The following is a 72,089-nucleotide window of genomic DNA, read 5'->3' on the forward strand; positions in this document are numbered from 1 at the left end:
ATTAGAATAAAATTATAAACAAAAATTGAAAAACTAAAGTGAAGGTGTGGTAGTCAGGAAAAGACATTTTCTGGGTGGAGAATGCTGTGGTAAGAGTAGTTTTATATTTGGGGATCAAGGGATGAGTTGTTGATAGTTGGAGACCCTAGTAGATATTCAAATAGAGATATTTGGGTAAGTCATTAGATGTAGGACTCTGGAATGCAGGGAGACATTGGGCTGTAGATATAAGTGGGAAATCATTACCATATAATGATATTTAAAACAATTAATAAACAAACATGATGCTAAATGAGACTTCCTGGAGAATGATGTACACAGAGAAGATATATCCAAGAATAAAACCCTAACGTTTAGATGGAATCAATGAGGAAGAACCAACCAAGTACACTGCAAAGGAGTTTCAAGTCAGGTAGGAAGTGGGACAACAGAGAACGGCGCCTCAAAGCCAAGTGAAGAAATAATCTAAAGAAGAAGGATTGGTTAATTATATGAAACCCTGAAAAAAGCAAAGTAAGAAGAAGACCAAACATTGTCCATTGCATTGAGCATCAAAGAGCTCATTGATGATGATGATAAAAGTGTTTCAGTAGAGTCATGTGTGGAAGCCTCATTGAAATGCGCTCAGAAGAAACTGGGCAGAGAAGATAGGATATAAGGGGAGTCAGCTCTGTGAGGAGTTTGGTTGTAAAGTGGAGCAGGGAAGTGACGTCATAGCAGAGGAAACGTGGATTTGAGTTTTGTTTTTGGGTTTTTTTTGATGAGAAACAAAAAAGCCCATTTGTATGTAATAGAAATGATCAAATAAAGACAGGAATATTAATGACACAGAAGAGAAAGGGAACACTTGCTGAATTGAAGTCTGAGAATAGGTGAGAGGAGGTCAGATTCAGTACACAGATCAAGGAGTTGGCCTGAGGGAGAAGCAAGGTCTGTTGGCCAAATAAAGACTTTCCAGCCTGACTCAGTGATAATAATTATTCTTGTCAGATTTACTAGGACCTCATATGATCTTACAAAATGAAATATTAATCTCTAATATCATGGTGACCTTTGCTATGTGTTGAGTAGACCTAACATGCCATCACTTTAAAGAGTGAGCCCAGTGAAAACAAATGCAATATTAAGTAGCAGGAACTTGTCCTCCTAATAAAATATTAAACCCTAGCTTTCATTCACAGATTATTTTGAGAACATTTTTGAGCTGAACTGAATATATGATGGAAATGTTCCTTTCTTAATTTATTCAACAAACTTCTATTGAAAGTTTACAAAGAAAGATAAAATAGAGTCCTTGCTTTCAAGGTGGCAGTAAAGAGAGAACAGCAAAGAATTAGCAATTATAGTACAGTGTGGTTAGTGTAATGATAAAAAAATAAATGCACATGGAACTTGGGACAGAGAACAGAACTAAATCATTAGCGAGATAGAGCGGGATGAAGGAAGATGTCCTCTATACAGATGCTTAACTGAAGTTCTGAAGGATGGTTTGATACCAAGATGAAGTATGAAGAGTAGCAGGAGAAAGTCCAGAAAGTGGAAGCAACACAAAGATGAGAAATAGCTCAGGGTATCAGGCCAAGGGATCCAAATGCTGATGCATGCCACCACCCCTGGCATGTGAGTTAGTACAATTATAATTACCATTGCACAGCACTACCAAATCTCCCATATAAAGGCTTAATGCCAGCTGTGACTTTATTGTAAATATATGTGGGAATTGTGAATTAACATTCATATTCCATTAACTTATCACTGTATTACAATCCGGAACATATGCTATGAACCAGAAAACCTGTTTGAAAAAAATCCCCTTCATTTCAAAATAATTCTTAGGTATTAGTAGGAATACTTCAATGTCTGTTGCTGGTTTTCTTTCATAAAATAATTTCTTATTTTAGTGGCTCCAGATAGGATCTATTCAGTTTGACACGTATTTTAACTGCTAAATGTTATTTTTCTATTAAAATTCATAAAGTCAAGGAAAACTTCAATTCAAGTTAAATGTCTTACCTCCCACCTGTCATCTGCACAAAGCATATAATTTCCCTAAAATTATGCAAAAATTAGCTAATTAAGATTTAATTTGCTAATCCTTGCTCAGTTAAACTGGTGACATATGCAAATTGCCTGCTGAGCCCTTTAAAATTTTTGAAGCAAATGATAAACACGATTTCTTTTGAGTTTAAAAAAAAGGTAAAGAATCTGGTGATTGACACAACATAGCAGTAGATAGTTGGATAAATACTTACTACAGTTTTATTAGAAGCACAAATTGGCACATTCATAAAAAGCTGATGAAATGCACATATAGGCATATTAATCACAATGTCTCAAGGACCATAAAGACGTTAGAACAAGAGGAAATAAACAATGCGAAGCTCTAACGAGAGAATATATTCCATCTCCTATTTATAAAATTATGGTAATTTCTACAGGTTTTCTAAAATTTTGATTCATTGCTTTTTACCTTTGAAAAAATTCCTGTTCAGTGTGAAACAGAATAATATCTACTGTATTTTCGGGGGGGGGGGAATACTTGGAACTATTTAGCATTGAATTTCACTAAGAAAGGGTCAGGAAATATCAACACACTTTTTTAGGTCAATATGGTTTGTGAGTATTTTTCAGATCCAAAAACTCTAGGTGTTTTATTGAATTATTCAGTGTTAAGGAAGCTGTGTTGTTGTTGTGTAGAAATGGATTGACCAAGAGGAAAGATACATTGTGTGTTTGTGTGTGTCTGTGTGCATGTGCACCTGTGTGTGTGTGTACAGATATCCCATATAGAAGTCAATATGAATGTAATGATAGCTGACTTTTCAAATAGTTAAAATACTCAGGAGAACTAAAGAGATCCATGTTAAGTACATCCTAAAATATTTTTTAAAAGGCATTTATTTGTTGATAAATGTTTTTTCTACTTCTTACTGTTTTAAACAGGTGAATATTATATTTGATGATCACAAAAATGATATGGAAAACTCTCATTTGTTTAGTGTGTAATATAGAACAAACACTCTGCTAGGTCTTTTACATGCATTGTTTAGGAACCAGTTTGTATTTCTGATGTCTGAAACTATAAGGTAATACATTGGTTCTATTTTAATCAGCTTTGTGACAGTTAGTTACAGCAGCAATAAGGAATTAATATAGCTACTTCTTATTATCATTACTCATATTATTTATAGAGAACAGAGTTATTTTATAGCCGGACTGGGGCTTATCTCTGAGGATGTCTGCATACCTGGTTTTGACTATTGGCTAAATAAAGGGCACTAAGATTAAATCAAGTGCTTGTTAAAGTTTGAAACTTCCTTGGGGACCAGCAGGGTCAGTCTGTCTACTGATGGCTTCACTTGGCACGAATGGTTAGAAATCCTGACTTGGTTATGTGACCTGAAGGGAAAAAAAGACACTGCTGGAAATTCTACCTTGAAGTCAAGATTCATGGCACAGTTCTTGGTGGTTCAGTCTAGAGACAAAGTGTTTCCATTAGGGACTAAGAATCCTGGGAAACAAGTCTGGCTGTCTCTTCCTCCACTATCTTCTCTTACTATACATAGTCTTTGCCTTTAAATGAAAGCCTTATGTGTGTATGCTTGATAATGTCTTGTAATTTCTTTAAAATACTCAAAGTTGATAAATTTTAACACTGCTATGATAAAATACTTTGAATGTTTCTGGTTTCTAAATTACATTCTAGAAATTGCACAAGCTCCCTAAGATATCCAAGAATCCCTATAGCCTCTTGTTATAGGGATTCTTGGATATTTAAAAGAAATTTATTGTATGATGTCTTACTACTTACACCAGGCTATCACTCTGCAATTTTCTTTCCTAAATGTGTATATTCCTCAAAAGATTAGTGTGAATGCACCATACACTAAACATTGTTTTAGCAACCTGCAAGGGAATTGATTAAATTCATCTTGTAAACATGCACGCACGTGCACACACACATACACACACACACACAACTACATACAATCTCATGAGATAGGGCTTTTAGGATCATTTGCATCATTGGCTTACATTTCATAAGTAAGACGATACTTCTCATAACTGTTCATTAGAATGCTTCAGAGTACACACGAAACAATTGCCAATGTGGCAGATAAGCAAACATACAAAAAGTCCACTTGCTATGAAGTGCATTTCATATTATAGCAGCAGAGAGTAATCAACATGAAATTAATCCTTTTCATGTTATGACCCATATAACTGTGAAGTGAAATGTGATCTTGACATTGGGAATTAGAGTTGCTTGCAATCAGGCAGGAGTAAAGCTATACAAATGACACCATTTAGTGAGGTCTCAATTAGTTCACACAATAGGGGGCTTTATGATGACAGGAACATGAGCCAAAGCAATATTAAGGGGTTATCAAAATGAACTTGCTTCAACAAATCCATCAACTATTCTCTCTTTTGGTAGGAATGTAAACTGATGCAGCCACCTAGGGAAAATAGTATGGAGATTCCTCAAAAAATTGAAAATAGAACTACCATATAATCCAGCAATTCCACTTCTGGGTATTTATTCAAAAAAAATAAAAATACTAATTCAAAACAATATAAGCACCCCTATGTTCACTGCAGCATTATTTACAATAGCCAAGACATGGAAACAACCTAAGTGTCCATCAGTGGATGAATAAAGATGTAAGATATGTGTGTGTGTGTGTGTGTATACATACACACACACACACACACATATACATATGATGGAACACTACTCAGCCATAAAAAAAGCATGAAATCTTGCCATTTGTGACACCATGGATGGATCTTGTAGATATTATGCTAAATGAAATGAGTCAGAGAAAGACAAACACCTTATGATTTCACTTACATGTTGAATCTAAAAACAAAACAAAAAAATGAACCAATAAAACACAACACAACCAAACTTATAGTTACAGAGAACGGATCTGTGTTTGCCAGAGGGGAGGGGAGTTGTGGAGGTAGGCCAAATGGATGAAAGGGATCAAGAGGTATAAGCTTTCAGATAAAACATGAACAAGTCATGGGACTATAGTCAATAATATTGTATTACAAATTTCAAAGTTACTCTCATCACAAGAAAAAAACTCTGAAACTTTGTATGGTGACAGATGGTAACTAGACTTATTGTAGTGATCATTTCACAATGTATGCAAATATCAAATCATTACATTGTATACTGGAAACTAATGGAGCGTTAGATGTCAATTATACTTCAGTTAAAACAAAACAAAACTAAAAGTACCTGTGTAGATTAGGGTCTTGAACTACATAAATTCTGAGGACTGTAATGCTAATCCCTCTTTATCATGAAGTCCTTGACACATACTATACATTGGGCTAAGTGTAACTCAGTCAAGGCTCCAGCATGAATTCAGTCAGAGTTTCAGCCTAGTTCTTTGATCCTCATGCAACCTCTACCTGCTGAGAAGTTTGTCCATCAACTAGGATAATATAATTTCTTTATAAGTGAATAAAAATTACTTTTTAAATAAGAAAATTAAACCTTTACATTAAATATTTGGAGTTTAAGAAAGAATAGATGGCTATTTTTCATTTTAAAGGTTTGTAATGTTTAAGAGAATTTGGCCTATTAGAGATGTTCAGTTTTTAGAAGCCAAATTAGCATATATAATTAAATAATTAACTTAGCTGTGATTTTTAGCGGAAATCTTTCTAAGTTTGTATAAAACCTTGGAACATGAGATTTCTCATAGTTGTGAATTTAACTTAGTACATATAAGTACTTTGGAAGTTTTCTTTATTAATGTAGAAAATGGTAGCATTTCAAAATGGAAATCAAATGCATGATTTGTAATTGCAGTACAGAATAATTGAAGGAACTTGAGAATCTCTGTAACTGGTTCAAATATTACCAAAGACACTTTATAAATAATTTTTTTAAATATGCCAGATTATAAATTTCTTAAATGTTGGAAAAATAAATTTAAAACAAGGGACAGCTAGGTTTCTAATCATAACTTAGTAGCAATTAGTAATTTTAAAAAATGTACCTCTGAATGATCATCTTTCCTAGGCCCCTATATCTGCTATAGAGGATGTTAAACAGCTTACATTAACAAAATGACATGCATACAAATAACAATTCTGAAAGAAAATATACCAAAACATTTACAGTATTAATCTCCATCCCATGAAATGGAGATTAATACTGTAAATGTTTTGGTATATTTTCTTTCAGAATTTTTATTATAGTTTCTCAATTTTCTACAGTCAACACATATCATGTTATATCTGAAAAATATCAGAGATTAATCTTTTTATGATATTACATTGTGATTCACCACTTTCTCCTAAAAACAAGCATAGCTCTAAAAATATATTTTTTAATTAAAATGTAATCTCTTTGGAATTTTGAAATTAAATTGTATCAAGTATTTCACTGGTTCAAAAAATATATTGCAATTAAGCATCTGCCTAAAAATAACAACAAAATATGCTGTGATTGAAATAAATTTACACAAAGATGTAAAGCCATTTGGTTATTCACTTTCTGGCATTTTCAATAAGTATCTTATTGAACAAATAATTATTTGTTCACAAGAGGTAGGCCCTTACCTGGTTTCAGGAAACCTAATCTCAAGTTACCAATACTGTGACCACTTTATAATTTGACCGCAGTACAACTCTGGATAAATAACCAAGCTCTCTTTGCTTCCTCCCAAGCAAACTGGAGATATCACCACCATTTCACTGGATTATTATAAACATTTAAGAGAAAATAAAAATGAATATACTACTTAAACTATTAAATGCTATACCAATGGAAGGTTATTTTTTCTCAAAGAGTCCTTGTAGAGCTATCATAGTGATAGAAAACACATTTCTAGTTTTCACGAAACTTAAAATTTATCCAGAGAAGCAAAGTATAAATAAAAAATATAAAAGTGTGAATGAATACATAGTACAGATAGAATATAAAAATATTGAATTCATTTTGAGGAAATAAAAGATAATTCTTTTGTTTAAAATACAGTAGGCTAAATACTGTGATAAACACATGAAATACGACATTAACCTTAGCACGTAATATAGTGTGAAAAGTGCCACCACAGAGATGAGTCTATACTGACTGCCAGTGTGTTTTGTAGTGCTTCAGAGGGGTTACAGAGAACTTCACAGTGCTGTTTGTTGAAGGTTTTGAAGAATGAACAGAAGTTTCATCCGGCAGTAAAGAGAAGAAATGTTATTTTAGGTAAAGGAAACAACACTTTTAAAGGCAGTGCAGTAAGACAGTATGTGGCATATTTGAAGATGGTTGTAATATACTTCCCCAGTACTGGATGTTGGGCAAAGTTCAAACTGTACCTGCCACATTGGAGGAGATACATTTCAAAGAACATAGAGAAGTTTTGGATTGGTGCTGTACACCTCAATATTTCCACTTTATGGTTATGCTTGTTTTTTTTTGTTTTCTTTTGAATAGCAACGTGTTTCTCTATATATCGAAATGTTAATTATCATCAGTACACATAAGCAGGGAGGCTATAAAGGTTTGTTCGTTTTTAGGCAAATATTTTTCACCTTAAGTATATGCTACTTGAAGGGAAGATAACGCTTTTAATAAAATAACTACTTTAAGTTAAGGCCTCCATGGTGAAGTATCTCAAAGTGACAGCAAAATTTTCCATATCAAAAAGGAAAAGTCCTCCCCCAACACCATCCATTGCCCTTCCCAACCACTAGTCAAATCTGGGTTCAATAGCAAGAAAATCTGATGTTTGTTCAACAGCAACTATGAAGACCAGCCAGCAGAAGCTCCTCCATAGCAGCTGCCATTTTGAAACTGGAGGCAAATCATGGTCCCAGATAACAAATTCCCAGGTTACACTGCTTCATTTGTCTTTTGTAGTAGTTCTCTTTGGTGTTTTCCTTAACATCTTATAGTACAGGCTGACTAGTGCTTAGAATTCACTGTAAATCAAGTAGAATAAATAGAATCCTAGTTCCTGACAGGTGTATAATTGTACTGACACTTAAAATCACTAACTCATCTAAAAAATATCTCCAAAACTAACCTTTGGGAAGAAGTCAACCAAGATTTGTTGTTTTAATTCTGTGGCCAACAGCAGCAATTTCATTTCTTTTTGCATAACGAAATAATTATTTTTTCACATACAGATTCTTACATTTCCCTGGGGAATATCAACAGAAAGAAAAGAAGTGCAAATTATGTGACTAAGATTTTAAAATATAAATGTTTCAGAAGGATCAAGTAATGCCAAATAATTTCACCTCAAAGAAAAAAGACAGTTTTGGAAAGGGGCAGAGAGAGAATATTCAGACAATTAAGAGTATCAATGTTCAGTCTGCACAGGAGTTCTCAGGTGATATTTTATGTGTGTGTGCTTGGTTTTTGTGCCCACGTTTACTGAGATATAATGTGATACCATAAAATTGACCTATTTAAAATGTACAATTCAATGTTTTTTAAAACATAGTCAAGTGTTGTTGTAATCATCACTAATATCTAATTCTAGAACGTTTTTATTCCCCCTAAAATAAACCCATGCCCATTAGCAGTCACTCCCCATTTCCTCCTTCCCTCTACAACCCTAAACAACTAACCTACTTCCTATAGACTATTAGAAATTATTTTAATTATATTATTAATTGTTTTGACTATACAGATTACTCTGTAGATTTTTTGGAAGTGTGAAAAAATGTTTGAAAAAATGTTAATTTTTGTAAAGACTTTGCAGTATAAGCCTAACTTCACGCTTTTGCATATGATAATCCAGGTGTTTCTGTACCATTTATTGTAAAGATAATTCTTTCTCTACTGAATAATCTTGTCCCTCTTGTTGCAAAACAATAAAGGTATATGGATTTATTACAGACTCTCAATTTCATTCTATTCGTCTATCTATCTACCTTTATACCAGTATCACACTATCATTATTCCTGTAGCTTTGTAATAAGTGTTGAAATCAGAAAGTGTGAGCCCAGCAGCTCTGTTTTCCTTTGCCAAAATTGTTTGTACTATTTGGACTCCTTTGCATTTCCAAATAAATTTGGGGATTAACTTGTCACTTTCTGTAAAAAAAAAAAAAAAAAAAAAAAAAAGCCAGCTGGGATTCAAATAGGGATTACATTAACCTGTAACTCAATTTGGGAAGTATTTTCCCCTTAACAATATTAAATCTCCTGATCCATGAACATGGGGTATTTTCCCATTTATTCCAATCTCCTTTACTTTCTTTCAAAAATGTTTTATAGTTTTCAGTATATAAGTCTTTGTGCTTATTTTGTTAAATTTATACATAAATATTTTTATTATTTTTGATATAATTATAAGTGAAATTTTTTCTTAATTTCATTTCCAAAATATTCATTGCTAATGTATAGAAATACAATTTATTTCTGTATGTTGATCTTGTATCACCTAACTTTGCTAAGATTGTTTTATAGCTCTTATCATTTTGTAGTCAATTACTTAGGATTTTCTCTGTTTATAATCATGTCACCTTTAAACAGAGATAATTTTACTTCTTTCTTTGAAATCTGGATTTATTTCTTTCTTTCGTTTTCTTTCTTTCTTTCTTTTCTTTTCTTTCTCTCTCTCTTTCTTTTTTTTTCCTCTCTTTCTTCCTTTCTCTCCCTTCCTCCCTCCTTCTTCTCTTTCCTTTTCTTCTCTTTTCTTCTTCTCTTTTCTTTTCTTTTCCCCTGGCTAGAATCTCCATTAAAATGGTCAATACAAATACTCAGAATGGACATTGTAATTTTATTCCTAATGTCAGAGAGGAAAGTATGTAGTCTTTTAACACTAAATCAGATGTTAACTGTGTGTTTGTTGTAGATGCCTTTTATCAAGTTAAGGAAATTCTCTTCTACTCCTACTGAATTATGTTAAATGATTTTACTTTGTTTATGGAGATAATTATGATTTTTGTCCTTTACTGTATTGATATGATGTATTACATTAATTGATTTTCGTTGTTAAAACAACTTTGTAGACTGGAATAAATTTTACTTGGTCATGGTATACAATTCTTAGATATTGCTAGATTCTCTTTGCTAGTACTTTATTGACTTTTTTGCATCTGTATTTATAGGGAATATTAGTCTGCATTTTTCTTTTCTTGTGATGTCTTTGTCTGGTGCCAAGGTAACACCAGATTCACAGCCACCCATTTAGGAGGTGTTCCCTCCTCTTCTACTCTATGGAAGAATTTGAAAAATTGGTGTAGAAGAATTGATATTTATATTGAAGTTTTTTTGAAGATTGGTTATTAACTCTTCTTTAAATGTTCTGTAAATTTTACCAGTGAAGCTATCTGGGCCTGGGATTTTCTTTTGGGGATTTTTAATTTTTTTTTTTTTTTTTTGCCTGAGAATTCAATAACTTTACTTGTTATAAGTCTGTTTGGATTTTCTATTTTCTGCTAATATTTTTTCAGTAGTTTGTGCCTTTCTAGGATTTTTTTTCCATTTTTATCTAAGTTGTCTAATTTGTTGACCTGTTGTGAATAGTATTCCTTATAACTTAAATAGAGAAATATTTATTTTTTCTATGGTATGTAGTAATGTATCCTATTTCATTCCCAATTTTAGTAATTTGAGGCTTCTCTCTTTTCTTCTTGGGCAGTCTAGCTAAAGGTTTGTCAATTTTGTTGATCTCAAAGAACCAAATTTTTGTTTTATTTATTTGTTGTTACCATTTTCCTTTCACTGTTGCATTTATTTGCACCCAAATCCTCCCTTCTGCTTGATTTTAGTTTAGTTTGTTGTTCAGTTTAGTTTAGTTTCTAGTGTTTTAAGGGGAAAATCAGGTTATTGATTTGAAATCTTTCTTTTTAGGCATTTGCCCCTATAAATTTTCCCCTAACCATTGCATTTAGCTGCATGTCATAGGTTGTGTTATTATGTGTCTTCATTTTCATTCAATATATATATGTATAAACTTATATATGTAAATAAAAGTTTCACCAGTTAAATTTGTTATTTTCCTGGAAAGAGGATTTGCTGAGCTCATTATCCACTTCTCATAGATGATTTCTTTTTAAAAGAATCAGCTTATATGTACCTCCTGGTACATTAGTAATGGAATTTATTTGACCTCTAGAAATACTTAATTTTCAATGTTAGGAGACAGGGATGATATTTATTTATTATACTGTAGCAGATATTGAGTTAAATAACTTACTGCAAGTGATCATATTTAATCTCTGGAACAATGTTTACTTTACTACACCCTCACCCCTTTAGCAGTTACTGAGCTCTAAATGGGGGCTTCACCAACTCAGATAGTTAACACTGTCATTGTCTAAATTCTGTGCTAGGCACTGCGGTCATAAAGGTCTCTTGAAGCATTAGAAAGGATTTCATTTATCACTTTAGCAGACATACCAGACATTGATAGATGAGTATTACAAGCTATCTCGTTGAGAGTGAACAGAGTCTCAGAATTCTCAACATAATTATACAGACATTCTCTTCTCATAAATACTATTCCTCTGTGTAGAGAGCTTATCGGATCTAATCCACGACAGAGATGGCCAGAAGGAATGCTGCTTATGCATGACCGTTGACTTGAATTTCAAAATTATATGTACATTTTGAAAATTTTATTAGGATATTGTACCATTTTTATAATTATATCATAGAGTAAAGTCATATGGTTTAAATGCCAGCTTTAGAATCAAATTAATCTGTATTTAAATTTTGTTTTCTTTCCTTTCTAGCTGTAGAATCTGGGAGACTTCCTGGCTTTCTGAACTCCTTTCCTTATAATTTTTCACTGTCACCTACTTACCTTTCTATTCTCAAGTAACATCACTCTTCCCCTGGCACCTAAGTTTCTCTTGCAGTCCTTTTAATGAATACATTGTTTCACATATTTATTTATTTAAACATCTCCCTGTTCTTATTTCATAGGCTGTCTTTCCTTTTTGCTAGAACTTGGATAATATCCTTCTACATTTATCTCAAGCATCAACTTCTCTGCAACTGAGAAAAGATAATAACTCCTTTCATTATCTCACCATGACACCTAATATAAAATTATTGTTACATATACTCATTTACGAATCCATTTACTTGCAATATAAGGATTTTGTTGAAAAAGGAACTTGCCTCTTTGCCTAACTCCATGTTTGCTGCACTGGAAAGAAATGCATCAAGAGTTACAGAAACACATTTTAGAGCAAAGGTCAAACAAAGCTGTTCTCCTTCATAATCAGTATATAATAATGCTCATATTAGAAAATATGGACATAGTTTGGCAAGCCAGAATGATTGTGTTTTTCACAGGTCATTGGATCAGGATGGAAAAGAACATAGGTTTTGCACTGGGAGGGCATTTGCAATCTTTAGCAAGTGTTTTTATTGTTTCTAAATCAAATACACTGCCTCTGAGCCTCAGTTTATGCTGATCTTCTACCTTAAAAAACTGTCATGATCTGTTTCACCTGCCCAGTCTCATCCTTCACTCCTCTTTCATTTCATGTTGTAGCAACACCAAATTCTCTCTCATAAATTCTCACACTTCCTTGAATGTTGTACATACTGTTACCTCTGCCTAGGACATCCTCAACCTCCATTCTCAGCTTATTCATCTGGCAAACCTGCAATTTATTCTTTGAAGCTCAGCTGAAGCTACATAAACTGTGAAATAGTTCCTGACTTCCACAATCAGGTTTGGGAATTTCTTTCCCTGTGTTTTCACTGGAATGTGTAGAAATAATGTGATGAGGCTGCAATTAGCTGTGCATTTATGTAAGTTTTTTGAGAGTATATAATGGTTATTTCATTTTTGAATTCTCATAACATAACATAGTTTCTAGCATACATTGGAGGTTCAATAAATATTTGTTAAATTAATGAATTGTAAATTCATTAACAGTAAGATTTTCTTATCCATGCTTTCCCTACAAAATAAATATTAACCTAAACATAAAAAATTACCTCATTTTTCTGGCAAAAGTTAAATGTTTGGCAGTATAAAAAATGCAAAATGTGCCTGAATACATTTATTTGAAAGTTAAGTTATAGCATTAGGAAAGCCCTTCTAATTTGACTGAGGAATGTCATTGAAAAACTCAAATTGTAGAATGTCTATAACAAATGGCTTGGGAAGTGTTTTTAATTACTTAGTGGTTCCTTCATTGGTATATAGAAAAGGGAAATGCTGTAGTGTTAAGGAGAGCTTTATAAGTCCATGTTAATAACCATTCCACAAACATACACTGAATGCGAAGTACTCGTATTAGATTATCAGTAAGTCATGTTGGACACTTAACTGGGTGTGACTGGGGTGAGGCTGAGTAATGAGGAGGGTGGCTTATTGACTAAAAAATGTGGAACATTAATTTTTCATCTGTTTTTATAACATTTTTAAAAATCCTATTTTTTAAATGTATTTTTAAATTAATTTTTTTTTTTTAATTTTTAAATCCTATTTTAAAATTCCAGGCTGATATTACTTAACATAGTAATTTATCTTGGCAGCCTAATGGGGTGGCAGACCACTATTTCATACTGAATATGGATTCACTATATTTAATTAAACATCTCTTTATGGTTGGGTACTTAGGTATTTCATCTTTGTGTATAATGTTTTTTTATACTTATTATTTTGAATGTTATGAATACATTAAAAATTTAAAAGTCTTATTTGAGATATATAAATAAATATTTTACAATAATGAAACATTATCAAGAAAGTGAAAAGACAACCTATAGAACGGAAGAAAATATTTGAAAATATTACCTATGATAAGAATATAGTAACACAAACATATAAATTAGTCTTACAATTCAACAACAAAAAGACAAAAACTCAAAAATGGACAAAGGTCTTGAGTAGATATTTCTCCAAATAAGATATACAAATGGCCAATATAAGAAGCTGAACATCATCAGTTGTTAGAGAAATAGAAATCAAAACCATGAGACACCATTTCACATTTACCAGGACAGCTATAATGAAGAAAAGATGAAAATAGCAAGTATTGGTGAGGAGGTGGAGAAATTGGAACCCTCATGCAGTCCTTGTGGAAATGTAAAATGATTCAGCCACTGTAGAAAATAGTTTGGCTGCTCCTTAAAAAGCTAAACATAGGATTACCATACCAATTCCAGTTTTAGCTATATATCCAAAATAATTGAAAACAAGTACTCAAACAAATACATACATACATGTTTATAACAGCTCCATTAACAATAGCCAAAGTGTGAAAAGCACCAAATGTCCATAAAGAGATGAATGGATAAACAAATTGTAGTATTTACATACAATGTAATATTATCTAGCTGAAAAAGGATACATGCTGCGATCTGGATGAACCCTAAAAACATTATGTTAAGTGAAAGAAGTCAGACATGAAAAGTCACATATCATGTGATTCCATTTAAATGAAATATCCGGAATAGGTAAATCCACAGAGACAGAAAGCAGATTGGTGTTTCGTTGAAACAGGCTGGGGAGGGATAAAAGGGAGATAATTGCATAATGGGTAGAAGGTTTCCTTTTGGGACAAGACAAATGTTTTGGTGGTGGCTGCATTGAGAAAATACTTAATGCTATTGAGATGTTCACTTTAAAATGGTTAATTTTATGTTATGTGAATTTCACCTCAATAAAAAAATAATGAAAATGATTATTGTGTCATTATAATTCAAAATCAGGATAAAAATAAAATTTGCATTTCTATACAAAATTTCAAATCTTTGCTCTAGTTCTGTGAAACATGCCATTGGTATTTTGATAGTGATTGCATTGAATATGTAGATTGCCTTGGGTATTATGGTAATTTTAATAATATTAATTTTTCCAATCTAAGAATATGGTATATCTTTCCATCTGTTTGTGTTGTCTTCAACTTCTTTCATCAGGGTCTTATAGTTTTCCTAGGATAGGTCTTTTACAGAGGACAGATTTACTCCTAGGTATTTTATTCTTTCTGATGTGAAGGTAAATGGGATTGTTTCCTTCATTTCTCTTTCTGATAGTTTGTTGTTAGTGTGTAGAATCAAAAAAGACCCTGACTAGCCAAAACAATCCTGAGAAGAACAGAGCTGAAGAAATCACACTCCCTGACTTCAGACTATACTACAAAGCTATAGTAGTCAAAATAGTATAGTACTGGCATGAAAACAGACACATAGATTAGTGGAACACAACGGAGAGCCCAGAAATAAACCCATGCACTTGTGGTCAATTAATCAATAACAAAGGAGGAAAGAATATACAATGGAGAAAAGACAGTCTCTACAATAATTGGTGCTGGGAAAACTGAAGAGCTACATGTAAAAGAATGAAATTAGAACACTCTCTAACACCATACACAAAAATAAACTCAGAATGGATTAAAGACCTAAATGTAAGACTAGATATTATAAAATGCCTAGAGAAAAACATAGACGGACACTCTTTGACATAAATTGTATCAACATTTTTTTTTTTGATCCATCTCCTAAAACAAAGTAAATGAAAGCAAAAATAAACAAATGGGACCTAATTAAACTTAAAAGCTTTTGTACAATAAAGGAAACCATTGACAAAATGAAAAGACAACCTACTGAATGGGTGAATACATTTGCAAATGATATGACCAATAAGGGGTTAATATTCAACATATATAAACAGCTCATACAACTCAACATAAAGAAAAAGAAAAAACTTGATTAAACATGGGCAGGAGAACCTAATAGACATTTTTCCAGAGAGGAAATGCAGATGGCTAACAGGAACATGAAACGATGCTCAACACTGCTAATCATCAGGGAAATTCAAATCAAAATCACAATGAGATATTAACCTCACACCTGTCAGAATGGCTATCATCAAAAAGAACACAAATAACAAATGTTGGCAAGGATGAGGAGAAAAGGGGACCTTCTTACACTGTTAGTGGCATGTAAATTAGTGAAACCAGTATAAAAAACAATATGGAGACTTCTCAAAAAACTAAAAGTAAAACTACCATATGACCCAGCATTCAACTCCAGGGTATATATCCGAAAAAAACAAAAATACTAATTTGAGAAGATACATGCATCCCAATGCTCACAGCAGCATTATTTATAATTGCCAAGACATGGAAACAACCTAAGTGTCCATCAACAGATAAATGGAGAAGGAATAGGATATACATACAGTGGAATACTATTTAGCCATAAGAAAGAATGAAATTTTTGCCATTTGCAGCAACAGGGATGGACTTGGAGGACATTATGCTAAGTGAAATAAGTCAGACAGAGAAAGACAAATACTGTATTATATCATGTATATGCGGAATCTAAAAACTACAACAAATAAGTGAATAGAACAAAAAAGCAGCAGACTCACAGGTATAAAGAACAAACTAGTAGTTACCAGTGGGGGAGGGAGGGGCAATATAGGGGTAGGGGATTCAGAGGTACAAACTATTAGGTATAAAATAAGCTACATGGACATATTGTACAACATGCAGAATACAACCAATATTTTATAATAACTATAAGTGGAGCATAACCTTTAAAAATTGTGAATCACTATATCATACACCTGTAACATAATATTGTACAGCAACTATACTTTAATAGAAAATAAAATAAAACACAGAATTATTTAAGTAATGTAAAATATAAGCATATGAGAATAAAAGACATTCAGAAGAAGATATGTTAATATGTTAAGAGTGGTAGGCTGTGGATTAGATAATGGATATATTTTTCTTCATATTTATTTAGAGTAGCCAATTCTATTATTGATGACCTATTATTTCCTTAGCACCATGCTGGGTATTTTTCTTACATTATCTAATTTAATACTTGTAATGTCTCAGTGAGATAGCTATCATTATATTCACTTTATAGGTAGAAAACTGAAGCTTAGAGAGGTGTGTAAATAAACCAACAAAGCAAAAAGTCAAAATGCCCATATTTTAACCTAGGTTAGATCTGAAACCAAAGATTTGCTATTTAATTTACAGTTACTTTCAGCTATTTTCACCTACTTTAATTCTGCTCAACAGAATTGCTTTTTTGTCATCATAGGTTTAAAAATACGTCTTATTTATTCAGATCTTCCTAATGTTAAGCAAAATTCAAGTTTTGCTATCAATGGGTATGTTTGCTTTAAGTGATGCTTTGTCTTTGAACATATAGACCATTTTTAATATCTATTTGTTTCAAGAGTGGAAGAAGCTGATTTTCAAAGTCATGCCCCTTTTCTCGATCACATTAGTTGGGATTGTTAACAATTAACCTCATAACACAGTACTTTTTCAATTGGCCCATAAGCTCCTGTCAATGTGACAGCCAACCAACAAAACAAAGCTGGTTCCATTCACACAGTGATAATGTTCCTCACCTCTTTTAATTTATACCATCTTTTCAACTTTTGGTTTCATAACCAGTGCCAATGTCGTAAAACAAGCTTCCCCGCATTTCTAATAGGTAGCTTGCTACTGAACAGCCATATATGGATTTTCAAAGAGATTGGATGATAAGTAGGGCTTGTAGTGGTAAATTTGGGCACAAAATAAGTTCACATGGAATAAGTACGCAGATAATTTTGATCAGAAATCCATGAATTATCGACTGAACCAAGGGTCGCCATTATCAATAAAAAAAATCTGCAAGCATGTGTCTTTTTATTTTATTCTTGTCTTACAAGTAGAAAGAGCATGGGCTTCAGAGTTAGACAGGCTTGAGAGCAACTGCTGGCTCCACTATTTATAAAATGTATTATTTGGGACAAATTAGTTAATCTCACTAACCTCTGTTTCCTCGTCTAATATGAAGATAATAACACTGACATGGTAGGGCTGCCACCAGGGTTGCCACCAGTACTCTGTGTAAAGTGTCTAGAAAGGTGCCTGACATCATCATTGCTAAATAATGTTACTTCTTATTACATTTTCATTTAATTATTATGGCCTATTCACAAGGCCTTTGAGGCTTGAGACTTGTAGTCTGGGTACCAGAGCTGAGTCTCAGCTAAGACACAAGTGAGATCCAACACAGACAGCAGTGGGACTCAAGGACTGAGCCTGCTGTCAGCTCCACCTGCAAATCGACTCTCAGAGAACTGGCAACCAGGGTTCAATCATTTCAGGAAGGAGACTGCAGGATTTCCTTTTGGGTAAATAGACCATATAACTAACACACACACACACACACACACACACACACGCTGATGTTTAGAGATGGCTCAAACACATTGTTGAGACCACCAGCCCAGACATAGGGAATTTTAATAAGCTTTTTAAAATGTGAAAATATATTAGATTTATTATGAACAAGTTTAAAATACCTTGTAAAGAAAATAAAATTATGTGTAGTCAATATTAATAATTATTTGTCTAATTTAACTATAACCCCCTTTACAGGTCTCTTGTGGAAACCTCTATTATTACGAAAGCAAAAACCTCCTTTTTCTCTACTTAAGAGGTGACTATGTTTTCCACTAAGATCTTTCTTATATTGGTGTGAGATTTTCTGATAGATTTTTTTCAAATGATTTACACATTTTAGTAAATCTGATTATGTGCCCTGAGACTTTTAAGAGTTTATTACACTGCACATAACACACTTGTACAATTTAAACAATCACTTGTGTCCTCTACTAGCATTTAGTGAGACTACTTTGAAGTTTGTTTCAAATGTTTTTAGGCATTAACTTCTTAACTACTTCTATTAATGCCAATTATTTTTCATGAAAATATCAAGATAATACACTTGAGTTTGTAGTTCAAATATCACTGTGCTCTAATACAAAAGAGACAATAATAAAACGCTTCAGATTCAATATACATTAGTATTAACTTTGGCAAGGTGCTTCCACAATCAGCACGTAACAGTACTGGACAACAGACAGGGACATGTGATGTATAAAATAATCTTACTGAGAGGATGGATGGATGGTTTAACGCCATGGTGAGGTGTTAGTAGTATTATTCTCATTTTATAGTAATGAAAAGACACTTAACCAATTTATGGATATGTAAAGACTGTTCTTCCATGTTTAAATTTAAGATTGTCTTTCATTAAAGAAGAGCTTTTGTTATGTGCGTCACAGTATTTAAGATAAGCTACATTTTAATGTCCATAAGAGGAACATGGTACAAAGGAACACTGACTTCACTTGCCGAGAACATATGAAATTAATCTTGTCTCAGGAACTGAGTCACTACATTGCCTTTCTGAGCCCTATGAGAATAAGGTGAGTAGGGAAAAATGGTAACATTATGCAAGCACTTTGACTCTGGAAAATGGTTGTGCAAAGATATCTCTGATTGTATGGTTATCAAGTGGAGACCAGTCATGGTCCACTTGGGTCCACCTTGTGGTCACTCTTAACTTTTCATCATGGTAAGGAATAGGCCTACAAGAATGGGAGCAGGGAAAAGGGCTTACGCTTGTAAACCAAAAATATCTGCTCCTGAATCCCAGTTTTATCACTTAGAAATTATGCAAGTTTAGTACTTTTAATGACAACACTCTGAACTTTAGCTTTCTTAGCTTTAAAGTGGGGATAATGTTACCTCTTTATGTAATAACTATAAAGACTGAATAGGATTAGATTTTAAATCTAACAAATCTAATACAGTTGTCCACAGCACATATATACTCATAATACTATAAACATTAGTCCCCTTTCCATGGAGGAAAATACATAAGAAAGGGTTTGAACCCTGGAGTAACGTTTAAAGTACAACCTTCATCTCAAATGGGTTGGATTGGTGATGATAAACTTATTTCTATATAAGAAAAGTATTAAGATCCTGAAGGGGAAGCTTTTGTAAGGAAATCTATTAAGAGTTAAATTATTATTGATACAGGTACTGAAGAGGAAAGCACGGGATTAAAGGTGAAACAGGGTGTGGTGAAGGCATCTTGAGGCAGACTGGTTCCCTAATACCGTTATCTCACAAATTAGAAAACTGAGGTTCAGAGTTACTAAGTAGCATTTCCAAGGTCATAAGGAGTAAGTATTAGAATCAGGACTGGAGACCAAGATGACTGAGAGCATACTCAGTGCTCTCTCTCACCAGGCCGCTTACTATTTCTGGGCTTTTCTTTCCTTATCCATGAAGTGAATGGGTTGGTCTTTACAGACACATCACTCTGTGAATGTGTCATGTGACAGTCAATATCTGGGCCAAGGCAGACATATTGGATAGTGTAATAGGTTTGAGTTAGAAAGACAAGTTCAGGACTTCCCTGGAGGCACAGTGGTTAGGAATCTGCCTGCCAACGCAGGGGACCCAGGTTTGATCCCTGGTCTGGGAAGATCCCACATACCACGGATCAACTAAACCCATGTGCCACAACTACTGAGCCTGCACTCTAGAGCTCGCGAGCCACAGCTACTGAGCCCACATACCACAACTACTGAAGTCCGTGTGCCACAACTACTGAAGCCCACACGCCTAGAGCCCGTGCTCCACAAGAGAAGCCACCGCAATGAGAAGCCCGTGCACTGCAACGGAGGGCAGCCCCAGCTTGCCGCAACTAGAGAAAGCCCACGCGCAGCAATGAAGACCCAACACAGCCAAAAATAAATAAATAATTTAAAAAAATTAAATCAGAAAGCCAAGTTCAAACCCTGGCTATTTCTCTGTGACCCTGGGAAAGTTAGTTAACTTTAAAAAAAAAAAAAAGGTTCAGTTATATAAAAAACAGAAACAAATGTGGTAGATATACCAGCCAACTCTCAGGGTTTTGTGGTAACTATATCTGTAAAGTGTATAATACTGTGCCAGGTTATATATAGTAAGCACTGAAAAATAGTAGATGCGATTTTTTACAACTATATTTTACAATATTCTTATCGATCCTGTATATCTTTTAATTTAGAAGCAAAAATATGGAGTTAGTTGCTTAGAAAAGCGCTAAGTGAAGCTTTTGCTTCCAGTCAATAAAAGCAGCTCTGGGCCATTTTATAAGCACTTCATACTTAACTTTGAATCTCCTGTGTTCCAGAGAGCCTTTAAGTGTGATGCTGGGGGCTGGCATAGTGGGAGGAGGGCCTTTCACACTCCACTCTTCCTATTTATATACATGGGGGAGGCAAGAATCTGGTGGCTTGAGAAAATTACAGTGAAATTCCTCACCTCAACATCATCAAAAGTCCTTGACACAGACACCCAGGAGCATCAAAAAAGAAATGAAAAAGGTTGCCCATGTCTGTCTGAAATAATTCAGTACAGGGACCTTGGAGGATTTCTGTGAGCTGCTGAAATAGATTTTAGAGAGTTAAATTTGTATTTGTCTTTACATTTTATTGCATTTCCATCTGACCACAGTCCCTACAGATGCTGCTTCATGCTCCAAGTAGTTCAGCTAGTGAATCTGAAGAACGCTCCTAGGATAGACCTCTTTTAACACTCAACTGCTTTTTTTCACACTCTTTTTCTCTGGCTTCTCAAGGAATCATTTTCCTTTGCACTTGAAGGGGCTTTTGTGAAGTGGCCTGGAAGTGAGATTGTGCATCCATCTTGGCAAAATTAATCCAGGAGTGAAAACGCCCAAAGGGAACCGCTTGTTTCTATTTTGAACACTTCCTTCAGTGGTCTGAACACAAAAGCAAAGTGCTTCCTGCCAGCCTCTCTGTAACTCCACAGAGGGTTATCAACCCCTCCTTCTTCCAATCAAGGTCTTCATCAAAGCTGATGGAGTCAAGTTCTTAACAAGCAGGGGACTTGATCTTACAATTTAAAAGAAAACCCAGAAAACAAAACAAGACAAAAAGACTGGTAGCCGAACTCATCAGTCAGTGGCGAAACTGCAATTGAAGTCTTTAGAAATCATGCAAGGGAATCCACGATGCAGAAGAAAACAAATTCATAAGGTGCTCAAAATGCATACACTCACAAAGCTTGCATGGGAGATAAAAGCATTGGCTTTGGGGTCAGACTATGGGGTCTCACAGGCCACTTTCCTAATTTACTTTCATGAGGCATTGGGTAACTCAGTCTATGAGCTTCAGTTTCCTCACAGGTAAATAGAAATAACAGCAAGGTGACATATGTACAAAGCATGCAGGAAGAGTGAAGAATAGTGGGGAAGGTTTAGCTTTCATGGGAACAGGTTAAAGACAAGGATGGTGCATGGATGAGAACTTTTTTCCAGAAGGCCTTGTGCTATAACAAATTTTGACGTGGATACAAGGCCCCCTGTGTGTCCCTCTGTGTCCTCTCCTTTGTGCTCCAGCATCACACTTGTACTGCGCTGAGAGCTTACTTTCCTTGCCTGCCTCCCTGCCATGTCTGTGAGGTCACAGAGGGCAAGGACTATGGCTGATCATGCCTTCTCCAGCTTTCAATTCTTGGCATCTGCACAGGGCCTGGAACTGAGTAGCCACTTATCCAAAACTAATTTGGTAGATACACTAAGCATTATATGAATGAATGGATTCTGTTTTGTTAAGTAACAGACTATTAGAACTGTAAGAGAGGTCTGTCATCATCCACCTGACCCTTCTTTTTTTACATAGGGTTCCTTGAAGCCCAGGGGGTCTGACTGGCCCACATTCACACAGTAATTTAGAGGTAGATCCAGAATTAGAACGCTCATCTCTAGCCTTCTGAACACTGGGTCTTCTCTGCTGCATTACACTGCCTCCCTTCATTATGCTTCTCTTGTATTCAGATGTCAGAAAATGAGGAATCAGGGTCTGCATGGTCTTTTATAAAGAGCTGCTATGACTGATTTTCTCCTTTTACTTTTTTTGAAGGAATCTTTATAAAGAAACCGCAACCTTTGCAGATAACTTTTATTAGGTGAAGTGGGTTCTGGGAATGTTTAAATTCGTTTTGACAGCATATTTTCTGACAAAGCACATGGACCAAGTACCTGACAAAACGCTGATTCCAGACAAAGAAAAGCTAGCGTTCTCTAATAAAACCTATAAGAGCATAAAGAAAAGCACAGTGTTATATTTAGGAATTGGCTGAATTAGCTTCTGATGAATGCATGTTAGAAATCTTCACTGGTTGGTAAAAAATAATTTCATAGCTGATCTTAAAATATGTATGCAGTTGAAATAGTATGAGCTCCCATTTTCATACTACGGCATATAAATCAATAACTTAGACCTCACTGATTCAGGATCTGTGATAAGTATGACTGAGAAAAGTTGATGTTTACTCTTAAATTATCCTAGAAAAAAAAGGCTATTAAGCAAGTTTTCATATAGATTATACTGTCAGAGCAGTGATTAAATTCCTTAGGTGAAAGTTTGTTTTGTCCAGTTAGATATAATATTAGTTTTGAGGGCAGAGCTCCTCCTGTTTGAGTTCGGGTCTGTCATTTAGTCATTGTAACTTGGGATGACTTAGTGGGTTTAATTTAGCATTAACTTACTTCTCTGTAAAATGGGGATAATGTTAATGATTTTGCATGCTTCATGGGATGGCTGTGAAAAATGAATGGGAAAATGTACCTGCATTGTAAAATGAAAATATGCTCAGCCTCAGCTATGATTATCAGCAGTAGTAATATGATAATAATCACAAATTATTATCTCTCATCAAACAAATCTAGCTGTGACATATGTTTTTTGCTTATTTTATGCTTCTGGATTTACTTGAGAATATCAAAACTGTAATTTACAGCATATTGCTAATTCAAAGCTGTCTCTAATTTATTCTAGCCTATCTCCTAATTATTTATTAGTGAGATTTCCTCACATCTAAAATGCTCAGATGTCATCTTCCGCAGTGGACTGAATCACTGCTCAAAATATTTGCTGTCCTCCCCTCCCCCACTCCACTGGCCAGGGTTATTTTCCCTGAGGAAGGATTATGTGTGTGTTCTCATATACCTAAGAGTGGCCATGTGATTTACTTTGCCAATGAAATATGGATAACTGTTATAAATGCTATTGGTAGGAGAAGTTTTATGTACAAGCTCATGGTTTTGATGTCTCTTTTCCCCTCTCTGCCACCAAACTGCCCAAGATAGAGGCAGTTATGTGAGTTTGGGATTCAGAGAAAGAATGGAATAGAACAGGGCTGCATGTGACCCATAATGAACATATGACATATACTAGAAATATATTTTGAAATATTAAGTCATTTAGATTTTTCATGCTGTGTGCACCTTAACTTCCTCTGATCCTAGAAGATTCACATTTTCCTGAAATATCCAGCTCAAATCATTCTTTCTCCATATAGTTGGACCTTGTACTCCTTGATCCTGAAAGACATAAATAATCCATCCCCAAAGCCCTTTCTGCCTCTGTGTTTTCTTCTATAAATACACTTAGCACAAGATATCAAGTGTAATGCTTTCACTTCAGGAGAGCAGGTCCAGCATCATATTTACTTCTATCTTCCTGAGGATGCCTAGTACAATGCAGTAAATGTTGATTTACATTTCCTTCATTTATTTTAAAATGAGAGGAATGAAGACACAAACAATATGTTGGAAATGGAGGGATCACGTTTTGTGGCCTGAGGAGATTCACACTTCTTAAGTGTCAGTTTCTCTCTCAGGAATGGCAGGTTTTTTTAGTATCAGAAAGTGCTCTGAAATTATCATGTGAAGCATTAAAAGTAGAAATTGTTAATCTTATTTAATGTGATTTACAAACATATTTCATTAGCTCTCCCTAAGTCCCAATTGGGCAAGTATGAATAGGGATTTTTATTGACAGAAATCTTTTAAAAAGGGAGTTGTCTCATCAATGTGTCAGAATGTAGTTGAAATGTTCTAACCTTTTCTATTTTCGTTCAGTGACATACTCCTACCCTTATAATACTCTCCTGAACCCTGTACATTCACAAGCAACTCTCTAGAGTTAAATTAGTCATATCCTGGGGGCTGGGAGAGGCAACAGTTGTCCAAGTCACAGGCTTGTTGGAAACTTGCAGACAAGGATCACTTTTCAAACTCCACTGAGAGGCCCCACCTAAAATAAAACTGCTACTGCTACATATTCTTAAAACATTTCTATGAAAGACTGGCATTGTACTGCTCACTTTAGAGATGAGGAAATTGAGGCCCAGCTTTCTGATCAGGTACTCAATACAGTGAGATGGGCAACATCACAAGGTAGGTGCCCGACACGTGAGATTAAAAGAATGACACTGGGCTCGGAGCTCTGCCTTCAGAAGCTTCCAGTCCAGTGGGGAGAGTACCTCATAGACTAAGAAAAGAAATGTTTTGCTCAGATTTATAACAGAGGTAAGAATCAAGTGGTAGAGGGACACAGCAGAGAGCAAGTTATTCTGCCTGCAGCTGGGGTAGGAAAAGGTAGAGGAGTGGATGGGGTAAAGCTAAAGGAAGGTGATATTGGACTGGACTTTGAAGGATGACTAGTACCATATGGAAATGGCAGAAGACACAGCATGTGCAATGGCATGGGGATATAAAAACACACAGTGCTTTTGGGAACAATGAATGCCTTATTTCTGAATCATACAGAAAGAAGGTAGAATATATATTGATGAGTGATCGAAAATATGGTCCCTGGTCCCACATTGTTATCTTTTTTTCACCAGTCTTTTTTGTGCATGAATGGTGAGAATGTTTAAGATCTATTTTCTCAGCAACTTTCAAGTATACAATACACTATTGTTAACTATAGCCACCACGCTATAACATTATATCTCCAGAAGTTTTATTCATCTCATAACTGATCTTTTGTACTCTTTGACCGATCTCCCCATTTCCCCCACACCCCAGCCCCTGCTAACCACCATTCTACCCTCTGTTTCTATGAATCCAGGTTTTTAGATTCCACATATAAGTGAGATAATATAGTATTTGTCCTTCTCTGTCTGACTTACTTCACTTTTAGCATGATGCCCTCAAAGTTCTCCATGTTGTTGCAAATGGCAGGATTCCCTTCTGTTTTATGATCAAATGATACTATATTTGACATCATATATATATATGTCACATTTTCGTTATCCATTCATCTGTTGACTGCATGCCATGGCTATGGTGAATAATGCTACAGTGAACATGGAGGTGAAAATAGTGATTTCGCATTGCTAATATTTGAATCCTGTCAGTGTGACCCCTCTAAACGATAGCTCCATCATGATGGATGGCTTTCAGACTTGGCCAGGAGGTACAGACTTGAGAAAAGGACATTCTCAACCTTGGAAGGATAAGGGCAGTCAAGTGCAAAGCACTCTAAAATTCTGTGGAACCAGGCCTCTTTGTCCATACCAGCCAGTTACCACGGTAACCAAAAAATTGCCTCACCCTCCAGGCATCTTAGTCATACAAACATCCAGACACCACAGACCACAGTGTTTCCAAGTAAAGACTGGCTAATTCAGTGACCATAGCCCAAGGATGAGCTATCATGTGACCTGCTAAATTTCATTTACAAAAAGTTTTAATGACATGGAAAATATTTACAATATAATCTTTTTAAAATATGGAAATAAAGTTATAAATAGTGTGATTCCAGCCTACGAAAACCAGGCATAAACATAAATGGTTTTAAAAATTAAAAGGAAATATATTAACATTGCAGCAGTGGATTTCTCTGTGTAGTAGTTCTCTGAGTCATGATTTTTTTATTTCCTCATAAGCTTCTGTGCTCAATAATTTTTTCTAGAATGGGTATGTATGTTTAGAATCACACACATAGGAAATACACATTGCTAAAAATAAACCTATAAAATACAAGGATGAGTATCACAGTTTGTCCTTGGTAAGATTAGTTTGGTTTATAATAGGCAAGGCAGTCCACTCACCAGATTTAAACATACTCATTGGAAATAATTGAATCTTATTATCAAGAGTGCTTCATGAAACTCATGATTTACCTTGATCAACCGTTCAAATGTGTTTCTACTTCAAGAATTGTCCTAATGCCTTACATAATGTAGGACTTGGTTGACCTTTTACATAGGATTAAAGCACCGTATAATTAACCTTTTTATATACAGAGTTAAAACTTAATGAAAACGTGAGATGAAATGCCAAGAGTCAATCTGCAGACTCCTTTCTTATTTCACATCATGAGCTGCTAAGGCGTAGTTTACTGCTCTCTTTCTCTCAGGTACTTTGCTTCTGACCAGGACAAGATTTGCTAATTGCATCCAGGTAGCCCACTCAGAAAGAGAACACAGAAAAAGAACTCAGAGGTGTGGAGCCACAAAAGAAAGGGGGAAGGTCAAGCTCCTGGGCCCCGCAGGCTCCTTGGTATTCTGCCTCAGGAGTCACGCCAATCTAAACTGTAATCTCAGCTCTTCACTTACTAGCAGTGTAATTGTAGGCACGCTACTTAATCTTTAAACCCCAGTTTTATTATCTTAAAATGAGAATAATAATAATTGCACCTTATAGAATTATCTGGAAGATTGAATAAGAGTACACATAAATTGTAACTGGCACATTTTTAAAGGCACAGTAAAGATTTATTGCTGTTCACTGAAGACTCTTCATGTGTGGCCCATGACTATGCCTCTAACTTTAGGTCACACCATTTTCAGTATCATCTCTCTCCTCTCCCACTTCTAGTACCTTCAGTCTAAGTCACCAAGAAATACTTGCTATTCCTTGAACATCTTACTGTTTTCCACCTACAGCCAAAGCTATTGTTTTCCTCAAAATCCAATCTCCTCTTCTTCCACAATAGTGTAATTTTCACCTGACACATGGCCTTGAGGAACATACACTACAAAGCACAGCCTCCTTTGCAGCTAGATGCCACTAGGTTTTGGGAAATTAGATATGGAGTGATCCCCCAGAATCTTCTTTAAGAGAGAGTTCAGACACATCCTTTGCCCCATATTTTTCTTCTTTCCTTTATCCTGCTATCAAAATAAAGATGTGAACTTGGACCAAGAGATGAGGGTCACACCCACAGAGAGTAGAGAAGTGAGTTAGAAAAAGCCTGGATCCTCAAGGACTGTGCCAGTCCTGGAACTATATTTGAGACAGAAATAAACATCTCTCTTGCTTAAACCAGTACTATTTGATACATACATACAGGCAATGTATGTATGCCTGATAAATACAGGCAAACTTTTTCAGTTTGCCTGATACATACAGGCAAACTTAATCCTACCTGAGAATGCCAAGCTTGTCACATATGAAAATGCTACATAAACACTATTTCCTGGACCTATTTCTCTCAGACGTTTTCAACTACTTTCCATAAAAATGCAGCCCGAGCAGTGCCTCCTCCAGGATTCCTTCCCAGATTCCATAGGCCTGTCAAGTCTTGGCATGTACAGCATCCCTACCATGGCAATTCTCACTGTGTATTTTAATGATTACTTTCTTTGTCTGTTTCCCCCTCTATACTGTGAGATCCTTGGGGGCTAGTCATCGTATCTTATCTATTTCTTGATTACACATGCCCTGTAGAACGCTCGATCCACACAGGCACTTGAAACTTGTTGAATGAATGAATAAGTAGGTGAATGAATGAATGGAATGATTGATTGGAAAAAAAATCATCCATGAGAATTTCTCCATTACCAGTCAGCCAACGTCCTCACATCACTCAATTTGCTTCTCATCTACTCACCCCTTCCCCCAGCAAGAGAAAGGAGCTGCTTCAACATTGAGTAACAATTGTCTTCAGAGTTCCTTAGTCACATCAGAATGCCCTCTTTCAAGGTTCACTGTAAATTCCTATTGATTCTTCTACCCAGAAATCTCAGATTCACTGATGTGACTGCAAAGGAAAGTAGGAGGAACAGTGTGAAATCCATTCCCTACCTAAATCTTCATTACCTTCCGCTGTTCTTGTTCCAAGATGATTCAATTACATATTGTGCTCTCAAGTTCTTTTTTTTTTTAACCTTAGGGCTGTTTATGAAAAATTAAGCTGGTTACATAAAAGAGATTATATTGCCGTTCTTCCACATCTCAGGGAAAAAAAAAAAAAAGAATCATCAGAAACTAAAATAGACCTATACAAGTTATTTTGATTTAAAGCTCAGATTAGTTCACTGGTGGGGTTTATGTGCTAGCATATTGCTACTACAAATTTTCCTAAAATATCAATACAAAAATGTGCTTAGATCTTCTTTCAAGGTTTTATTTCCTCCAATCTACAGAATATAAATTGCTTTCTAAAGATGCTCTTTACCTTAGCAAATAATCCATATTGCTTAAAATTTTATATGTGGTAAACACAGCCCTGACTATATTATCACAACTCAGACACATTTAAATTCAGATTCATTTGGATCCAATTATGGTGGCTTCAGCCAATTGAAAAGGGATTTTAATCTGAAATATATGCTTTCAGTGGTTCAGAGGATTTTAGAATTTGAACTCCCCTTTCTCAGTTAGCTTCTTTAAGTGATATGGGAATGGATAAGAGAACAGAGGCTCCCCTTGATGACAGCATAATTCAAACTGAACTATTGGTAACAATGATTCAGAAAGCCTTTAAGCAATTTGAACTGGTTAGTGTTAACTCTTTATAGACCAGGGCCCAATCTATTTATACAGTTTTATATTTGGGGGAGCATCCTAGAGTCATTCAGTTCAATTTAACAACTTTTTGAGCACCTACTAGGTGCCAGTCACGGCCAGGTAGTGGGCAGAATTCCCTCAGATAAACACACTGCAGCTCAGTAGATACTTACAGTACAGTCTGACAACTTATAAAAGGAAAAGCACGGAATTTAATGAGCAACATGAAAGAGGCAACTGGCTCAGTCGTGGCTGAATAGATGCATCCTTTCCAGAAGACCTGATATCTACGTTGAAATTGTAAAGACATACTGTGATTATTCAAGTAAAATGGTGAAGGGAGAAAGTCCTTCACACAGAGGAGGAGTTGAGCGGAAAGAGATAAGGCAGGAGAGATAAGGACAGGCTATGTTACCCACCGTCTCTTCCATTTCATAATTTTGGATCTGGTTTAACTTAGTATAACTCAGTACTCCTGCTGACTGGGGAGCAGGACTCTTTCTCCATCCCACCCTGAGAGGGAACGTGCTATAGTATAGTGAGTACGTATATAGATGCTAGAGTCAGGCCACCAGGGTTTGAAAGCCAGCTCAACTACTCCAGTCATCTATCCATGTGTTTATTATTTAATCAAGAATCATCTATTGAATGTTCATTGTGTGCCAGGAATTGTTCAAGTACTTGGAATACCGCCCTGAACAACAGTGACAAAATCCCTGCTCTCATGAAGTTTATATTCTACTAGGGTTAGATAAACAACATAAACAAGCAGATTATTTGGTACCTGAGGGAAGCATATAACTGGGAATGCTATGGGGTATCTAGTGCTGTAATTTTAATTAGAGTGGTTAGAGTGGGCTTCAAAGGGAAGGTGACATATGAGCAAAGACCTAGAAGGAGGTGAAGGAATTAGTTATATAAAGGTCTTAAGATGAAACTGTGTCCTGTTGTATAACCTTTGGCAAGTTCACATCTCTCTCCCTCAGTTTCTCTATCTGCAAAATGGGAAGGATAGTAAAAATGAAGTCATAGGGTTATCATAATAATTAAATGAGTTAATATACATAACTTTGCTTAGAGTAGTGTTTGGCACAGATAAGCATTTATCTAAGGACTCGCTACTATAATTGTTGTTATTGTTTAAATTGGGTCCCTATGTCCACCCACTCCCTTTCAGAAAGTCTGCAAGAAGTCATTCCTGCTTTCTCTCTTTCCCTCACTCTCATTGACCTAATACAACAGCAAGTGTTATTATTCGGTTATTCAGTGTCCAAAGTATGTCCTCAATCTCTCCGCTTCCCACCTTCTCCACTGCCAGGATCCTAATCTAAGGTGATGGAGATTACACAAAAGCCTCCTAGGTTGTCACCTTTCTTGTTCTATTACAGTACATTCTTCATTCAGTACTCTTTTTTTAAACATAAATCAGATCATGTTACTTTCCTGCTTAAACCACCAATAGCTTCCCATTGCACTAATAATAAAATTTGAATGTTTTCCTCCAATCTACAAAGGAATAGACCACAGAGGTGGTTTGGATCTGTCCTCCCTCTGCTCTTCGGCATTCGTCTAACTGACTTTCTCATGGTTTCTTGAAGAAGCTGAGCTTGTTCCCTCCCTTGGGAATTTCTTCTTGCTCTTCTCACAGCCTGCAGTGGCCTCCCTACTTGCCCTTGCTTAGATGGTTCTTTCTTGTGATTCAAGTGTCAGCTTCGAAGGCATCTCCTCAGAGAGACTTTTAGTAGCCATTCAATCTAGGGTTGACCTCCAGTCACTCTCCAACATGTTACCCTGCATTGTTTCTTCATGGGGTTATTTTTCTATTTGTTTAGTATCTGTATCTGTCTCTTGGCTACCAGAGAGCAAAAGCACACATCTTGTTTGCCTTGCTCACCTGTTTCCCCAGGGCCCAGTACTGCAACTCAATGCAGTACTGCATTGCAACTCAATGCAGCTGCAACTGATCATTTTAAATCAATGGGTGAATGGATGAGCAACATTTTCTTGACTGAAGGTTCGGAGATGAATAAGACACTGAATCTTCTCTAGATCAGAGTCTACACATAAACGAATGCTGATAATTACTACCAAGATGAGGAGGGAACCCTAATACATCAGTTCTCTAAGCTTCACAGTCTCTTCAGACTCCTTTGGGTTCTGCTGTTCTATGAACTGCTGAGGACTGTTTTCTATATTGAACAACTTACAGTTTCCTGATCACGTCCTGTTGATAACACCTCATTATTTTTGCACATGTTTAGAATACATTTTCCTACCTTATCCAAGTGGAAAATTCCAAGTATCTCTTAAGAACCAACTTAAACATCATCTGTTATCAAATTATTTTTCTGAACTACCTGTTAGATGCCAGCTTTGGAATTCCTGCAAACCTTAATTTTGGTATTTGTCATGTTGTGTTGCGACATTTCTTTCCCTTATATCTGTGAATTCTTTGAGAGCAAGGGAAATATATTAATAACCTTTGTACCAAAATGCTTCATGCATAGTAGGTGCTCAATGCTCGGTGGATGAGTTAATGAGGGACAGGTTATCTGTTGTTCATCCCATATATTATGATGGTATTGTAAAAATTGTGCTGATGTGATCAGTAATCTAAAACCAGAATCTGAAGTTTCAACAGTCACACTCTTTTTTAAAACAGAGGATCCATGTATTCATATTTGCGGTAGATTGGCTCTAAATAGCACTTTCATGCAGAAATGGGTGCGATAGTATGAGCTGTAAAAATTGAACTCATGTTTAATCTTAAAATGGAGTACTGTTCATTCAATTATCTAATCAATAAATGAACTAAATTGCCTTAGGAAAATTAAAATTTATCCTAAAGCTAAAATTAAATATTATAGAATAAAACATAGCTTCATAGCTTTGTGTCACAAATGTCTATATCTGATGTAGATAAAGACACATAAATCTCTCTCTCAATAATTTAAATGTGTCATAAAATATGCAGTTCAAACCGAGCTAACACAAATGGGCCAAAATGTATAAATGGTTTGTAATATAATGTTAAAAATTGTTTTTTAAGGGTTTTTATGGGCAAGGATGAAGTCAGTTTTGCAGAAGACAAAGCAAAGCATAGATGATGCCAGTAATCATCAATTTTAATCATGTTGTAAACACTTTCATTCAATTAAACCAAAGGTCTTTTCAAAAAGAATTTAAGGTAATTTACAAAAGTCATAATAGCAAAAAGAAACATAACTGATATAATTAGAAAAGTTAGAATTAAGGATTTTTTAAAAGAAGCAATTTTAGTCATCTTGGGATGATCACTGGAGCTGTGAGCTAAAATTAAAATTTGGTTTGCATTTCCTGTCAGCAATGACAAAAATAAAAACACAGTATTATACATATCTCTACCAGTAAAGAGGGTGTTTGCTTCAAGAAAATAAATGGTTTTCCTAATGTTAATTCTAAGATAAACTTATCACCTGCAGAATTTGATATAAGAGAGATCATATGCCCTAGGGTACAATGTTTCTGGAATCAATGAATAAAATTTGAATAGTTGCAATAATACTAAAACTACTACTAATAATAATAATGGAAGCAAGAATACAGATTCTAGGATATTCATGGGATACCCAACATATACCATACTGTATTTTAGGGAGTTTATGGAAATCACCTGTATTTTTTCCCTACAATTTCAAGGTCACTGTTTTATAAATGAGAAGTTTTCAAGATGACACCATAAATAACACTTCCAACACTTTTCTGTTTTACTCCAAGATTCATACCTTTCCCACCATAATGTTTCTATAATAAATGCAGAAGTGGTTAATAGTCCAGGTTGTAAGATTAACACGAAAGTCATTTGTTAAAAAGCATATTGCTTTCTGCTGGTTTAAGCTGATATATGAATAAAACTGAACAACCACTCTGCTAGGCTCTTACATCTCATTTAACCTTACTATGAAGGGTCATGTTACTACTCATTATTCACTAATACTTAGTGAATATCTACTATAGTATGGGCATTGTACGGAGTATGTAACTCTACTTTGATTACAAAAATGCAAGTGGAATAGTCAACATTTATTATGAGTTGAAAATCCTACCCAATAATCTGGCCACAAATCTCTATAACTTGTATGAGCAGTGGGAGGTTTAGCATCTATCAGAAACATTCAACAGAGTTTTTATAATTTACAAACTTTTGCATAAGCACACAGAAATGGATACATAAATGAATCTATAACTTAATTCAAACTTCCAACACTAATGCTCCCCAAACCTTGAAGTATTATTATACAATTGCCAAATCAAAGCCAACTGTTCTCATAAACACTGGGAAAAGAGAAGTAACAACTACCATTTATCTGGGGAAGACAACTTGGTGACATTTAATGCAACAATTAACATGCTCCCTAGAAATAAAATGGTATGTGAGAGCACAGATAATTCTCTGGTTTATTTCCTTGTCCATCTACAACAATCTACAATCAATGCCCATCTACAACAGAAGCTCAAAAATTCTCTAGCCAGAAAAGAAATCTTCAATTGCATGGAAATTGTACTTCAAACATCAGCTACTCTAGAATGTTACAATTTGTGAAAATTACTTTGGAGTTTTTACCTCTGCGTGTGCAAAGGAAACGTCTCATTATAATCAGTCACAGGAATGTACTTCTATGCAGCATTATGGAACTTACTCTCTGAGGGAGATCTTGGAACAGGTAAGGCAAGCGTCCTGAATGCAATTATCCAGCATTAAAGAGCATCATTATTGATATCTTATACTTCACCTGACTAACCGCAGTAGGTAAGAATCATGCTACCGGGACTTCCCTGGTGAGGCAGTGGTTAAGAATCTTCCTGCCAATGCAGGGGACACGGGTTCGAGCCCTGGTCCGGGAAGATCCCACATGCCACGGAGCAACTAAGCCCGTGAGCCACAACTACTGAGCCTGCGCTCTAGAGCCCGCAAGCCACAACTACTGCGCCTGTGTGCCACAACTACTGAAGCCTGCACGCCTACAGCCCATGCTCCGCAACGAGAAGTCAACACGATGAGAAGCCCGCGCACCACAACGAAGAGTAGCCCCCGCTCACCGCAACTAGAGAAAGCCCGAGCACAGCAACAAAGACCCAACACAGCCAAAAATAAATAAATAAATAAACATATATATATAAAAGAATCATGCTACTTAAATTACCAGAGTCAGTCCTCCTCTACTCTTCTCTTTCACTTACCTAATGTGTGGCTTTGGAATTTAAGTCTAATTGTCCTGAGCTGGAAGTAAATAGCAAATTCTTCCAAGCAGGCAGTAATACTCAGAGTGATAAATGCCTAGAGCTTGCACTCACCATCACCTGCTCCTCCCCACAGTAACTCTGCTGAGTCTGTATTAGGTATTTCCTTCAGAGGACTGGTATGCTGGTTTTATTCTCGAAACAGAGTATTTTTAATTTATTTATCCAAAAAGGACTAGGTGGTACTGAGTTACCATCATACATAGATCAGCACAGTTTATTTCATAACAGGGATTTATTTTATGCTGTCAGAAAGAGAATACTCTAAATAAATTGAAACCAGACTTTATTGGTTTCTCTCCTCCAAGAAGAGGAAATTATTTTGCTGGGGTGAGGTAGGATCATGAAGACAGCATTATTACTCCTCTGGATGCTTTGTTTAGTAGGCAGGGAGAGGAATGAAAATGAACATTTATTGAGTTCCTGTAGAGAAGCCAGGTACTATATTTGGCATCTATGTGGATGATATTTCATTGCAATTCTGTAAAAACACCAAGAGGTAGGTGTCACAATTCTAATTTTCCGGGATAAAATAATAGTAGCATCTGACATTTATTGAGAGCCTACTATGTGCAGGCCAGTCATATCAGTCAATATGCTAGATTCTTCTCATGCACAACAGCAGTTAATCCTTATAACAATTTTCTGTTGAGAGTTGGTGGTAACAACAGTCAAATGTCCATGAAGAATATAAAGCTAAATGAAATAAACCGACCAACTTAAATTATCTAGTAAAATTCATATGCTTTTTACAATTAACTTTGTGCGTAAGGAAACGAGGAGACGGGTCACACAATTACAAATAAAATAATTTAGGAATAATTTCTGAGACCTAGGTAAGTGACAGTTTTAATTCAGTAGGTAGAAACCAGATCAATTTCAGTATTAACTGTCTAAATAAAATCTGTATGAACAACCACAAATTAGTTAATCCAGGGTAGAACCAAAATGTAAAGAACAGATACAATTTTGCTACTTGGCAGAATGATCTATGGTTTTAGAAATTCTGATATGTCTCCCGGACAGTAAGTTACAAGAGCAGATGTGAAAATCACTGAACTTGAGATTTAAAAAAAAAAGAGTGTCAAAGGCTTTCACTATTCAAGGAATATGGATACAAACATCTCTACTTCCATGACAAGTCTACTTGTCAAAGGTTTAGGCATCCTCAAGGCTATCCTCAACTCACGTTCAGGGGAGAAAAGAAGCAATTTCCTTAAGTTTAAATAAGACTTTCTGAGTCCTGAGTTCTAGTTTTCCAAGCAACATTCTGACGATAAAATCCTTGGGTCAGAGTCAGAACAATGCCAAAAACAGCAGCATTTCTGTCTATAGGACAGTTTACAATTTTCATCACAAATTAATAATTTATTATCTCTTCTCTCTCTCTTTCTCTCTCTCTCTCACACACACACTCCTCACAGACCTCTATCTCCTAGAGAAATGAAAATACTATGAATGTGTCAAACAGTTTGAATTCTGGGTCAGCAATAACACTGTCACCAGACCTCAGATGATGACAAATTCCCTAGAAGTCAATGTCTCCTTGGTTTCCTACCAAATGGCCTGCTTCATCCTTGCTAAGAGGACCGTGATATTTTTCTCGTAAGGGTGTGTGTGTTGAAAGGGATGAGAGGTGCCTCCCCAGGTCCATATGGTGAATCTTGATTAGGTGAAATCAATCTTAGTAACTCCATTCCCCTTGCCTAGTGATTGCCTTAGCCCTGGCAGTGAGATGCAAATCTGGCCCTTTTGGCCAGATTTTGTGAGAGCAAGTCTGGTAGGGGTTTTGTGGAAGCTCTGCCTACTTTCCTCAAAAGGTACACAAAACAGACTTTTATTTTCTACCTCTGGTCAATGTCCCATGATTATTGTGTGGGGAACAGCTACTTTGGAACCATGAGAGGAGCCACAATGAAAGGACTAGAAAAATAAACTGAGCAATGCTATACAGAAAGACAGGGAGAATCTGCTCAATGAACAATCCCTACCATCTACCCCTTGTCACGTGAGCTAATAAATTTACAATTGCTTATTTTAGTTGGGCTAATCTGTCGCCTTGAGCTAAATACATGAGAACTAAACAACAGAAGTTCCAGTCATCCTTCCTCCCTCTGCAAAGGATATATGAAGCAGTCCACAATTGATATTAGTATCTTCTTTTCTCAGATGAGTAAACTGAAGAATCAATACATAGGAATGTTGTTAACATTTCCCAAGAGAGGTGGTAGAGCTAATATTCTGACATGTCTCTGGCTTAGAACAAGATCTTTCTACTACATAGTGCTTTGGTGAACAGTGAAAGGGCCATTCACTATTTGAGGAAGTTGTAGATATAAGGAAGTCTGGGAATTCATAAAATGGACATAAGTTGGATATACATGTACATATCTTTTGAAACCAAATAATGAAACAGTTAAAAGAAACCCCAGGGGTCTCCAAATACTCAGGAGATAGAGTGAATATATGAAGCTCTTAAAAATCGTGTTGCAGTAAAGATGCAGTGTCCCACTAACAGTGCTAATATCAACATTAGGGTGCATATATCTTTCTGAATTAGTGTGTTTGTTTTTTCTGGATATATACCCAGGGGTGGAATTGCTGGATTTCATTTTCATTTAGTTTAAAAAAAACATTTTTCTTTGTGATTCATTCTTTGACCCATGCATTAAATATACATATTTTGTTTAATTTCCAAATATTTGGGATTATGCTCACATGATTATAATACTAATTGCTGATTTAAATTAGTTGTAATCAAAGACCAAAATCTATATAGAGTTGGTCCTCTGTATCTGCAACTTTCACATCCAAAGATTCAACCAACTGCTAATTGAAATTTCCACCATGGATACTGAAGGCCACTGTAATTTTAATATTTTAAATACATTAAGACCAAGTATGGCTTATTTTGATATACATTCCATGTGTACTTTAAAATAATGTGTATTATTTTGTTGTTGAGTAGCATGTTCAATAAATGATAATGAAGATGAATTGGTTGATAGTATTCATGGAATCTCCTCTATATTTTCTGTCTACTGTTTTCTTTCAATTACTGTGAAAGGAGTAAAAACATTTCCAACTATAAATATGGATTTCTCTGTGCCTGTTTTCACTTGTTTGTTTTTTCCATGTATTTTGAATTTTGTTTTTAGGGGCATACACATTTAGAATAACTATGGCTTCTTGATTCACAGAAAGATAGACAAGATGAAAAGGCAGAGGGCTATGTACAAGATGAAGGAACAAGAAAACACCTCAGAAAAACAACTAAATGAAGTGGAGATAGGCAAACTTCCAGAAAAATAATTCAGAATAATAACAGTGAAAATGATCCAGGACCTTGGAAATAGAATGGAGGCAAAGATCGAGAAGATATAAGAAATGTTTAACAAAGACCTAGAGGAATTAAAGAACAAACAGAGATGAACAATACAATAACTGAAATGAAAAATACACTAGAAGGAATCAATAGCAGAATCACTGAGGCAGAAGAAGGGATAAGTGACCTGGAAGACAGAATGGTGGAATTCACTGCCATGGAACAGAATAAAGAAAAAAGAATGAAAAGAAATGAAGACAGCCTAAGAGACCTCTGGGACAACATTAAACGCAACAACATTCACATTATAGGGGTCCCAGAAGGGGCAGAGAGAGAGAAAAGGCCCAAGAAAATATTTGAATTTTATAGTAGAAAACTTCCCTAACATGGGAAAGGAAATAGCCACCCAAGTCCAGGAAGAGCAGTGAGTCCCATATAGGATAAACCCAAGGAGAAACAAACCGAGACACATAGTAATCAAATTGGCAAAAATTAAAAACAAAGAAAATTTATTGAAAGCAGCAAGGGAAAAATGAGAAATAACATACAAGGGAACTCCCCTAAGGTTAACAGCTGATTTCTCAGCAGAAACTCTACAAGCCAGAAGGAAGTGGCATGACAAACTTAAACTAATGAAAGGGAAGAACCTACAACCAAGATTACTCTACCCGGCAAGGTTCTCATTCAGATTCGATGGAAAAATCAAAAGCTTTACAGACACAAAAGCTACGAGAATTCAGCACCACTAAACCAGCTCTACAACAAATGCTAAAGGAACTTCTCAAAGTGGGAAACACAAGAGAAGAAAAGGACCTACAAACACAAACAGAAAACAATTAAGAAAATGGTCATAGGAACATACATACTGATAATTACCTTAAATGTGAACGGATTAAATGCTCCAACCAAAAGACACAGGCTTGATGAATGGATACAAAAACAAGACCCATATATGCTATCTACAAGAGACCCCCTTCAGACCTAGAGACACATACAGACTGAAAGTGAGGGGATGGAAAAAGATACTCCATGCAAATGGAAATCAAAAGAAAGCTGGAGTAGCAATACTCATCAGATAAAATAGATTTTAAAATAAAGAATGTTACAAGAGACAAGGAAGGACACTACATAATGATCAAGGGATCAATCCAAGAAGAAGATATAATAATTCTAAATATATATGCACCCAAGACAGGAGAACCTCAAAATATAAGGCAAATGCTAACAGCTATAAAAGAGGAAATCGACAGTAAAACGATAATAGTGGGAGACTTTAACACCTCACTTACACCAATGGACAGATCATACAGACAGAAAATTAATAAGGAAACACAAGCTTTAATTGACACAATAGACCAGATAGATTTAATTGATATTTATAGGGCATTCCATCCCAAAACAGCAGATTATACTTTCTTCTCAAGTGTGCACAGAATATTCTCCAGGATAGATCACATCTTGGGTCACAAATCAAGCCTCAGTAAATTTAAGAAAACTGAAGTCATATCAAGCATCTTTTCTGACCACAAAACTATGAGATTAGAAATGAATTACAGGGAAAAAAACATAAAAAACACAAACACATGGACGTTAAACAATACGTTACTAAATAACCAAGAGATCACTGAAGAAATCAAAGAGGAAATTCAAACATACCCAGAGACAAATGACAATGAAAACAGGACAATCCAAAACCTATGGGATGCAGCAAAAGCAGTTCTAAGAGGGAAGTTTATAGCTATCAGGCCTACCTCAAGAAACAAGAAAAATGTCAAATAAACAATCTAACCTTACACCTAAAGGAACTAGAGAAAGAAGAAGAAACAAAACCCAAAGTTAGCAGAAGGAAGAAATCATAAAGATCCAAGCAGAAATAAATGAAATAGAAACACAGAAAACAATAGCAAAGATCAATAAAACTAAAAGCTGGTTCTTTGAGAAGATAAACAAAATTGGTAACCGTTAGCCAGACTCATCAAGAAAAGTAGGGAGAGGACTCAAATCAATAATATTAGAAATGAAAAAGGAGAAGTTACAACAGACACTGCAGAAATACAAAGCATCCTAAGAGACTACTACAAGCAACTCTATGCCAATAAAATGGACAACCTGTAAGAAATGGACAAATTCTTAGAAAGGTATAACCTTCCAAGACTGAACCAGGAAGAAACAGAAAATATGAACAGACCAATCACAAGTAATGAAATTGAAACTGTGATTAAAAATCTTCCAACAAACAAAAGACCAGGATCAGCTGGCTTCACAGGTGAATTCTAGCAAACATTTAGATAAGAGCTAACACCCATCCTTCTCAAACTCTTCCAAAAAATTACAAAGGAAGGAACACTCCCAAACTCATTCTATAAGGCCACCATCACCCTGATACCAAAACCAGACAAAGATACTACAAAAAAAGAAAATTACAGACCAATATCACTGATGAATATAGATGCAAAAGTCCTCAACAAAACACTAGCAAATAGAATCCAACAACATATTAAAAGGATCATACAACATGATCAAGCGGGGTTTATCCCAGGAATGCAAGGATTGTTCAATATACTCAAATCATTCAGTGTGATACACCATATTAACAACCTGAAGGAGAAAAAACATATGATCATCTCAATAGATACAGAGAAAGCTTTTGACAAACTTCAACACCCATTTATGATAAAAAAAAACTCTCCAGAAAGTGGGCCTAGAGGAAACCTACCTCAATATAATAAAGGCCATATATGACAAACCCACAGCAAACATCATTCTCAATGGTGAAAAACTGAAAGCATTTCATCTAAGATCAGGAACATGACAAGGATGTCCACTCTCACCACTATTATTCTACATAGTTTTGGAAGTCCTAGCCATGGCAATCAGAGAAGAAAAAGAAACAAAAGGAATACAAATTGGAAAAGAAAATGTAAAACTGTCACTGTTTGCAGATGACCTGATACTATACATAGAGAATCCTAAAGATGCCACCAGAAAACTACTAGAGCTAATCAAAGAATTTGGCAAAGTTGTAGGATACAAAATTAATGCACAGAAATCCTTGCATTCCTATACACTAATGCTGAAAAATCTGAAAGAGAAATTAAGTAAACACTCTCATTTACCACTGCAACAAAAATAATAAAATACCTAAGAATAAACCTACCTAGGGAGACAAAAGACCTGTATGAAGAAAACTCTAAGACACTGATGAAAGAAATTAAACATGATATGAACATGGAGAGACACACCATGTTCTTGGATTGGAAGAATCAATATCGTGAACATGACTATACTACCCAAAGCAATCTACAGATTCAATGCAATCCCTATCAAATTACCAATGGAATTTTTTATGGAACTAGAACAAAAAATCTTAAAATTTGCATGGATGCACAAAAGACCCTGAATAGCCAAAGCAGTCTTGAGGGAAAGAAATGGAGCTGGAGGAATCAGACTTCCTGACTTCAGCCTATACTACCAAGCTAAAATAATCAAGACAGTATGGTAATGGCACAAAAACAGAAATATAGATCAACGGAACAGAATAGAAAGCCCAGAGATCAACCTAACCATATATGGTCAACTTATCTTTGATAAAGGAGGCAAGAATATACAGTGGAGAAAAGACAGCCTCTTCAAGAAGTGGTGCTGGGAAAACTGGACAGCTACATGTAAAAGAATGAAATTAGAACACTCCCTAACAGCATACACAAAAATAAACTCAAAATGGATTAAAGACCTAAAGGTAAGGTCAGACACTATAAGACTCTTAGAGGAAAACATAGGCAGAACACTCTTTTTCATAAGGCACAGCAAGATCCTTTTTGAACCACCTCCTAGAGAAATGGAAATAAAAACAAAAATAAACAAATGGGACCTAATGAAACTTAAAAGTTTTTGCACAGCAGAAGAAACTTTAAACAAGAGAAAAAGATAACCCTCAGAATGGGAGAAAATATTTGCAAATAAAGCAACTGACAAAGGATTAATCTCCAAAATTTGCAATGAGCTCATGCAGCGCAATATAAAAAAAACAAACAACCCAATCCAAAAATGGGCAGAAGACCTGAATAGACATTTCTCCAAGGAAGATATATAGATTGCCAACAAACACATGAAAGAATGCTCAACGTCACTAATCATTAGAGAAATGCAAATCAAAACTACAATGAGGTATGACCTCACAGCAGTCAGAATGGCTATCATAAAAAAATCTACAAACAGTAAATGCTGGACAGGGTGTGGGGAAATGGGAACTCTCTTGCACTGTTGGTGGGAATGTAAACTGATACAGCCACTATGGAGCACAGTATGGCGGTTCCTTTAAAAACTGAAAATACAACTACCATATGACCCAGCAAGCAATCCTAGTACTGAGCATATACCCTGAGAAAACCATAATTCAAAAAGGGTCATGTACCACAATGTTCATTGCAGATCTATTTACAATAGCCAGGACATGGAAGCAACCTAAGTGTCCACTGACAGATGAATGGATAAGGAAGATGTGGCACATATATACAATGGAATATTACTCAGCCATAAAAAGGAATGAAACTTGGTTATCTGTAGACATGGATGGACCTAGAGACTGTCATACAGAGTGAAGTAAGTCAGAAAGAGAAAAACAATTATCGTTTGCTAATGCATACATGTGGAATCTAAAAAATGGTAGAGATGATCTTATTTGCAAAGCAGAAATAGAGACACATGTAAAGAACAAACATATGGATACCAAGGGGGAAGGGTGTGTGGGATGAATTGGGATTTTGGGGTTGACATATATACACTATTGATACTATGTATAAAATGGATAACTAATGATAACCTACTGTATAGCACAGGGAACTCTACTCAATGCTCTGTGGTGACGTAAATGAGAAGGAAATCCAAAAAAGAGGGGCTATGTGTATATGTATAGCTGATTCACTTTGTTGCACAGTATAAACTAACACAATATTGTAAAGCAACTATACTTCAATAAAATTTTTTTAAAAACAATGTAGACAAAACATCCTTCTATTGGAATAAGATGTCATAATGTTTCAAAGGATAGGGTAACTCTCTTGTTGTGGGCGAATGCAGCTGGTGACTTTAAGTTGAAGCCAATGCTCTTTTACCATTTTGAAAATTCTTGTACCCTTAAGAATTATGCTAAATTTACTCTGCCTGTACTCAATAAATAGAACAACAAAGCCTGGATGACAGCACATCTTTTGACAACATGGGTTTCTGACTTTTTTAAGACCATTGTTGAGACCTACTGCTCAGTCAAAAAGATCCCTTTCAAAATATTACTGCTCCTTGACAATGCACACAGTCACCCAAGAGTTCTGATGGTGATTTAGATTAACCATATTTTCATGCCTGCTAATACAACATCCATTCTGTAACCTGTGGATTAAAGAGTAATTTTTATTTTCAAGTATTATTATTTAAGAAATACATTTCATAAGGCTATAGCTGCCATAGATTGTGATTCCTCTGATGGATCTAGACAAAGTACATTGAATTGGCTTCACCATTCTAGATAACATTAAGAATATTAATGATTCATGGGGAGACGTCAAAATATCAACATTAACAGGAGTTTGGAAAGTTGACTCCAACCCTCATGGATAACTTTGAGGGGTTCAAGACTTAGGTAGAGGAAGTAACTACAGGTATGGTGGAAATAGCAAGATAAGTAGAATTAGAAATGGAGCCTGCAGATGTGACTGAATTTCTGCAATGTCATGAGGTAACTTTAACAGATCAGGAGTTGATTCTTAGGGATGAGCAAAGAAAGTGTTTTCCTGAGATGGAAACAGCTCCTGGTGAAGATGTTGTGAAGACTGTTGAAATGACAGCAAAGTTGATAAAGCAGTGGCAAGGTCTGAGAGAACTGACTTCAATTTTGCAAGAAATTCTACTGTGGGTAAAATGCTACCAAACAGCATTGCATGCTGCAGAGAAATCATTCATAAAAGGAAGAGTCAATTGATGTGGCAAACTTCACTGTTACCTTATTTTAAGAAATTGCCACAGTCATCCCAGTCTTCAGTAACCACTACCCTGATCAGTCAGCAGCCACCAACACTGAGGCATGACCCTCCACCAGCAAAAAATTACAACTGGCTGAAAGCTCACATGATAGTTAACATTTTTCAGCAATAAAGTATTTTTAATTAAGATATGTACATTGTTTTATTAGACATAATGTTATTGTATACTTAGACTACAGTATAGTGTCAATATAACTTTTGTATACCTTGGGAAAACAAACAAAATATATATATATATATATATATATATACACACACACACATATACACACATACACATATGCTTAAATTTGTATAGTTTCCATTGCTATGACTTCAAGTTTACTGATCTTTCTTCTGCAGTGTCTAATTTGATATTAATCCCAGCAGCACTTCCCTCTCCCCCCACCAACTCTTTGGATATTTCATTTCTGTAACTAGAAATTCTATTTGGGTCTCTTTTATATCTTTTTTTTTTTTTGCGGTACGCGGGCCTCCCACTGTTGTGGCCTCTCCCATTGCGGAGCACAGGCTCCAGACGCGCAGATTCAGCGGCCATGGCTCACGGGCCCAGCCGCTCTGCGTCATATGGGATCTTCCCAGACTGGGGCACGAATCCATGTCCCCTGCATCGGCAGGTGGACTCTCAACCACTGCGCCACCAGGGAAGCCCTATTTTATATCTTTTGAGTAAAGACATGGAGGAAATGTAGGTGCTAACTATGTAGATATCTGGAGAATGAGATTTCTGGGAATAGGACTAGAAACTAGTGCAATGGATCTAAGGTATGTGTGTGCCTGAGAAGTTTAAGGAACAAGAAAGGAAGAGAAAGTGAGAGAGGAGAGCATCAAGAGCTTGAATTGGGGTGAAAGCATGGAGAAATTTAAAGATTATAATAAGAACTTTGATTTTACCTTCAGTCAGATGAAAAAACTAAAGGAGGTCAAGGGCAAAAGTGGGGACCTAAGTCAGGAGGTCACTGCAATTACCCAGGAAATGCATAATGATGGTGAGGGCCGGGGTACTTAACTGTCACTTACTAGTTATGAGAATTGGCATGCTTTAAGATATTTAGAAAATTTTTGAGATGTATGTGTTACACATGTACACATACATGTGTAACATGTATGTATTCTCTGCCCTTCCAAACAAAACAAGGCGAAGAAAAAAAATGCTTTTGTTCCTCTATAATTGGAAGGCTTTAATTCTCTACTTAACTATAAAATTAAAAACAAAACAACAACAACAAAAAAACAAGCTCATCGAGAGAGTACTACATATAGTATCTTCTCTCATTGGCTCATTTGTACTCTCTTGCACTATCAAACCAGTGTTGCTCTGGGGGTAAAGTTTTTCTGTTAAAAGTTTTCCTACCCAATTTCCATTTGGAGTATACATATTCTTTCTAAATCTACATGATTAAAGATTAAAACAATTTGTTTTCCAACTTGCCTATTCCTTTGATCTTGTAGAGTTAAACCACCAGTCAAAGAGCCACTATTGCAACCTGGGTTCTAAGAGGGCGGAACTAGAAAAGGGACTTCTTCCATAGGTAGCAAGGACTGTAGTAAAACAGAAGAGTGAGACAAGTGGCGATCTATTGAGAATTGAGAATCAAATGCCGGCATGAACAAATACAAAAACAATGTCCAAGGAGCCAATGTCAGATGCTTAATTTCAGAGAAGAGATTGAGTTGGGAGGAAATCCTAGTGAAAGAAAGAGGAGGTACTAGCTAATAATCAAGTTCAATCTGAGGTAATGGAAGCAGTTGTTGAGAATAACTGTTGGGCAGTCACTGTTTCAGTGACTATATGTATGCTTGTGTGTGTGTGTGTGTGTGTGTGTGCACGTGTGTATGACTATGAGGGTATAAGTTGCTCTGGCTGAAACTGCCAGAAGCAGGACTCACAGTAGACATAAAAGAGATAAAACTACATGCCTGGTGGATAATGTATTTATGAATATTTAAATAGAATGCACTCCAAGGAGCAAAATCATACACCTTTCAGAATGCATAATGTAGCTAGACGTGTTTCCATATCAGAGTTATACATATCCAATATAACACACAGACAAAACTCAGTTTAAATGGGTAGTTCACTCATGCAAACAACTAAAACAGACTTTTTTATGGAACCAAGGTGAGGGTGGGGGTTGGAATCCACTCCCTGCTGTTTTTCTGATTTGTTCCTAAGCTCGTTAGATGCTCGGTACCTCCTCCAGGGGATGAATCTCATCTTCAGTCAATGTTAAACTAATTCTCTTGAGCAGAGGTGAAAAAGCTATTTCCCCACTGGAGTTTTCAAAGGCAAACATTTCCTGCAGAAAATCAAACAGTTCTAGGACTTGACAAGGTAGCTAAGTATATTCAGTTTAGCAGGTAGTGGTCAGTGGAAACCTCTGTACACCTCCACACGCAGCCTCAGGCCCCTCCTGGGGATGACAAGGCCATTAGCTTTTAAAAAAAGGAAAAATCTTGACAAACTATCTTGCAGCAAACTCAGGTACAGCCAAAATAGAAATGAATAACCTCAAATGATAGAGACTGGATCCCTGAGCAGCTTAATTTCATGACTAGCAAATACATGAATATGTATATTTTGCCTTCTGATACTAACATATATGAGAACATAGTCTTTGAATTCTGGGTCCTTAAAATTAGCTGCGTGTAACTTATGATTACTGTTTCTGCTTTTCTTCAAATTTCACTTCTCTAACAGTATTATTTGAATACTAAGTGTCTGCCAGGCATTTTGATGGGGGCTGCCTACACCCAATGGACAAGGAGGCACAGCCCCTGCCATGATGGCCTCATAACCTACTGCTGAAGACTGAAAATATATCAGTCAACAAATGCATCACACACTGTGATAAGAGCTAGGAAGGAAATGAGCAGAGATGAAAGTAAAACTAGGGAAGCTTCTTTTATGTAGAAAGGTCAAGAACAGTATTTCTGAGGGTGTGACACCTAAACTGAAATCTAGAGGCTGAGAAGGTGGCAACTTTGAATGGAAGCAGGGAGATGGTTTCAGACAAGGGAACAAGACCAAAGACTCTCAGGCCAGAACGTCTGCATGGCAGTATCAGAGCAAGGAAGGGGAAGCCTAGATTAAGAGAAGGCTGGACAAATTTCAGGTCCAGATCCCATTAGACCTTTTAGACAGTGATATGTCATTAGGGTATTATATACAGAGGACAATAAACAAACAGCTAGGAGTAGTAGTCAAGCAGGACATTTTGTTCATTTATATGATGCTCTGTTTTGCCAAAGATCCTTTCTCTATTATTCCACTTTCTTCTTTAGCCCAACCAGTCTCTCCATCCTCTCATTAGAATTGTACCTCTTCAGTGTGGTACATGTACACAGAGGAATACTACTCGGCCATGAAAAAATAATGAAATGATGTCTTTTGCAGCAACGTGGATAGACCTAGAGATTATCATACTAAGTGAAGTAAGTCAGAAAGAGAAAGACAAATACCATATGATATCACTTATATGTGGATCTAAAATATGACACAAATGAACTTATCTATGAAACAGAAACAGACTCACAGACATAGAGAACAGACTTGTGATTGCCAAGGGGCAGAGGGGAGGGGGAGGGATGGATTGGGAGTTTAGGGTTAGCAAAGGCAAACAATTATATATAGAATGGATAAACAACAAGGTCCTACTGTATACCAGGGAATTATATCCAATATCCTGTGATAAACCATAATGGATAAGAATATAAAAAAGAATGTATACATATGTATAACAAAATCACTTTGCTGTATAGCAGAAATTAACACAACATTGTAAATCAACTATACTTCAATAAAATAAAGTAAAACAAAGAAAAAAAAAGAATTGTACCTCTTCAGAGAGAGAGAGATACATTCTAAATAAATCTGAACTAAAATGAAAATACTCATTCCAGAAATGATGACTAGAAAAGTGAACAAGGAAATAAGAATTGGTAAAGGTATCATCCAAACCTGTATGATTTTCAGAAAGTTAAAAATAGGTTCTCTAGGGCTTCCCTGGTGGCGCAGTGGTTGAGAGTCCACCTGCCGATGCAGGGGACACGGGTTCATGCCCCGGTCCGGGAAGATCCCACATGCCACGGAGCGGCTGGGCCCGTAAGCCATGGCCGCTGAGCCTGCGCGTCCGGAGCCTGTGCTCTGCAACGGGAGAGGCCACAACAGTGAGAGGCCTGCGTACCACAAAAAAAAAAAAAAAAAAAAAAAAAAAAGTTCTCTTTCTAAAAAGACTCTCCTAATGTAATTTCTCTCCATTATACATTTCTCACTCCGCCCCTTTCTTTTTATTCTTGAGCTCTCCAAAGATTATTTGGATCGTTGTACATATTTTCCTTGCTCAGAGATCCTCACACTTAGCTGATCACCAGAGTCTTGTGGGTATTTTAAAAATACTTATTACATGTGCATGTGTATACACAAAACATACACAGAGAAAGAGATCATTCCTGGCCTCTCTTGGAAAATCGAACTACTGGGGTGAGGCTTAGTAATCAACCTTTTACTCCTATTTCACTTTTTCTGAGGTGTTCTCAAGGAAGATTCACTGTCCTAACTGGTCTTTCTGCCTCCAAACTGTTCTATCATAGTCCTCCCTCCAATCTGACAACAGATCAGCTCATGTCTAAATCTAATCATATTACTTCTCCATTCCAAAAAATTATTTTATTCCATACAGAATGAATGCAAAACCACTTGTGATGGCTATCTGCAAAGCTCTATGGGTTTATGATGATGATCACATTGTCATCATCATCATAGTTAATTACTGTAATGTTAAGGTCTAGGAGGAAGCCTAACACACAGGTATGTCTATTAAAAAAAAATGGTTGCATGTTTGTTTAAACAGCAAAGTGCAGTAGCTAATGACAGTAGATTTAGCAGTGATTAGGTAACCTGAAATTCACAAAGAAAGGAATTATCTTGATGTAATATATGTTTATCTGAATCTATATTTGTTTACCTGAAAAATATACTGGCACCAGAGTTCCAAGTATAATAATTACACACTACTTATATAGATAAGGGTACTTTATATATTTTTATTATACAAGTAATATTTGAGTATATCTTCATTATTAAAAATGCAAACAACAAGAAAGTGCATAGAGCCAAGAGTGAAAGGCTACTTGTAGCCTTGCCAATCATTCCACTCTTAGAAGAAATAAGAATTAAGAGTTTTCCTTACATATTTCCAGATTTTTAAAAATTTATGTGAGTAAATATATATAATAAAAATATATTTGGCTTACTAGGGATTTATTTTTCTTTTTAAATGTTTTCAAATATGGGAGATCATGTTATTTTGCTATTTTCTTTTTTCAGTTAATCTAATAATGTGTGTGTGTTTGTGTGTATGTGTGTCTCTGTGTGTTATGTATTCTGGAAGGTAATATAAATGTATATATGTATGTAAATGTATATATTTATATCTATCTCAACCTTTTTAACTCTTGTATAATATTTCACAGTGTGAAATACCAAAAGCTATTTAACTACTCTCTTCCTAGCTGGAGAGTAAGATTGTCTCTAGTCACTCAGTATTACACAGGATAATGCCATAAAAATCCTTTTACACCTATTTTTATATACATTAAACTTTCAAAAATATTTAAATGTTTTCTATATCTGTAGTTATGCCCCCTTTCTTATTCCCAATTTTATTTGAATTCTCTCTTATACACTTTCTCTCTCCTTCCCTTCTTTGCTCGTTTTCTTTTGATAATTTAACTTAACAAAGATTCTCTATTTCATCATTTATTTCGAAATACTCATTCAAAAAATTATTTTATAAATCAAATCCACTTCTATTTTCTTTCTCTAATACTTCTGAGTTTGGAACTTAGGTAAAACTTACTCATTTTGCTTTCTAATAATTTCATTTAAGTCTATATGTTTATATTTGACTGTTACCAAAAGCATGTGTAGTGAACTGATTGGTTTTCATTTCTAAATAGTTGGTAATTTCAGTTGTGGTTTTCTTTTAAAGTTTGTTTTGTACCCAATTATTGTGAAGGGTTTTGAAAGAAAAAGTAAAATTTGATTGACTTTTGTTTTTTCTGGGCATATTCTTGTTGATTTCTAATTTTACAAGCAAAAAACAATTCTTACACTAGATAACATGGTAGAGATTTCCAATTTGTGGCTTCCCTTCCAGAAAAACAAACAAACAGCTCTACTAAAGAATGTGTACTTTACTAAGACCTAACTCACCCTGTAGGGCACTGATAAACCAGACCTCCACTTTGAGATCAGTTTTTTATGCTAGATTATAAGCACTTTATATTTCATTTTGAGCAAACCTATGAATTAGAATTAACCTAAAATCTGGGCAGGATGATGTGAATGTAGGTGTGCACTTGTGGAATATTACATATGAGAAAATGTTGTCACGCTTTCAACAAACACTTATTGAGAGGCTATGACATGCAGGGTGTGTTCCTAAACACTTGAGACTCATTAGTGAAAATAGAAAAGTAATCCCTGCCCACATAGAGATTGTGTATTATTAGGAAATCCAGACAATAAAGAATAGAATACATAAATTATAAAATATTTTTGAAAGCCATAATTACTACGGATAAAATAAATAGAGTAAATAAAAGGGCTGGGTTTCTTAACTGTGATTTAGAAATAAGAGTGTCAGTCAGAGTGGCATTGAGCATTGAGGAGGCAGATATCTGGCGAAAGGAAATTGAGACAGAAAGGAAAGAAGATCCAAAGGCCCTGTGGTAGAGAGCGTTTTGAAGGCCTGAGTAGCAAACCAGAGGGATGGGAGAACTGAGCAAGGCAGGCAGGCAGGCAGGCAGCTGTGGAAGGTGAGATCAGGGCTTAAGGGGAGGTGATGAAATCATGGAAAGCCTTTGTAGGTCATGAAAACTTGTGATCACTGAAGTTTAAAAATTAAAATTTTCCCTGAAGGTATTTTGGCCCAGGCCTTCCTTCCTTGGATTTAAATTGTAAAAATGTCTTCATCTTTAATTAATAGATGAAGAAAGTCCAGGACCTGTCACAATCCACCCTTGCAGTCTGGGTTGTACTCCCTTCCCTTCAGCACTTTGGAAGGAGAAAAATATGAACTTCTGCATATTCACAAATACAAGTATACTGTTGTACCAACAATGCCCAGGTGATTAGAGAATGGGCTGATTTTGACCCTAAATGTAGGCCAGGGCTCTGGGTACCATTTCACCTTCTCTGTTTCCCCATCACTGCAACTTCTCCTATAATGTAACCATCTAAAGCTGTCATAGACTTCTGATGTGGTGTCAGATGTCAGTATGGCATTTTAATTAAGCACAGACAATGACTTGTTTCCAGAAGTCCCACGGTAGACAACTATTGATTTGCTTTTCAGTTTAGCATTTGGACAACGTACCAGATTGACAGCCACACCAACTTGAGTTTTTCTTTTTTTTTTTTTAACTTTCTGTCCTGGATCCTACCTAGCTCAAACCTCAGCCAATACTTTCATCTTTCCTCAATCCAGAACAGATGTGATCTATGCTAAATGAAACAAGGTATTCACAATTACAAAAATAAAAAATGAAACAACCAATTAATATCAGATGACAGGGACAGTATTAAATAAGAGACTGACAGCCCCATGTTTTCAGGAACTGTAACTGTTTTGTTTACTACAAAATAAAAGTGCTTCCACAGAAACTGATTAAATATTTGGGGAAATAAATGAATAGATGGAAAGTAGATACATTTTCGCAATAAGAGAAGTGACCATTAGTAAGAAATACTGTTTCCTACTTACTAATTATGTGTCCTTGGCCACTACATATAACTTTTCTATGCCTCAGTCTCTAGCTGTAAAATGGGCATAATAATGGCCATTCGTGTATTCTGATAGCAAAACAAATAATTTAGTGCAAGTAGAAGCCACCTAGCACACATTCGACCCTTACATTTTACTTGTATCACTTCTCATACTCCACCATTGTTTCCTTGAACACACACCTATATATGACTGTCAGCACAATTCTGTGTCTGAAATATTTTACTAAGCTCCTCGGATTTGCCTGTTGACATCTCATTTATTGTTCTCGACCTGCCTGCTTGAGCAGCCTCCCCAGTTACCCCATCATCTGAATATGTCTAGAACTTCATTTTCAGCAGCCTGTGCTATTGCTTGTCTCCTGTTGCCTTCTGATTATGAAAATCTGCATAGGCAAGCATTCCAGAAGGCTTCCCATGGGGAAGTCAGCACTGAATTTAAAAAAAAATGTTGAATTAAATTAATTATGTAAAACTACTTGTGTGCGTTCAGCTTTCAGACTGCTAGGATTACTGTACACTGCACATTGATAGCCCAGCCTTCCTAGTCCAGAATCAGACTTCCATGAATCAGCTGACAAACAAGGATAGCTAGAACTTGGGAGAGTGCAACTTGAACCTTTACTTTTGGAAGTGTCACTCCTGGGCAAGGTATTTTAACTTGCTATTCCTCAATTTCTTCTCCTTTAAAATGAGACAAAAATTATACCTAATTCATAGAGTTGCTGTGGGACTGTATGTGTTAATACATGTAAAGTACATTGAACTATTTCTGGCCCATAGTGAATACTTGTGTATTATCGTTGTGTTATTATATTTATTTGCTATTATATTCACATTGGGGACAACATTAATTTTAAGTATTTGATTGCACCATATCCTTATTAAAATAAAGTGATCCTAACTTGTGGTTCTCCATAAATAGAAATTACCAGTACTTGACCAAGATGGAGTAATCAGGAAATATTTCTTGAAGAGGTGAATGCCAAACCTAACATTGTCTGGTTTCCTACCCATTTCCTGCCTTTCTCCTTATGTGCCCTACTCTTCACGCATGGTATTTTCTCAAGAAGACTGTCCTCACTTCCATCATCCATTTTTTTGACTTGGTCCATTCCTAATTCCACTACAAAATCTAATTCAAAGCACTTTCGTAGTGAGCCTTTCTCAGCCAACTGTATTTATCCAATGCCATCTTCGTCAAAGCCCAGGCTCTGGCATTAAGCAGCCCAAGGCCTCCATCCTGGCTCTGCCACGTATCATCCATGTGCAGTAGTGTAAGTGACTTACCATCTCCAAGTCTCACATCTCAGTTCCTTCTTATATTAAATACACCTACTTCTTGGGGTTGATATAAAGATCTAGTGAAAGAATACATCTATGGGCTCAACACAGTGTTTGCAGACACTGAGAATACACCTTTATAAATACTGGCCATTTTGTGGTCATTTTAATTGATGTATTTCTTGACTTTCACAATATTTTTCACCTGGCACTATAATCATCTATATCAATATGCACATGCATCTCAGACAGTAGGCCCTCTGTAAACATTTACTGGCTAAAGAAAAAATAAATGCATTCCCAGAGGGCGGAGTATGTCCCAGCTCTGCAAAATCAGGTTGGCAATGCTAAGCACATGGACCCCTGAAGTAGAGTTGCCAGATTTAGCAAATGAAAATACAGGGCATCCAGCTAAATTTGAACTTTAGTCAAAAAACAAATCATTTTTAGTAAAAGTATGTTCTGTGCAATATTTGAGATATACTTAGAGTAGAAATTTGTTTATCAGAAATTCAAATGTAACTGAGTGCTCTGCATTTTATCTGGAAACCCTGCCCTGAAGCCACTTTCAAATCCATAAATCTTTCTCTTCCCGTGCCAAGATTGAGAATGGGGACTCAGGTCCATCCATGGGACACCCAGTCAAAGTCATGATAAACGTAAATGGAATTTAATCCTGTATTATTCTTCTATTCAATCTAAGTATAGGTAAAACTCATTTATCTTGAAGTAGCCACTACTATTAAATTAACTTTCATTCCTCAAAAGAATATAATAGACAATGGTATCTTTGTTTTTTTCTATTGAGGTAGCAATAAAGACTTTCATAAAATCTTCCAAAATTAAAGGAATCTCAGGTCTTTATTTGCCTCTTTTATTTGATCAAATCTAGGGAAGAAGAAGAGTTTGTTGGGTGGTCTTGGTCACCCCAAGTTATCTTATTTGGGAAGCTACTTAGTTATCTTAATAGTTTACTGCTCACATCCCTGGCATCAGTGACACTTTCCTTTAATATAATTTAGTACTTAGACATTTTCAATCTGTAATGGTTATTATTTAGCACAGGTTGTTGCTACATGCAGTATATAGGTTCCATATGTGTCTTGTTCAATTCTTTATCCCTAGCTCCTAGCAAAGTTCTTGACACAGAGTTGAAGGTCAGTACACAGTTGGTGAGTAAACAAGTGGTTAAAAGCTCAGACTGTGGAGACAGACAAAACCAGATCCAGATTTAGACCCTGTCACTAGCTGGATGACCTTGAAAAATTCCTTATTCTCTCAAGACTTAATTTGTTGTCTATAAAATGGGGCTACAAATAGTAGCTAGGACATAGGGATGCTTTGAAGATGAAATGAAATCTTGCATTTAAGCTCTTTAGTAAAGGGCCTGACACTGTGGCAAGTGCTTCAGAATGGAGTTGATATCACATTACATTTCTGATGCTACTATAGGCACAGTGTCAATGAAATACCACCCCTGCTGCATGAGAACCACCTTGAGTTAATTCTCTAGCTCAGCTACCCTGAAAAAACTGATAAGAGTAAGAAAGTCAACATGTTTCTAGGCAACATCGCGAATGTTAAAAAATAACCCTGGGGGCTTCCCTGGTGGCGCAGTGGTTGAGAGTCCGCCTGCCAATGCAGGGGACACGGGTTCGTGCCCCGGTCAGGGAAGATCCCACATGCCGCTGAGTGGCTGGGCCCATGAGCCATGGCCGCTGAGCCTGCGCGTCTGGAGCCTGTGCTCCACAATGGGAGAGGCCACAACAGTGAGAGCCCCGCATACCACAAAAAATAAATAAATAAAATAACCCTGAGTATTAAAGTACATCTGGATTGGGAAAAACTATAAACAAACTATAAATACATAAATACACCATGCTTTGGGATTCCCTGAGTGCTGTGTAACATGTGTATTGTATGAATATGTGGTGGTCACCCTGGAAGCTATTCATGTGGGGTGTTAAGACAGATATTGACTCTTCCGGAATATGAAGCTTCTAAGCCAGAGCAGCCCTATACCCACCAATCTTGTCTCCTTGGACCCGAAGTTGTCATCTGGAAAGAAGACAGTTTTCAGAGGGCTGTGTGACCTGCTACCTGGACTGCCACAAAAGGAAGAGTTGACATGTCCTGTGGGCAAGCTGCATCTCCTCTCCTCTTGTCATCCTGGTAGATTCCCAGTGGGGCCCCTTGTAGTCTCAAGATTCTAATGCTCACTTAAGCCTGAGAAAATGCCTGGGTGTTCTAGCGCTGCTCAGTGGAAGGGACATCCTCAATAAATTGCTCAGTGATCTTAGAATCTTAGGACTAGAAGCAGTCTCACATGCCATCCCCTTTGACAATTTATCCAGTGTTGGAAGCTCTTCTGCAATATTTTCAATAACTGGGCAGCTGATTTCTTTGACATTTTTTCAACCACAAGTACAGGTATACCTCTTAGGAATCCCTTTCATTGCCACGCAGTCCTCATTATAAAGGGCTTTGTTCTATATCGAAATCTGCCTACCTGAAATATCTAACCATTAGTTTTATATCTTTCCTGTCATGAGAGCTACACATAAGTTTAGATTCTTCCCCATGACTAATATTTACATATGTTCAGGCATCAATTTTATCCTCCATTAATCTCTTATTTTCAGCAAAAATATGCCAAGTTTCCTCAACTTTTCCCTATTGTCTTTGACATCTTTCTGCCCTTCTTCCTAGACTGAGCCATCACATTAATCTTTCAGTGTAGTTTCTAGAGAAAGTGGCACTATCCCTAACTCAGGGTAAAGGTATACTTCTGGAAGTAGGGCAATTTATTTTAAATTATGGGAATAAGAAACATTTATGATTTTATAAATTAAGGCAGAAATTGCAGAGAAGAAAACAAAAACACTAAAACACATGACAAAAATACATATGTATTCATGATATGAATGATCATAATTGATAAAAGAAAACAGCAACATAGTGCTATGCTTGATTTCATGTTTTGGAGAAATACCACCTGTATTCAAATTCTGGCATGCACATTTGGAAAAATTATTTAATGTCTCTAACCCCTAGTTGTCCCATCTGCAAAACAGCAAAAGTAATGGTATAGATTGCACTGGGTTCTTGATGACAGAAATAAATAATCAATGTAAAATATTCCATATACACTTGGTTGAGAGTAAACTGTATGGAAACCAGTATTGCATTCTGATAAAGACTGCTACCTCTCAGCTTAAATCTCTGTTCTACCATTTACTAAGAAATCTTAGGCAAGTTATTAATCCTTCCTCCATCTCTATTTTCTTAGATGAAAAATGGAGATTGTAGCAGATTATATTCTATAAAGATCAGTGGAAAAATATTTCCAGTCTGACACCTCGTCTCAAAACTTGTCAATTCCCTCATCAAGAAGTGGAGTCTCTGCTTCTTGCTTTCAACCTGGGTAGGCTTTTGTGACCGCCTGGCTAGGAGGCATGGAGAAATGATGTCACGTGACTTGCCAGGCTCGGTCATAAAAGGTGATACAACTCCTGCTTCCCTTTCTCTCTCTCACTCTTTCCCCTTGGATTTTTGCTTTTGAAGCTGTCCTCTAAGAAGTCTGGCTACTCAGAAGCTACCAGGATGAAGAGGTTAGAGAGAATCAGAAAGAGATGCCTCAAGAGTTGCAGCTATTCCTGCTCCCCAGCCACTAAGTCTCCATGGAACAGGCCACAGACATATGTGCAAATGAGCCCTCAGATAATTCTAGCCCCATCATCTGACTGCAATCATATGAGAGACGCTGAATGAGTGAAAGCATACTGTGAGGTTACTTAACCTCAGAATCATGAGACAATGACACAACAATTGCTGTTGTTTAAATTTTTTATTTATTTATTTAAAGGAACATTTATTTATTTTTTGGCTGTGTTGGGTCTTTGTTGCTGTGTGCGGGCTTCCTCTAGTTGCAGCGAGCAGGGGCTACTCTTCGTTGTGGTGCACAGGCTTCTCATTGCAGTGCCTTCTTGTTGAGGAGCACAGGCTCTAGGCACACGGGCTTCAATAGTTGTGGCACGCAGGCTCAGTAGTTGTGGCTCGCGGGGTCTATAGCACAGGCTCAGTAATTGTGGCACATGGGCTTAGATGCTCCGTGGCATGTGGGATTTTCCTGTACCAGGGATCAAACCCATGTCCCCTGCATTAGCAGGTGGATTCTTTTTTTTTTAATACATGTGCTTTTTTTTTTTTTTAAAGGGAACTTTATTATTTTTATTTATTTATTTTTAGCTGTGTTGGGTCTTTGTTGCTGTGCGGGCTTTCTCTAGTTGTGGTGAGCAGGGCCTACTCTTCGTTGCGGTGTGTGGACTTCTCATTGCTTTGGCTTCTCTTGTGGAGCACAGGCTCATGGGTTTCAGTAGTTGTGGCACGTGGGCTCAGTAGTTGTGGCTCACGGGCTCTATAGCGCAGGCTCAGTAGTTGTGGCGCACAAGCTTAGTTGCTCCATGACATGTGGGATCTTCCCAGACCAGCGATCGAACCCACGTCCCCTGCATTGGCAGGTGGATTGTTAACCACTGCACCACCAGGGAAGTCCCCGATTGCTTTCGTTTTAAGTCACCACATTTTGGGATGACTGGTTAGGCAGCAATATATAATATATAATGCAAAGCTAGAATAGTATCTGACTCATAAGGCTTATGAGGATTACATGAGATGACTCATGTAAACTACTGAACATAGAGAAGTGGTTCTCAAACTTTAGTGTCCAATTCTATCACCTGGGGGCTTATTACAAAACAGATTCCAGGGCCCACCCCAGAATTTCTGATTTAGTCAGCCTAGAGGGAAACCTCAGTGCTTAATTTCTTTTTTGTTTGTTTGTTTTCAATTTTTTATTTTGTATTGGAGCATAGTTGATTAACAATGTCATGTTAGTTTCAGGTGTACAGCAAAGTGATTCAGTTATACATATACATGTATCTATTCTTTTTCAAATTCTTTCCCATTTAGGTTGTTACAGAATACTGAGCAGCGTTACCTGTGCTATACAGTAGGTCCTTGTTGGTTATCTATTTTAAATATAGCAGTGTGTACATGTCATTCCCAAAGCCCTTATCTATTCCTCCCCACCCCCTTACCCCCTGGTAACCACAAATTCGTTCTCTAAGTATGCGAGTCTGTTTCTGTTTTGTACATTAGTTCATTTGTATCTTTTTTTTTTTTTTAGATTTCATATATAAACAATATCATACGATATTTATCTTTCTCTGTCTGGTTTACTTCACTTAGTATGATAATCTCTGGGTCCATCCATGTTGCTGCAAATGGTGTTATTTCATTCTTTTTTATGGCTGAGTAACATTCCATTATATATATATATATATATATATAAAATGTGATATATATATATGACATCTTCTTTATTCATTCATCTCTTGATGGACATTTAGGTTGCTTCCATGTCTTGGCTATTGTAAATAGTGCTGCAATGAACACTGGAGTGCATGTATCTTTTCGAATTAGAGTTTTCTCCAGATATACACAGTGGAGTGGGATAACAGGATCATATGGTAACTCTTTTTTTATTTTTCTAAGGAACCTCCATACTGTTCTCCATAATGGCAGTACCAATTTACATTCTCACTAACAGTGTAGGAGCGTTCTTTTTTCTCCACATCCTCTCCAGCATTTATTATTTGTAGACTTTTTGATGATGGGCATTCTGACCAGTGTGAGGTGATAACCTCATTGTAGCTTAGCTGATGCTGATGCTGTTGGTTTAGGGACCACATTTTAAAACCATGGCATACAGCAAACACTCAATTATTAATTTTATTCTTACTACTGTTTTTAGTACTCACTGTTGTTATTTTATGAAACTTAATTAAGCATTGCCAGTTTCTTTGGGTACAAAGGAGACTTACACCCAGTTTCTCTCCACAACTCACAGTCTAATTTATCGTTTTTATCCCTAGTTTTGATCACAATGACTATCACATAATAAGTGCTTAAGAACTGCTTGTAATAGGAATATGAAGGGTCCCCACATCAATTTATGGGTATATGATGTAATGAAGTGAGACAGTGTAAGAAAGAGTAAGATACAGAGAAAGGAGAGGAAAGGGAGAGAGAAGGAGGGAGAGAGAGATAGGAAGGAAAGTGTGGGAGGAGAATTTTATTCCTCTTGCTCTAAAACCTTTTTCTTCACACTATGACAAGTTTTCACATTGTCCTTTTCTAATTTTAAGATGTGCATTTCATGACAGGAACATCTTGTCTCCAAACCCCCTTTCATTTCTTCAGTTTCTTTAAAATAGAATGGTAAAATCATTGAATGATTGTGTAACAGAAATAGTAAAAAAGAAACCAAAAAACTGTTATCAGACTCTTGTTTGATTTTATTTTATGGCTATTGTCTAGCCTGATAAAAAATGCATCAATTATTTGGATGTTTGAGCTCTGCCTTTAGCTCAGGATGCTGGTACATCAGCATTCATCTTATTGACAAGATCTTGTGGATATGAAAGTATAAAAATATGACTGGACAGAACAAGACTCAAGGATTCCCTGGAGGCCTCTGGTTTCCATATAGCCCAAATTTTAAATGTACTTACAAGATCAGCCATGTCTGTGAGCCCTATCGATTTCAAAGCACGTATTTACTATTTGGCTCTCTCCTTTCCCATCCCATCTGGAGGAAGATCATGAGAACACATCACACAGTCTATATAAAAGCTCTCCAAGCCTGTAGAGCCCTACTTATATACACTTAAATCAATTAATACCTTGTTCCTTTATTTGTAACAGCTTGTAAGTCTTATTGAGAATTCAAATGTTAGTTTGCATACTATACAACTTAATGTATGATGCGTTGAGGATTATTCTGCACCTATTAATTTTTAAATGCTTAGGGAAATGCACAAAAGGAGAAAATGCGGCCCCTGCCTTAATGGAAGACATGATTTTGAGAGAAAGACAATATATTTAAGTGAGACAAGATTTGCCTTTGTTAAACAGTCATGACATCATGTTGTTTTCCTGCTAAAAGCCTTTTAACACCATATTGCTTTTAGGAAACAAACAAACAAACTTTATGGAATGACTGGCAAAGCCTCTATGATCTAGCTCAGTTTTCCATCTAATCAGTTTCAACTTTCTCATCTCTTCCATATATCTACCACCCCTTAGACTTGGCAGTCATTCCAACACCCACCATCTCCTTTCATATTAACATGGCTTTGCACTTACATTTTTCTTTCCTAGAAGCTATCATCATTGATGTTTACACAATGTATGATACATAGTAACTGTACCATACAAAAGATTTCTAGAATTGCTTATTAATATTGCCCTGTTACTGTGTTATTTTAACCTTTGCCTACGTCAACAGACTGCAAGATAAATGGTAGAGTTGTTTCCAACCTCACTTTTGTATCACCCCATAAAATCTAGTGGGGTTCCTGGTTAATCGAACAAAAGAAGGAAAATACACATATTCAAAACAATTAGGATAAAATGAAAAATAGAATTTAAAAAATACCATGTGGTAGGAAGAAAAGAGACTATGGACCATGATTAAACTAGCAATACATTTTAGCTAAGGATGACTTCCAGGAAGAGGTAAAATGTTTTATCTTAATGAACCTATGTCAAATTGCACATCCAGAAGCCAGTTCATGCTCTGGTGGCAGTACCTGCACCAACAACTCAAAAGCTTGCATAACCATCAACCTTATTTGTAAGAAGAAAAACACAGGTATAGAATTAGGAAACTCACAATTGCTAATTGCATATGATGTATCAATATGTCATTAAGATTTGGAACAATCCTGTAAGATATGAACTTATATCCACTTTAATAGAGGAGTAATCAGAGTCTTCAAGAAGTAAATAAATTATACAATGCCATACTTTGAGTGTCAAAGCTAGGATTCAGACCCAAGAGTATGCAGAAGCTCATGGTCTTTTCAATATATAACAATGTTATTCAGTTACTAAGAGAAAGAGAAGGAACATAGTTTTCCCATGGTAGTGTGTTTTCTAGGAAAGGAAGAAAAACGTATTGAAACTACTATTCATTCACTTAAGCTTTTAGTAAAGCTACATCTTGGGGATGTAATGGTAAGGATCAAAATAACACAAATATATAGCCTCTGTCCTTGTGGAGTTTGTGAGAAGCAGGCATAAATAAAACTCTACATAAATAAATGCAAAATTACAACTGTGTTCAATGTGATTAAAAAAATAAAAGAGCTGTATAGTACTTTGAATTTCCTAGAACGGAGAGAACAGATCTTATCTTGTCTTTCCTTCTGATGTGTTGAAAGAATGGTGATCTAAAAGAAAAGCTGGGATCCACAGGAATGTGTGTGTTGGCAGAAGAGAGTACTCAGAAGGAAGAAATATTTCAGGCATAGGAAATAGCACAAACAAAAGGCTGGGAATGGGAAGGATGGTCTTATGTTTAGGAAACTGAGGGAAGAATATTGTACTCTACTTTTTGACCTAAGAGAACATTATATAGAAGTCCTCTTACATTAAAATCTGGGAAAATAGGAAGATTTTGTGTCTACGAAAGATCACCTCTGACTTGAAATAAAGCATCAACCCGGGCTTATCAAATGTCTTTCCTTCTTTAACCGTCATGCTTCTCACCCCATGGTAGAGATTTTAAACACTTAAGTCACAAATGCCCAAGCTGCAGCATAGGATGGATTTGCTTCAGGATAATCACTAGAAGGACTGTTATCAATTTCCTTAATAAACAAGTAGAGATTGTTCAGAAATCTGGGACATATAACAAGAATAAGCTGAGTCTGGATTGTGCCTGATTTGGGCTTAAACCTATAACTTTACCAGCTAAGTCAGCTTGGGCAGTCAACAATTGATCTGAGCTTCAAGTTCTTTGTCTGTAAAATATTGTAATGAGTAAACAGGAGAAGAAACATAAAGGTCTAAGCACATATTCAATACTTCACCCTTTCTTCCCCTTTTCCTTCCTTTATTCAATTCCATTTCATCTTCTTAGACTACGTGTACTGCTTTCAGTCTTCTGACAAAATGCCGTCTACCCACCTTCCCTTCACCTTTTTGGTTTAGTATCTTTTCTCTTTTATTCCTGGTGATGAATTTAAAAAGACCTTGTTTTTATTACCTTCATGCTATATTGAATCCCAGAGAATGTTATTCTATCATAAACCAGGACTAATCTCTTCCTTATTGAAATGATACTGTATAACATGCTGTATAATTGCATTGCTTTCCATAGCACCAAAAGAGAATCATGAAAGAAAATGACATCTTTGTCCATTTCAAAGACAAAAGGTTTCCAGAAAACTGTGTTGAATCAGTGATACTCACTTGAGAACGTGAAGTCCTTTGTATGGTGATGGGGTGACTAAAAGGAATGGGCTACATTTGCATTTGTCACACACAGTTTTGCTTATATTTGGGGTAATAGTTCATAAAGATATGTCTTTTCCCCCTCTATTTACAATAATCTCTATTTCATCAAAGTCACCACTTAGATCCATGTTTTCTTTTAATTGTTTATCATTATTAGCAGCACTACAAAGACAGGTGTCAGGCTTGGGAAGGCCAGGTGTCTTAGGGAATGTGCTTGGTGGTTAGTTAGAGATATTTTGCAATTCTTTGCTGAGCCTTTGTATTTGTGCTGGAAATAGCATCCCTGTTCTGGAAGCAAGTCCCTCATGTCTACAGTCAACACTGCCTTCATGTTAATCCAAAGGCAGCAACCTAGCTCTCCCTCTGAATGTTGTTTTTAAGAAACACAGCTATGAAAAAAGAAAGACGGTCCCATCTCATTCTTTCTATATATGCAGTCAACACTCCACTTTCTCCCACATTTTTATTTTCTTATCTATAACTCCCTCACTATTTGGTAAGCTCCTTGAATCAAGAGACTTTATCTTGTCTACAATTGTATAACTAGCACTTAAGTGTCCAATAAATAGGAGTTTAATTACAAAATAGGAAAAGATTGCTCCCTACTTCAATGCATCCACCATTTACTTGCAGTGGGTCTTAGGGTCTTTTAATTCATACAGCCTTTCACAGTATTTCTCACAGGAAGAAACAGAGGAAAAAAAATTGCTTAGTACTTGGTATGTGCTAGGTACCATGGTCTGCATTTTTCATACATTAACTCAATGTACACCACAACTATGGTAGTTAAGTATTTTCCACCTGCCTCGCCTTACAGAAAAGAAAACTAAGGCTCAGAGAAATTAAGAGACCTTATCAAGGCCACATAGCAAGAAAGTGTCAGAACATGAATTTGAAGACATGGCTAAGATGGGAAGAACTTGTATTTTGCCTTAAGGGGTGGGTGGAGGGACTGATACTGGGAGGGGAAAAGAGAAGAGAACAATGAGAAATAAAGAAAAGTGGTTTCAAGAATTCTAACAGAAAATGGTTATGAAGAACCTAGGGGCAGGACAGGAATAAAGATGCAGATGTAGAGAACGGACTTGAGGACACGGGGAAGGGGAAGGGTAAGCTGAGACGAAGTGAGGGAGTGGCATGGACTAATATATACTACCAAATATAAAATAGGTAGCTAGTGGGAAGCAGCCGCACAGCACAGGGAGATCAGCTGGGTGCTTTGTGACCACCTAGAGGGGTGGGATAGGGAGGGTGCGAGGGAGACCCAAGAGGGAGGGGATATAGGGATATATGTATAGCTGATTCACTTCGTTATAAAGCAGAAACTAACACACCATTGTAAAGCAATTATACTCCAATAAAGATGTTTAAAAAAAAAAGAATTCTAACAGAAGGTATAAGTGAATGGGATGATGTACTTTTTGAATAGTACAGCTTCTTGAAAAAAGTCTCAGCAATTTGAATTTTAAATTATTGGATCTCTAAGTATACTTCCATTATCTGTATATCTAGTCTTGATCCTAGTCTACATTTTCAACAGAATGATCTATAATGAGGCTAATGATAAAACAGTTGTTTTAAGAGGTGTTTATTATTAAATTCTTATATACCTTACACAATTAGAGTGGGAAAAATTAGCCTCATATGGTCCTATGCTACAATTGCTAGGTCTGTGATTTTGTGAGCCAAATAGCTTGGCATAGAGGACCTGGGTTCCCTCTTGGGGCTGTTTTGAGGAAAATCAATCAGGCAGTGATGAAATTATAGCACCTGCAAATATTATTGTAACCTTTTCTACCCACTCTCTACCTCAGTTTGGGTTCCCAAGGAAGCAAAGTCTGAAATGGAATTTAGCATGTAGGGTGTTTATTTAGATATGCCCTTGGGAGCAACACCTGTGGAAGGGATGGGTAGGAAGTGCTATTTGGCACAGGGAGAAGGCAAGCAGCCATATGGCCAACTACAGCCTCTGCACCTACACAGAGAGTTCTAGAGCTAGACTAGCCCCTCTGAATTGTCCCAAGGTGGGTAATGTACAGGCCTTTACACTCCTCAACTGATTATTCACTCAGTGTGGGCCATGCCAGGAAAGGGTTTGACCTTGGGCGGGGCAGCTCTCTGCAGCCAAGGCAGTCTCTGAAGGAGCTGATAGCTGAAGGCTCTAATAACTTTGCCCGACATCAGCAGCTGGGGAAACATGTTCCTCATGGAAGAGGAATCTGAATGGTACTGGAAGATACAGTGTCCACCACAGAGTCTAAATGATAAAATCCCCTACCAAGATGTCTTTACCAATGTAGCAATATCCAACCACAGGAAGCCATCTCTTCCTGTGAACAAGAACAGTGGCTACACAGTATTTCGAGTTTGCTTGCATTTATTTATGAACCTTATATCCCGTTTACAGTTTTAATTTAGGTAGAACAAAGAGGGATTTTTTGTGAGCTTTAGGTTTTATTATAGATGAGCTTACAGACAGACTTTACATGGTATATTAGTCAGCTCAGGCTACCATAATAACATAAAACAGACCAGGTGGCTTAAACAAAAAATGTATCTTCTCACAGTTTTGGGGGCTAGAAATCCTAGATCAAGATTTGATTTCTGATGAAGCCTCTCTTCCTGGCTTTCAGATGGTTACCTTCTTTCTGTGTTCTCACATAGCCTTTCCTCTGTGCATGCATGGAGAGATAAAGACATCTCTGGTATCTCTTCCTCCTCTTATAAGACTACCACCTTATCAGGATAGGGCCCATCTTTATGACATCATTTAACATTAATTACCGCCCTTATCTCCAAATATAGTCAGATTGGGGGGTTAGGGCTTCAACATATGATTTGTGGAGTGCACAATTCAGTTCATAAGACAAGATAATTGAGAATTATATCTAATTCCAAGTGTTATACAAAATGAATGTTTCTTTGGTTATTTTCTTTCTTTGTAGAGACCTAGTAAATATTCTCTAAGGCTAATTGATAGTGCCTTAATTGCTGATTTTAATTGGTTTTCTTTTTTATTTAAATTTACGCTTACTCTAAATTTATTCTATCGTTATGTATCAGGGCTTTACGTGCCTAACTTCAAGAACCTTTCTTCTATAACTGCTCATTTAACCTGTGTGCTGTTCTGCATATCCCTCAAATATCTGATCATTCTTTGGTATACAAATTGCATTAGAACTGAGATGTATACACCTATTTTCTCAGACATAAGTTGGGAAGAAAAACTGATGATGACTTAGGGAGAAAATTCTGCCATTTTAGATGTAATGAGTGAGCATTCAAATTATTTCATTACAGAAAGATTTCATTCACTAGGAAGCCTTCCCTTTGACTTCGTAATTCTGTTCCTAAGTTTTTGCCTGTAAGAAATCACTATATATACATACACACTTATATATAGAGAGATAGAGGTATATGTACACACACACACAGACACAGACACATATAGACACAAAAGGATGTTTGTTACAGCATTATTAGTCAAATTGAAAAATTAGAAGCCATGTAATTGTCTAATAATAAAATTCTAGTAAAACAATTTATGATATAGCTGCTCAAACATAATATACAGCCACAAATTGCCTAGTAAATAATATTTATGACAAGGACTACTTATCATAAAACTTATTTAGGTTTCAAAATAGTTTATATAAATATCTCTATATGAGTATGAGTATTTGTACATAGGAAAATATAGAATGGTATACAGCTAAATATTAATAGATGCTATCTCTGAGGGGTAGGAATACAGATATTTTTTTTCAAGTTGATACATGATGAAGAATGACTAAAGGAAATAGAAATTGACACGAGAGAGCACATGACAGACTCTTAGGTCTGGAAGTCCATCCTTGGAGATTAATCTAATTTCCTTGTTTACAGATGAGGACAATCTTTTTCAGAGGGGAAAAAATTATATGTAAAGTCTCCCAGATTTAGAACTAGAACCCAAATCTCTACTCTCAGTTTACAGCTTGTCCACTCTAACAAATTATTTTCCATAATAGACCTCATTCCTTTATGATTATTTATATTTGAGGCAGAATTAGCCCATTTGAATTTTAAGATTTCTCCGAGAGTACAAAATTCCTGAAGTGTTTAATCATACTAGGCAGGGCCAGAACATATTCTAGATGAGAAAGTACTGGTAAAGCATTTGAATTTTATTCAACTCTATAAAGGAAACAGCAATATGAATGATTCTTAAAAACATTATGCTAAAAAAAATGCCTTACACAAAAGAATATATGTTACTCTGACGTGCTAGAACAGGCAAAAACAAAACAAAACAAACAAACAAACAAAAAGAGAAAAAATAAATGAGAAGGAAAATCAGATCCATAGTTATGTCAGTTTGAAGGGGGGTGGGGGGGAGGTGGGGGGGTGGACTTTTGGAAAGAGGAATAAGGAGAATCTTTAAAGTGATGTTCTGTTTCCTGATTGAGGATTGGGTTATACAGGAGTATGCATGTCTAACTCATTGAATGCATGCTTAAGATTTGTTTATTCCTAACATGTAAAATTTACCTAAAAGATAAAAAAAAAAATCATGGACAAAAGTTGTACTCTTATTGATATGCATGCTCAAGTACTTCAGAAGACATGTATGGCTGTCTACAATTTATTCTGAAATATAAAAGGAAAAAAAAAGTCCATGGACTTCCCAGAATGTCTGCTGCCAGTGTCTGTGTCCCCCTGGGGAGCCACAGCCACCCCCTGCCTCTGAAAGAGTTGCCCAAGCACATGGCCAAGAAGGATCTGCTCTGATGAGAAATGACTTAATGGCCAATGCAGCTTCCTCTGCTATTTTACTCTAGCGTAATCCGAATGGAGCTCTTGGGGGCAGTCGTGTGGATGAAAGGCTCTTGGTGCTGCAGCCAGAAGTCAGTCCTGTGCCTCTGAGGTGGGAGGGCTAACTTCAGGACACTGGTCCACAAGAGACGTCCCAATTCCACGTAATATCAAACAGCGAAAATATCCCTGGGATCTCCATGTCAACACCAACACCCAGCTTCATTCAACTACCAGCAAGCTGCAGTGTGGACAACCTATGCCAAACAACTAGCAAGACAGGAACAGAACCCCACCCATTAGCAGAGAGGCTGCCTAAAATCATAATAAGGTCACAGACACCCCAAAACACACCACCAGACGTGGACCTCCCCACCAGAAAGAAAAGATCCAGCCTCATCCACCAGAACACAGGCAGTAGTCCCCTCCACCAGGAAGCCTACACAACCCACTGAACCAACTTTAGCCACTGGGGACAGACACCAAAAACAATGGGAACTACGAACCTGCAGCCTGCAAACAGGAGACCCCAAACACAGTAAGATAAACAAAATGAGAAGATGGAAAAACACACACCAGATGAAGGAGCAAGATAAAAATCCACCAGACCTAACAAATGAAGAGGAAATAAGCAGTCCACCTGAAAAAGAATTCAGAATAATGATAGTAAAGATGATCCAAAATCATGGAAATAGAAAACAGAAAATGCAAGAAACATTTAACAAGGACCTAGAAGAACTAAAGATGAAACAAGAAACGATGAACAACACAATAAATGAAATTAAAAATACTCTAGAAGGGATCAATAGCAGAATAACTGAGGCAGAAGAACGGATAAGTGACCTGGAAGATGAAAGAGTGGAAATAACTACTGCAGAGGAGAATAAAAAAGAATGAAAAGAACTAAGGACAGTCTCAGAGACCTCTGGGACAACATTAAACGCACCAACATTCAAATTATAGGGGTTCCAGAAGAAGAAGAGAAAAAGAAAGGAACTGAGAAAATATTTGAAGAGATTATAGTTGAAAACTTCCATAATATGGGAAAGGAAATAGTTAATCAAGTCCAGGAAGCACAGAGAGTCCCACACAGGGTACATCCAAGGAGAAACATGCCAAGACACATATTAATCAAACTGTCAAAAATTAAATAAAAAGAAAACATATTAAAAGCAGCAAGGGAAAAAAAAACAAATAGCACACAAGGGAATCCCCATAAGGTTAACAGCTGATATTTCAGAAGAAACTCTGCAAGCCAGAAGGGACTGGCAGGACATATTTAAAGTGATGAAGGAGAAAAACCTACAACCAAGATTACTCTACCCAGCAAGGATCTCATTCAGATTTGATGGAGAAATTAAAACCTTTACAGACAAGCAAAATCTGAAAGAGTTCAGCACCACCAAACCAGCTTTACAACAAATGCTAAAGGAACTTCTCTAGGCAAGAAACACAAGAGAAGGAAAAGACCTACAATAACAAACCCAAAACAATTAGGAAAAAGGGAATAGGAACATACATATCGATAATTACCTTAAATGTAAATGGACTAAATGCTCCCACCAAAAGACACAGACTGGCTGAATGGATACAAAAACAAGACCCATATATATGCTGTCTACAAGAGACCCACTTCAGACCTAGAGACACATACAGACTGAAACTGAGGGAATGGAAAAAGATATTCCATGCAAATGGAAACCAAAAGAAAGCTGGAGTAGCAATTCTCATATCAGACAAAATAGACTTTAAAATAAAGACTATTACAAGAGACAAAGGACACTACATAATGATCAAGGGATCAATCCAAGAAGAAGATATAACAATTGTAAATATTTATGCACCCAATATAGGAGCACCTCAATACATAAGGCAAAAACTAACAGCCATGAAAGGGGAAATCGACAGTAACACATTCATAGTAGGGGACTTTAACACCCCACTTTCACCAATGGACAGATCATCCAAAATGAAAATAAATAAGGAAACACAAGCTTTAAATGATACATTAAACAAGATGTATTTAATAAATATTTATAGAACATTCCATCCAAAATCAACAGAATACACATTTTTCTCAAGTGCTCATAGAACGTTCTCCACGATAGATCATATCTTGGGTCACAAATCAAGCCTTGGTAAATTTAAGAAAATTGAATTTGTATCAAGTATCTTATCCGACCACAACGCTATGAGACTAGATATCAATTACAGGAAAAGATCTGTAAAAAATACAAACACATGGAGGCTAAACAATACACTACTTAATAATGAAGTGATCAAAAAGGTATTGAAAAATTACCTAGAAACAAATGACAATGGAGACACGATGACCCAAAACCTATGGGATGCAGCAAAAGCAGTTCTAAGAGGGAAGTTTATAGCAATACAATACTACCGAAAGAAACAGGAAACATCTCGAATAAACAACCTAACCTTGCACCTAAAGCAAATAGAGAAAGAAGAACAAAAAAACCCCCAAAGTTAGTAGAAGGAAAGAAATCATAAAGATCAGATCAGAAATAAATGAAAAAGAAATGAAGGAAACAATAGCAAAGATCAGTAAAATTAAAAGCTGGTTCTTTGAGAAGATAAACAAAATTGATAAACCATCAGCCAGACTCATCAAGAAAAAAAGGGAGAAGACTCAACTCAATAGAATTAGAAATGAAAAAGGAGAAGTACCAACTGACACTGCAGAAATAAAAAAGATCATGAGAGATTACTACAAGCAACTCTATGCTAATAAATAGGACAACCTGGAAGAAATGGACAAATTCTTAGAAATGCACAACCTGCCAAGACTGAATCAGGAAGAAATAGAAAATATGAACAGACCAATCACAAGCACTGAAATTGAAACTGTGATTAAAAATCTTCAACAATCAAAAGCCCAGGTCCAGGTGGCTTCACAGGTGAATTCTATCAAACATTTAGAGAAGAGCTAACACCTATCCTTCTCAGACTCTTCCAAAATATAGCAGAGGGAGGAACACTCCCAAATTCATTCTATGAGGCCACCATCACCCTGATACCAAAACCAGACAAGGATATCACAAAGAAAGAAAACTACAGGCCAATATCACTGATGAACATAGATGCAAAAATCCTCAACAAAATACTAGCAAACAGAATCCAACAGCGCATTAAGAGGATCATACACCATGAGCAAGTGGGGTTTATTCCAGGAATGCAAGGATTCTTCAATATAGGCAAATCAATCAATGTGATACACCATATTAACAAATTGATGGAGAAAAACCATATGATCATCTCAATAGATGCAGAGAAAGCTTTCGACAAAATTCAACACCCATTTATGATAAAAACCCTGCAGAAAGTAGGCATAGAGGGAAATTTCCTCAACATAATAAAGGCCATATATGACAAACCCAGAGCCGACATCATCCTCAATGGTGAAAAACTGAAAGCATTTCCACTAAGATCAGGAACAAGACAAGGTAGCCCACTGTCACCACTCTTATTCAACATAGTTTTGGAAGTTTTAGCCACAGCAATCAGAGAAGAGAAGGAAATAAAAGGAATCCAAATCGGAAAAGAAGAAGTAAAGCTGTCACTGTTTGCAGATGACATGATCCTATACATAGAGAATCCTAAAGATGCTACCAGAAAACTACTAGAGCTAATCAATGAATTTGGTAAAGTAGCAGGATACAAAATTAATGCACAGAAATCTCTGGCATTCCTATACACTAATGATGAAAAATCTGAAAGTGAAATCAAGACAACACTCCCATTTACCATTGCAACAAAAAGAAAAAAATATCTTGGAATAAATCTGCCTAAGGAGACAAAAGACCTGTATGCAGAAAATTATAAGACACTGATGAAAGAAATTAAAGATGATACAAATAGATGGAGAGATATACCATGTTCTTGGATTGGAAGAATCAACATTGTGAAAATGACTCTACTACCCAAAGCAATCTACAGATTCAATGCAATCCCTATCAAACTACCACTGGCATTTTTCACAGAACTAGAACAAAAAATTTCACAATTTGTATGGAAACACAAAAGACCACAAATAGCTAAAGTAATCTTGAGAACGAAAAATGGAGCTGGAGGAATCAGGCTCCCTGACTTCAGACTATACTACAAAGCTACAGTAATCAAGACAATATGGTACTGGCACAAAAACAGAAATATAGATCAAAGGAACAGGACAGAAAGCCCAGAGATAAACCCACGCACATATGGTCACCTTATCTTTGATAAAGGAGGCAGGAATGTACAGTGGAGAAAGGACAACCTCTTCAATAAGTGGTGCTGGGAAAACTGGACAGATATATGTAAAAGTATGAGATTAGAACACTCCCTAACACCATACACAAAAATAAGCTCAAAATGGATTAAAGACCTAAATGTAAGGCCAGAAACTATCAAACTCTTAGAGGAAAACATAGGCAGAACACTCTATGACATAAATCACAGCAAGATCCTTTTTGACCCACCTCCTAGAGAAATGGAAATAAAAACAAAAATAAACAAATGGGACCTAATGAAACTGCAAAGCTTTTGCACAGCAAAGGAAACCGTAAACAAGACCAAAAGACAACCCTCAGAATGGGAGAAAATATTTGCAAATGAAGCAACTGACAAAGGATTAATCTCCAAAATTTACAAGCAGCTCATGCAGCTCAATAACACAAAAACAAACAGTCCAATCCAAAAATGGGCAGAAGACCTAAATCGACATTTCTCCAAAGAAGATATACAGATTGCCAACAAACACATGAAAGAATGCTCAACGTCATTAATCATTAGAGAAATGCAAATCAAAACTACAATGAGATATCACCTCACACCGGTCAGAATGGCCATCATCAAAAAT

Source organism: Orcinus orca, chromosome 8 (assembly GCF_937001465.1).
Source record: "Orcinus orca chromosome 8, mOrcOrc1.1, whole genome shotgun sequence".
Taxonomy (NCBI): domain Eukaryota; kingdom Metazoa; phylum Chordata; class Mammalia; order Artiodactyla; family Delphinidae; genus Orcinus; species Orcinus orca.